General features: G+C 49.6%; 1 protein-coding gene and 1 long non-coding RNA gene across 2 annotated transcripts; one reads left to right on the forward strand and one right to left on the reverse strand.

The window, feature by feature from the left end:
- Positions 1-5,273: 5,273 nt before the first annotated feature.
- NOL6 (nucleolar protein 6) lies at positions 5,274-29,986 on the forward strand. The gene is made up of 26 exons (XM_050987023.1): positions 5,274-5,294; positions 5,405-5,617; positions 6,896-7,012; positions 7,289-7,468; positions 8,066-8,234; positions 8,985-9,119; positions 9,268-9,431; positions 9,629-9,749; positions 10,083-10,141; positions 10,303-10,404; positions 10,936-11,051; positions 11,430-11,607; positions 12,018-12,140; positions 12,296-12,444; positions 13,169-13,244; positions 15,494-15,634; positions 15,915-16,026; positions 16,252-16,406; positions 16,635-16,798; positions 17,232-17,384; positions 18,547-18,644; positions 19,525-19,649; positions 19,799-19,888; positions 21,954-22,151; positions 28,416-28,517; positions 29,591-29,986. Exons 1-26 carry the CDS (start codon positions 5,289-5,291, stop codon positions 29,738-29,740), a joined length of 3,396 nt encoding a protein of 1,131 aa, XP_050842980.1. The 5' UTR covers positions 5,274-5,288; the 3' UTR covers positions 29,741-29,986.
- A 17,118-nt stretch (positions 29,987-47,104) lies between these two features.
- Positions 47,105-56,788, reverse strand: LOC108962802 (uncharacterized). The gene is made up of 4 exons (XR_003945792.2): positions 56,462-56,788; positions 55,676-55,823; positions 52,641-52,805; positions 47,105-48,008 (listed from the first exon to the last, which is right to left on the reverse strand). It is a non-coding gene; the product is annotated as an uncharacterized LOC108962802 (long non-coding RNA).
- Between the last annotated feature and the right edge of the window lie 13,250 nt (positions 56,789-70,038).

Below are 70,038 nucleotides of genomic sequence, written 5' to 3' on the forward strand. Positions count from 1 at the left end.
TAAATCTGAGTCAGGTGTGCTTAAAGATTTTAATTAATCAAGTTGTCATCATCATCATCCTCATCATCACCACCATCACCTCTGCTGACGTTTGCTCAGCAATATGCAAATTGGGTTTGGAAAGGCAGGGAGGGTACTCACATTGCCAGGTGATTTGGCACTCAGAGGTTTAAGCCACAAATAAATGAAACTCACATTTGCATGTTCCTGGCTCTCTCCACTCCCTCTTGTCTCAAGAGCTGCCCTGAAGACTTAATTTTTTTCTGTTGTGGCTGGGAAACAGAGCCCTTTTCTTCTGCAGGGAGATTGCCCAGGGGTGCCTTGGTGGGACAGACAAGGCATACCAACTCATTACTGATAAAACATGACAAGACTGCAAGAGAAAAAGGGGCAGAGCTTTTCCTTTCCTTCAGTGTCTCCAGTGAGATTTTTAGAGACTGCAAGTTGTTTTTTATTAACAGCAAAAAAAAGAAAAAAAGGTTCTTCTCCTTGTTGCTATGTGTAAATACAACCCAGCAACAGACAGGAAATAAGGTAAATTTGCTCTCTTGCCTGTTGCATAAAGCAAACAAAGAAACCAGAGAATAAAAACAAGGTACACAAAACAATCTATGCAAGATGCAAATTGGTAATTTAAGAGGAGGAAAAACTGCTGGTACATTTCAAAGCATATCAATTTCCCATTAGTTCTCTTTGTGTTATTCAGATCACCATAGTTTTCAGATAAAACTGCCAGAGACTGACTTCAGACAGTCAAAATCAGTCTCTCCCTCTCTGCCCCTGACATATATGTATGATTTAGTTAACCTTTTTTGTTTTTTTCTTCAGACAGGGTGTCTAACACAGCATCCCGGCATTTGACCCAGCCAGGACGCCTGTGGCTGTTGTACCATCCCGCGAACCTCAGCATTGCCCTCGTAAAGCCCTGAAGCTGCAGTTTCTGCTGGTGGAGAAAGGATGCAAAGTACTTTCTCTGCAGGTGGCTGAGACTTACTGAACCAGGTGAAACTTGAACAATCATCCATCCAAGAAAAGAGTGATGATTCAAAGTCGTTTTAATCAGTGCAACATTGTTTTGCCTGGGTGGTCCCTGAGCCCCAGGAGGGACCTGGGTATCCTTCTGACCCCATCCCACAGTTGGAGCTGGGCTCCAGCTCTCCTTGGACCTTACTTTTTTGGCTGCCAGAAATATGCTGGGTGTCTGCCTGAACCCCAGGGTGAAGCCCTTGAGCTTTTGTTTAAAACTTTAATGTTTTGAAGTTAAAACTACAAACATCTACTTTGTCCTACCCTTTTGTCCTTTTGAAGACTCCCACCTCTTGGCCATTGTGAAGATTTCTCAGTGTTTCTGTGATATGGCCATACCTGGGATGGACAGTCAAACATTATGGAGTGTGTAATCAGCCTGTGTGCCAGGTTATTTTTGAGAGTTACAAATGACTTTGTCATGTGTTAATACTTGAGAATTTAAAATACTTGAAAATACTACAGAAACCAAAGGAAGAAACTATTTAATCCTACAATGAAATGCAGAAGTGGGACAGAGCCCCCACTACACAGAAGCAGCAAGAAACTCTATCAAATCTGGGTGAAGCTGCTAGGCAGTGAGAAGTGCCATGTCCAGGTGTTATCACTAGGATGAGGTTTTGGGGTACTTGTTAAAAAAAAAAAAAAACCAGCCACGGCCATGGGGTGGCCAAAGAGGGTTAGGGGATGGATGCCAAAATGCTGGAGGTGGGAGCTCTGAACAGGAGCTGGCTTTACCTGCAGACACCTGCAGGTGATACCCAGCTACAGGGTTGTGCCAAGGTTCTTGCCGCAGGTTTAGCTCTCCACAGTGGCCAGGGGAGCAGAGCATTTCCACAGCAGTGGTGTTTTTGGGAAGACCCCAGGAGGGGACAAGCTGGAGAGAGGGTTAAGCAGACAGAACACAAGTCGGGATCAATGTGGCCACTAAACTTGCTTGGCAGCCGCATGGACCGCAGCCCCTTCCTGGCAGCTGCGCGTGATTCCGACAGCATTCCTGAGGCCAGAGCCGAGGGAGCAGGGGTGTGTGTGTGCACAGATGTGCGTGCGGGGCTGCACTCGTCCGCGGCGAGCCGTGTGCTGCAGGGCATCACCACTGTGGTGGGCTGAGGGCTGGCGGTGCTCAGGCGCTGCTCTCAGGAAAGACAGCACCGAGGATGCAGCTCCACATGCTCCCGGTGGTCCCTTTGCAAGTGTAGCAGAGTGGGATTTTCTCAGGAGTGCATTGATGCCGCATTGCTATCTGTCTGGATCTCTCAGGAAAGCTGGAGCTCCAAAAGGTCATGCTGAGGAGATGCTGGTACACAGTTTGGGGATGCTTACCATTGTTGAAAACTCACCTGGGAATGGCTTCATCTGAGCCAGGAAGTCTCAGATTTCTAGGGGCAGAGTAAAGGGAACCATCCTCCAATGCCCCAGGTGTTTCTGAGCAGCAAGGATGAAGCATAACAGGAAGCAGGAGTTCAGCAATAGCTCTTTGGGCTAGGCAGGATAGGAGGAGGTGCATGATGCCTGCAAGGGTGGGCACATGGTATGGAATGCAGTAAAATTTTTAAAATTAATATTACTACTATTAGCACTGTATGATTGAGTGTAATTAATGACTCACTATGTGCTGAAATGCTTTATTAAAGAACCTGTTCTGGGGCAAGCATGAGTGGTCCTGCTCTCCACTGCAGAGCTGGTTGGGTCGCCCTGAGGTGACACATCTAGGAGCTGACCTGTCCTGTGCCCCCCAGTGTCCCCAAAACAGATCCTGAACTCATTCGTTCAAATCAGTTGGACATTACACACCATCCCAGGAACAGCAGGGGTGCTTAGGGGACGCTGAGGGATTTGCACAGTGGACACCCCAGCAACTCACCCTGGACCTGCCCCTGAATGAGCCTCTCCTCCCCAGCTGCTCTGAGGCAATACGAGGATGTGTCCTTGGGGACAGGGATGACCAAACTGGTTTGCCCAGGCTTCCTAAAAACCCTGCACAGGGCTGTAATTACCCTCCCCTTAAAAACGACAGGAGCCTGGCATTGCAGGTATGGCGACAGCACCTGCAGCTGTCTGGCAGTGAATCACCAGGGGAGTGGAGCAGAGCTGAGCATGGCAGTCTTGGCCCTGCCAGGAAGGGGGAGGAACAGGAGTTCCTCCAGCCAAGAAGTGGGAGTTTTTTGGTAACAGGGAGGATAAAGACCTCCAAAGATAGCAGCCAGTTCTTACTTGGGGGAATCACTGAGGCTGCACTCAGGAATTACTTGCAAAATTGGACAGCAGGTAAATGTCCATACTAACTGGAAGTCAATTCTGGTGGCAACTTTGGAATGCAGGGGAGTGTGTGCATGGATGCGGATCGACAAAGGGGGTTTGTCTACTCAGCTCAAGGTTCAGGGTTAAGCCTGAGGAATCTGACCAAGGCCACTGAGATGAAGGAAAAATTGATTTGGAGGTTATAATCAGGAAAATTTTATTTTATAATCAGCAAAAATCCTTTCCTGGGATCCTCTGGAGAGAGTTGGAGAAGTTGCTGCTGGTGGCTGGGATCCAGAGAGGCTGTAATGCAGCAGCCAGGCAGGAACTGCCATGAGCAGTACCAGAGACCAGAAGCCTCATGTCACACCTACAGCCATCTGCATCCCTGCCACAAGTTGCTTGTGTGAAGGATTTTCTCCCCAAACACAACAGCCTAGGTCTCCAGACACTCTCCTTGGAAAGCAGGAACCAAACACCCACCTGCAGGGGTCCTTGTGGGTGAGTTGACAAAAGGCTGAGACCTTCCAGCAAATTTCCCTGCATGGAAATTTGTTATGGAAGTTGTTATATATGAGGGAGGGATGAGAGGCTTGAGAGGCTCTTGGCAACAATGCTGATGGCCACCCCAGCCAAGCAGTATGAAAGGTGCCAGCCTTCTTTGGGAACAGAAACAATGCCTTCAGCAGGAGCTCGGCACTTTGATGTCCCAGGCAGAGATGCTGCAGTGTGTGGAAATGAGTTCTGCAGCTGAGCAGGACATGGCATTACTCTGCTTTCCCTGGCAGAGGGATGGATGAGAGGGTGAGGGTGACTTGCCCGGCTCTGACACAAGTCAGACATGGGAAAGACCTGCAGGGCAGAGAGTATCAGCTGCAAACATCCTCTGAACACAGCTTGCTTCCCACCCCCTGCCTCCAACAGAGCTTAGCTTTTACTCTAAACCTTCTTGTTTCTCCCCAACAGCCTACAAGCAGTGGGCTGATCTGGCTTAAGGTTCCTCAGCTTACTTCACTGAGTTCTCTAACTGCAATGTTTACCTTCAGGATGGATATCTGATCTCCTACCCTCTGTCTTAACATGTCTACATTTTCGCCCTTGAAGAGATCCTGCTTGTAGTGTTCTCACAGTGCAGGAAAAAAGTGGAACTGAGTGTGGCCGGGTTTCAGGGAGAATTTGGACCTGGCATGGGGATGACAGACTCCTGGAGTGCTATCCCAGAGCAGTCTCTGGAGAATAAGGACTGTCCCACTGGAGACACAGCAATCCTGTTTCATGGTAGAGTGTAGAGAAGTGGATTAACTGACTAGTTATCCAAAGAGCTGGACAGAGAATTAAAATTACCTGGTCCAAAATCTGTGTCCTCCTGTTCAGGGACACACATGGCATGGTCTTTTAAATGCCCTGACAACCCAAATCTGATCGGACCCGGTGTCCAGAGCTGCTCCTGTAAAGGCCTATATATCTAATTCATAGAAAGGAGATACTCCTCCCACTCCAGTAATCGGCACGTAGGATGCCACTGCCTCCTGATGTCATTCCAGTCCCTGCGGAAGGTGGCCAGGAGAATGATGGCTCCCGGTGCCCGCTCCTCCAGGCCAGAAGGGTTTTCCTGGCTCCCGGTGTCCGTTCCTGCGGGCCAGCCCGGCTTAGGCTCTCGGCAGGCCACATCGAGGATATCCACCCCGCTAAAGCCAGGATCAAGTACCACAGCCAGGATCTGAGGAACTCAGGCGGCCCCGCGCTCGCCCGCCAAAAGGCGAAAGTCCGTCACACTGCCCCGGGAGCGGCAGTTTTGGGGTGAAAGGCGGTGATTTCAGCAAACCCGGGCCACCGCAGTGGGCCGCCATTGCTGCGGAAGCAGAGCGGCGCCGCGGGCACGCCCCCCGTGGGCGGGCACGGGCGGCAGGGCCAATGGGAAACATCGCACCGTCGTGAGCGGCCAATAGGAAGCGGCCCTCGGCGGCCGGTGGGGCGCGCGGCGCCGCACGTGGTGACGGGGGTGCACGTGGGCGGCGGCCATGGCGGTGAGAGGCGGCGGGTCCGGGCCGGGGGGATGGCGGGGCTGATCTGGGCCGGGCCGAGCCGAGCCGAGCCGAACCGAACTGAACCGTGCGGTGCTGTGTTCTCCCCGCAGGGCTCTCCGGAGGCGGCGGAGGAGGCGGAGCAGGGCCCGGAGCCCCCCGCCGGGGGCGCGGTGCGGCGGGGGAAGAGGGCTACCCCGACAGCCGCAGCCTCGCAGCCGGCCAAGCTGAGCCGCGCCGAGCTCTACAAGCCGCCGACCAGCGAGGAGCTGACCCAGCTGAAGGAGACGGAGGATCTCTTCCACTCCAGCCTGCTCCGCCTGCAGGTCAGCCGGGGGGGCCGCGCACTGCCCCACGGGGGGAGCGGGGAGTCGGAGGTGACCTGGGTCTGTGTTAGGGGAAGATCAGCTGGTAACTGGATCATAGAATCATAGAGCAGTTTGGACTGAAGGGGCCTTTAAAGATCATCTAGTTTCAAGCCTCCCCCCAGGGTCTCCTTCCGCAACACCTCTGGGTTGCTCAGAGCCCCATCCACGCTGGCCTCGAACACTTTGAGAAATGCGGCATCCACAGCTTTTCTGGGCAACCTGTGCCAACACACTCACAGGGAAGAATTTCATCCCATTTTTTAATCTTACTCTCTTTCAGTTCAAAGCCATTGCCCCTTTTCCTGTCGCTGTATGTTCTCATAAAAAGTCCCTCTCTAGCCTTCTTGTAGCCCTTCTAGGTACTGGAAGGCCACAGTAATTCTCCTCAGAGCCTTCTTTTCTCCAGGCTGAACAATCCCAATGCTTTAAGCCGTTCTTCATAGGAGAGGTTCTTCATCCCTCTTACCATCTTGGTGGTCTCCTCTGGGCTTACTCCAGCAGGTCCCTGTCCCTCCCATGCTGGGAGCCTAGAGCTGGATGCAGTGCTCCAGGTGGGTCTCAGCAGAGCAGAGCAGAGGGGCAGGATCCCCTCCCTGCCCTGCTGCCCACAGGGCTCTGGATGCAGCCCAGGACACGTTTGACTCTCTGGGCTGTGAGTGCCATGGCAGGGCATGTGCAGCCTCTCACCCACAGAACCCCAAGTCCTTCTGGGTAGAGCTGCTCTGGGGCTGCTCATCCCCCAAGCCAGGATCAACATCTTGCACATAGTGTTGTTGAATCTCATGGGCCCACTCCTTGAGCTTGCCCAGGTCCCTCCATATGGCACCCCATTCCTCAGGTGGTTCTAACATTGGTGATTTTTGTGAGGAACAGCTTTGATCTCCTAGTTACTTGCTGCTGTCCGTGGCAGGATCTCTAGGGCCTGGTTTGTTGTGGGAACCTGTGTGGTTGTTTCCTGCAGCTGGTTCTCTGTCATACAAGCAGCCCTCCTGAGAGCTGTGCTTGTGTGAATTACATCAGGGCTTTTTGCCTGGACCTTGGTCGGGATGGAGATGATTGCAATCCAGCACTCACAGAAAATGGCAGGAACTGATCAAACTGCCAGCTCCAGGCAGGGTTTAAGGAGAGTTCAGTGTGTCCCCCAGCTCACCAGTGTCCTTTGCAGCAGGCTTATGATTGGTGCTGGATGACAAGGTAAAAGCATTTCCAGTGTTACAAATGTCTTTCCTCCTACAGATCGAAGAGCTTTTGAAGGAGGTGACATTGAAGGAGAAAAAGAAGAAGAAGATTGATGCCTTCCTCCATGAAATTAACAGCCTGCTGAGTGCCATCCCAGAGACTCTAGAAACTGAAGTATGTTCCAGGGTTATGGAAGAGGTAGCAAGACCCCTGTCCTGTCCTTCTGCCCTTCCAGCAGAAGCAGGCTCTGCTGTTGCTCTGCAAGTAGAGCTACTTGTGGACTGTCTCCCTTAGGGGCTGAAAAAATAATAATTTGCTTTTTCTTTGAGGGAAAAGGAGGGACACTGTCTTTAGGCTCTGTGTGCAGCTGTGTGGGGAGTGGGGTCTTGGTCCCTGCACATCTGCTGCTGGTGATGCTCAGAGTGTTTTGTGTGTCATGTCTGTTCCCAGCTCACTGACCAGGCCTGGCTCTCTGAGGATGTGAAGGTCCCATTCCTGCAGGTGCCATTCCATGTCAAGGGAAGGTTCCGCTTCATGCCCCCAGCTGAGCTGAAGGTGGTGGGCAGTTACCTGCTGGGCACCTCTGTCAGGCCAGACATCAACGTGGACATTGCAGTGACCATGCCACGGGTGAGTCTGGCCATGCCACCTCCTAAATGGCCTGGGGCCTGCCAGAGCCCTGTCCTCTCCTGTCCTCCATGACTCCTGTGCTGTCCACTCCATTCTTCTGTGAGGTGGCAGCATCTGGATATGCAGGATGACTTCCAAAAGGAGCTGGGCAGTGTGGGCTGGCCTCTTGCTCTATCAGAGCAGCTGTTTGGTCTTAGTTCCTCATGAGGATCTTCTTTCTCTCTGCCTGGATGGAACATTGCCGGGGAGATGCATGCTGTTTGCTTTTGTACCCAATTGCACTTCTACCGCAGCTCCTGAGACTGTGTTAAAGGCAGGGAGATGCTTGGAGCCTGGTAACCTCCCCTTGCTGCCCAGACTTAATTGTAAGAAAAGCTTGAAACCAAGCACACCCTGTTTGGCTGCATGACTGCTCTTGTCGCCTGCAGTCCTGGAGCTTGGTGAGCCAGTATCAAGCTCCTGACCAGCTTGGAGCTCCTTGGGGCTGAGATAGGGCTGCCTGTGTGGCCAGGGGGAGCTGTGGGTGCAGGGGTGCCTCGGGCTGAACTGAACACGGCAGGCAGGTGAGGTGGCATTGTCCTGTGTCTCTCTTCCCAGGAAATCTTTCAGGACAAAGATAACCTGAACCAACGCTACCACCGGAAGAGAGCCCTGTACCTGTCCCACATTGCCCAGCATTTGTCCAAGGAGAAGCTCTTTGGCAGTGTGAAGTTTGCCTACATGAACAGCAACCATCTGAAGCCCATCCTGCTCCTGAGGCCTCAAGGTGGCACTTGAGCCTTGCTCTGGTGTGGGGTGTGACTGGGTACTGGTGTTGGGTGAAGGGTGCTGGTGGTGATCTGATACCATTTAATGCCCTTTGGAGAGGGATCAATCTGAGGCTGCCATCACAATTGGTGATAAATTTTGGGTGCTTCTCAGCTGTTTTCTCTCTTCACCCAGAGTCTAGTCCTCAGGGTCTCTCCCCTTCCCAGTCCTCCTCTGGAGCTTGGCTGGGCTCTCCAGCCTTGGCCTCACTGGCTGGCATGTCCTGTGGGTACTTCAAGGAGTAAAAAACTAAATGCTACAAAACACACCTGTATCCAGCACTGCCCTTCCTTCCTGCTCTCCCCAGCCCTGTTCCCTGCTGTCCTGCCTTCCCCAGGAACCTGTGTGCAGTTGGTCTCTTCCCTGATGAGATGAGATGGTCTGCTAAGTGTTGCTTGTTGGCACAGCCCTCAGGAGATAGTGGGTTAGGGTCTGGGACAGACGTAGCTTGGCATGGCAAGGTCACGGCAGGCAATGCTGTCAGACTGAGCAGTGGGGAGGAGAATGGGGCTGGGGCATGAGCAGTGTGACCTCAAGGTCATCATTGGCTCTTGGATGTGGTCACTCTCTGCTCTGACATGATTTCCACTGGTGTGGAACTTTGGTGGGAAGGAGCTTTTGCCTTTGGCCAGGCTGAGGATGCTCCGTGTTTTCCCAGTTTAATTTCTGACACCTCTTCCTCCTGTCATCTCCCCTTGGGTGCTTACAGGCAAGGATGAGAAGATTGTCACTGTCAGACTCCATGCTTGTCTCAACTCGGATCTCTTCAAACCCAGCCGCTTCTATCCCAGCAAGAACAACGTCCGGACCGCCTGGTTCATGGAGCAGAGCAGCCCCAAAGAAGGTACAGCTTAGGGCTGGGGGAACATGAGGCTGTTTGTTTCAGACAGAGACTGCTCCCAGTGCCTGTGGGTCGGTTCACTGCAGCCCTTCTCTGTGGGCAGGTGTTTTGTTGGTGGCTGGGTCCAACATGTTGTCTTCTCTCCACACAGGAACCACTGAGCCCCCGACCCCACACTACAACAACTCCATCCTCTGTGACACAGTGATGCTCTCCCACCTGCATTTCTTGTCTAATGCAGCCACAGACTTCCCAGGCATGAAAGATGGTCTAGCCCTCCTCAAAGTTTGGCTGAACCAGCGTCAGCTCAGCAAGGTATGTCCTATGCCAAGGTGGGCTCTGCTCACCTGGCTCACCTGCCTTTAGCCTGTTCTCCTTCCTGTGGCAGAAGGGTGGTGTTTTGGTTGGGTGGGCGGGGTGGTGGCTTGTGGCTTTGCTTTGAGCTGTGTTAGGTTTTCATGTAGGCCCCATCCTAACTTGCAGGCTGCCATGGGATACCTCTGTTTTCACAGGGCCTGGGGTGCTTCAGTGGCTTCTTGGTCTCCATGCTTGTTGCCTACCTGCTGATGAAGCGCAAGATTGTCAAGATGATGAGTGGCTACCAGGTGTTGAGGAGCGCTCTGCAATTCCTGTGTGAGTTTCCAGGGGTCTCCCTGGACAAGGAAGGGTTGCTGTCCCTGCAAAAAGCCTGAACACAGTGGGGGAAGAGGCAGAGAGGCCATTGTGGCTTTTCTTTTGTGCTGAGCCCCTGTGGGTAGGATGGACAGGAGGGGATGACTCAACAGAGCAGGGCTGGATGGTGCAGCTTGCAGTGGGTGATTCCCATCATAGGGTGGAGGCCAGCATTGTATTGTAGCACTGTTGATATTCTTAGACCTCGGTAGTAATGGCACATAACTGTGCCACTGTCATCAGGGGGAGAGATGGGGATGCTGGTATGACTTGTTTTTTCCTGTCTGTGCACAGCCACCACTGACCTGAGCGTGACAGGGATCAGTCTAGCCAAGGATGCTGATCCTTCCCTGGTAAGCAGCCCTCTGAGGGGTCTTATGCCTGAGTCTGTATTGCCACTGCTCCTGTGGCTGGGATGTGCCTGTTGCAGGGATGGCAGATGGCAGCAGCAGTTTTGGGGTGTCTTGGTGTACGTGGTGCACTGTAACACTAAGGACCGTGTTTGCTTTTCCAGCCTGTCCTGGATGATTTCCACCAGGCATTTGAAGTGGTCTTTGTGGATCCCTCTGGACTGGTCAATCTCTGTGCTGATATGACTGCCAGCAAATACCACCAGGTACTGAGCAGGTTGTGGTGGCTTCTTGAGGTGCTGTCTTAGGAGTGAGCTCAGACAGAGGATGGTTAGATGTCTTTGAGGAGGATGTAGGACCATGGTAGAGCATTCATTGTGTTTTTCTAAGCTTTTATCATCTCCAGCTTTGAAGCTTGGAAGTGAGTTTGGAGACTTGGATGTAGTACTGCCTTACCAGTACTACATCCAAGTCTTCCTCAAGTGGTGTGGGAAAGTTTTTTCCCTCTTTTTGTGCACCAAGCAGCTGTTTGGCAGATGTAACTGTTCTGTAGGAGAGCAAAAAATTAAATCACCTTGTTGTCAGGGATATCAAGAAGGGACTGACTGGCCAGCAGTGAGAGCAGTTTGTTACTTGGCTTCGTGCTAAGGACAGAGACTGGGATCAAGGTGTGCTGCTGACTGTGGAACTGGGCTCGCCCTTGTTGATGGGGGAGTACAAGTGACCGCTGTTGGAGGGATTTGCTTTCCTTCTCCCTTTGCATTCATGCTCCTGCACTGCCTTCCCTCGTTGCTCAGGTCCAGTTTGAAGCCAAGCGCTCTATGGAGATTTTGGATGACCGGATGGTGGATGGCTTTCAGGTGCTGCTCATGACCCCGAAGCCCATGCTCAGGACCTTTGACCATGTCTTCCAGTGAGTCTCACTGTGCTGGTGGGGCACTGCTGAGGCAGCCTGCTCAAAGATGAGTGAGCTGCTCCTGGCTTTGGTCTGGGTTAGATTTGAACTTACCCGGTGGGAAGTGGCTCTGCTAAGCTCTGAGATAGACACTGGTGCCTCCTTGCACTGGGCTGTTCCACTTTTACTGTCTAGATAGCCTCCCAGAGGAGAGGGGAGCAATGTTTAAGCTTTGGAAACAGTGACCAGCATCTCCCGAGACACCAGAGGGCATTCTTGTAGCACCCATCCTGGGCTATGACCCTCAGTTCCCCATTTTGTCCATCCTGACATAGCCCTCTCTCAGAAAGGATTTGGTGGCAGAGGTAGGTGACCAGCTTCTCTTCTTCTCTGTAGCCTGAAGCATGTCTCCAAGCTGCAGGGTACCTGCAAGAAGATGCAGCTGCTGAATGAGCTGATGGATCGGGGTGGGAACTATGTGGCTGCAGCTCTGCCCTTCGTTGTCTCGCTGCTGGCACGTGGTCTGTCCCAGAGAGCACAGCTTGTGGCTCACTCCCTGCCCCAGATCCCTGAGGTAAGGCAGCTTGGCAATGACACTGCATCCTTTGCAGCTTGTGGGGTCTCAGCTGTCTCTTGTGGCACTACAGAGCACAGGGAGGGCATCCCTGCTCACTGGGGAAGGAGACAGGGATGTCTCCCTTGTCTCCCTTGTTGGGAATATGGAACCTGAGGCCCTGCACTGGGCTGTGGGTTGTAGCTGTGTTGCTTGGTCTGGGCACAAGTCCTGGTCCAGTAATGAGGAAGGGTGAAGACAGCTTTTCTTGTAATTGGGGAGACCTATTAGATGAGATTTTCCCCATCTGTGCTTGTCTGGGCCCCTGGGAGAACATAGCAGGAGGTTCATCTAGCACCCCAATATCCCAGCAGCTGCTGCTCCAGAAACCTCACCTCTCCTTGTGCCTCACGTTTCTCATTTTCCCACAGTGGCCGATTGATGCTGAGCCCCCAAAACACAAGGATGTCGGGCCTCTGACCTTTGGTCTCCTGTTTGTCCCAGAGTTTGCTGCCAGCATACTGGAGAAGGGTCCTCAGGCTGATCACCCCGAGGTGAGGGGAGCCCTGCTTGTGCTGAGTAAGAGCAAAGCTGGTGCTGTGCTGTGGTTGAAGACAGCTGGGAGGCTGGCTGGTAATCTTGGGAAGGTTTTGTCTGGCCCAGAAATGACCTTTGTCCCTGCTCTGGCTTGGTCAACGTCCCCCCACAGGCCTTGGAGTTCCGGACCTTCTGGGGAGAGAAGTCAGAGCTGCGTCGGTTCCAGGATGGCAGCATCTGTGAGGCTGTGGTGTGGGAGGCCAGCACTGCCTGCCAGAAGCGCCTCATTCCTGAGCAGATCATCAGGCACCTGCTGAAGCTGTAAGTTGCACTGAGCAGCAGCTGTGGGTTGCTCCATGTGTTGCTCCTGCCATGTGTCCTGTCCCTGATGACCCCATTGTCAACTTCATGCTTGGTGGGGTGTTGTGGGTTGTTTCAGATTTGTGAGATCATTTTAGTTGTCCTAATGTTGTGAGCTGCTTCTCAAGAATGGGTGGGAAGGGCAAGCACCTGGTGCTGTAGCCTCTGCTGGATGTAATGCAAAGAGCAAGGAGGCAGCATGGTCCTGCCCTTACCATATGGATGGGGTGCTGGGACACTCCTCAGAGCTGGAAGAGAAGCTGTCTGGACTTTGCAGGACATTTTTTGTGAAATCCTCTGAGACCTTGTAGTGGTTCACAAGATTGTGTTTTCCCTATGGCATTGGAAAGCCTCTACAGCAGTTTATATCATCTGCCAAAAATGAGGCCCTCTTGCACAGAAAGGAGGGTTTGCCTGTGCTTCTTTGTCCTGACTTGAGGATGAGTTTTGTGAGCAAAGGCTGCACTTTGGTGGCTTTGGCTTTGCATCCTGTGAAGCTGCACAAATTACTGGTCCACTTTGAGTGGATTACTTGGGCAAAGAGGAATGCGCAGAAATTTGTCTTTTCACCAGGACCTTCCTTTGGAGAGGAATTGCTCATCCTTGGGCTGACCCATACAGTGTCAATAGGATCAATAGGCTGGCATGTTGTAGCTCTGATGCTCTGTTGTCTTCCCCTGCATAGCCATGCGGACATTCCTGAGTCCTCCATCTGCTACACGGGAGCTCTGCTGGAATCTGTGATCAGGACTGGGAAGGAGGTATGATTGCTTCTCTGTGGGGCTGGGGCTCTTTCTGGGAAGAGCAGTGAGGGAAGGGCTATAAGGAGGTCATTTGAGTGGCACTGAAACAGCTGAGTGGTTCCCAAGAGAATGTAGTAAGGGTAAGGATCTGCCAAGTCTTTCATGGCAGCCAATGCATAACTGCTGAAATCCTCCTGCCTTAGCATCCCCAGACCTCATTTTCCCCTGCAAGCACCCCACTGTCCTATTCTCACTGCTTTTGCCCCTCTGTCCACATTCCTGAGCATATATTACTGTCCCACAGTGTTCCTCTGGCTGCGCCTCTGAGGTACTGCATGGGCCAGACAATTCTGTGCTGCCATCCCTTAGGTCCAGCTGGCAAACCCCAGAAAAGGATCTTTCCTGGCATATTGCAAAGTGCTAGATTGTGCTCCATCTGAATGTGCAGCTGAAACAAAGAAACTGCACTTTCAGACACAAAGATGCATCTCAGAGGCTGGGAAATGTCCCTCCTTACAACTTCTGCTTTTCAGCTTGTGAAATTAAAGTCTGGAGATGAGCCATGAGCACTTTGGCACACTTCGTTTGTCTTTTTGTACTGATGCCTTTAGCATCAGGATTTTAGCATTTAGGATTTTAGCATTAATATTTTTCATATATTTATAATCCTGCAGTTCTTTAGTGTATAACTCTAAACTCCATATAGAGTGTTAACTACTGTCTTTACATTTTGGTTAGACTAAACAGTTCCTCTCTAGGCCTGGAAATGAAGGATAACTTACTGTCTCAGGCCCTGAGAAATGTAAACAAAAGTGAGTTGGAGAGGGAGCAAACATGGAGTAAATGTCTTCATTACCTGAAGCTGTAATTGGAAGATTAACTGCCAATATGCAAATGAACCAAACTCATAAAAGAATGAAAACCCATGACCCATCATCCATTTTTGGGTGAAGCCCCTGAGGGGGGCTTCATCTGCCTGAAAATGTGTACCTGAAGGCCCTTCAGTAAATATAACCACTTTTTATTGCCTTAATTTTGTCTGGCCTCCAATTTTATGTAGTCCCAAAAAGGCATCAGTACAACCAGCTCTTTACCTGGTTGTTGGAAGGAGGAGGAAATTGTTTCCTTTCCACTTTTTCAGATCGAAGGGGTGTGCATTGATGGAAAGGATCTCCTGTGCCAGAACCAATTGTGGTCTGGGCAGAGCTGTGTGCCAGATTTGGGATGAGATGCTGGTTTTCACAGCCTGTTGTGTGGTGAGGCAGGAAGGTCTGTGTGATGTGTCCCTTCAGGCTGGTCTGGGGTTAGCAGGATTGATACCCCCCAGTCTGATAGGGGATGCATTTTTGTGGAGCCTGAGGGGTGCTTAGGGGTTCCATTGTTGTCAGTCCTTGAGGAACAAAGGAGAAAGTTGCTGTTGAGTGTGGGGTGGTGGGTGCATGGGTACCTGCTCCTCCAGCTGTTTGTGTGCAGGCAGCTTGGGGAGCCAGCAATGTGAGGATGTGCAGGATGAAGGCAGAGGAAGGTGCAATCAGGATGGGGTTTGTGGCTCATGGCATACCCACAGAGGGTGCTGCTGCTCCGCCAGAGAGCCCAGGTTGGAAAACTCCAGGCAGGTTGGCTCCTTGTGTGACTCAGCTGCCTCTGAGCTGGGTGGTTTGGTGTCACCAATTTGTCCTCCCTGTTCAGGCTGCTCTGCTGTTATCTGGGGAGGTGGAAGCAGTAAGGGCAGCACCAATTCTCCTTCTGGTGCTTCTCTGCTGCCCTCCGCAGGGTTTCTGTGGTGCTCTGAATGTTTTCTTTGCTGTTGCTACACACCAGAGCTCTGCCTTGGCTAAGGATGCAGTCAGTGGAGTTTTCTGTTACCTGCTGACTCTGTTGGTGCCGTGGTAACTGCTGTGGAGACAGTAGCACTGCTCTCACCTTGCCAGTGTATGATCTCTTTATTCCCTGATCATTCTTGGCTTCTCCTTTACTATAGTGATTGCTGGCAGTACAGCTCTTGGTGCTGCCTTAGTGTCTTGCAAAATAAATAATTTTCTTTGCCTCTGGGATACCTGTGGCTGCTGGGGAATTGCAGACAGCCTTGCCCTTGTCTTTGCTCTCTTTCTTACCTTCCCATTTTGCTGAGCGCTCTTGCCAGAAGCTGCTCCCTGGGGTGGCAGTGTTGGCTCCTTGGGGTTTGGTTGTGATCCCAGCCCATGAGGAAGGTGTGCTGAGTGCAGGAGCAGGAGAGGTGCTTGGAGAGGCTCCCTGTGTGTCTGCAGGCAGGGGGAACGGGCGAGGAGGCCATGGTGAGTGTTGTCTGCTCCTACGATGACCTGAGCCGCAAGCTGTGGAACCTGAAGGAGCTGCCGCTGACGGTGACGGCTGTGCAGGGTGTCCATCCAGCCCTGCGCTACACAGACGTGAGTGTCCTGGGGCATGGCCACGCCTGGGGGTCTGCAGGGAGCTGGGGTGAGGGAGGGCCGAGAGAATGAGTCACTCTCTGGTTTTGTGGCTCCTGAGAGCCCTTGGGACAATATGGTGTTCTTTGCTGTTCTGTCCTTTGGGCTCACTGTGCACAAGCTGACCAAACCCTCTGTACTGGAGGGCTTGGGTGGTGTGGGAGGTTTGGGTGAGGGGATACACATTTCCAAGAGGTTTCTGCACCCTGTTCTCAGTTGCTGGGTGGCTGTTCTCTTTCAGGTGTTTCCTCCCATTCCTATGAAGCCAATTTATTCCTTCCATAACAGAAGCAAGCACTTTCTGCTTCCTTCGGAGGAGAAGCCCTGCCCAGCCTACATAACACCTTTGAAGAGTAAGTGGTGTAAGATATGAGTGGGAGATGATCTGTTGGAGGGAAGTGGAGGCAAGCAAGCATCAGTCCTGGCTCTGTTATTACTGTGTTGGTGTGCTACAGGCAGGAGCAGAACCCTGTCTTCTCCTGCCTTGTGCTGTAACCTGTAGTTCCAGACACCCCTATCCAACACCTTGTTTCTGTGTGGGATTCACTGACCTCCTGCTCTCTCTCCCTTTGTCCCAGTCGTCTGCCACATGGAAGGCAGTGGCCAGTGGCCACAGGACAAAGGAGCCATCAAGCGCATCAAGGCTGCTTTCCACCTCCAGCTGGCTGAGCTCCTCCAGCAGCAGCACCAGCTGGTTTGCAGACCTGCAGTCACCCACACTGACGTGTACAAGGTAGGGGGGTCCCCAGAACCTTCCCCAGGCCTGACCTTACCAAGGTGGAGAGCTGTGACAGTGGCCCCACTGGACAAAACCAGTATTTGGATGGTGGGCCTAGGGAAGAGTGTGGTGAGACTGCATTGATGTCAGGATGCTGCTGTTGTATTCCTGAGGAACAACATAACACATGTCATGCTGCTTATGTCACCATCCAGCCTGACTTTGCCTTGTGTCCCATCTCAGGATGGCTACATTTTCCGTCTCCAAGTAGCCTACCACCGGGAGCCCTTGATCTTGAAGGAGGTGGTCACTCCAGAAGGGATGTTGAAGTACCAGGACACAGAGGAATCTCGGCAGCTGGAGCTGGAAACATTGCATCTGCCCTATCTAACTAGCTCACTGCATGGGTAAGTGAACCAGAAAGTGTCTGAGAGAGCACAACGTGGAACGTGTCTGGAAACCCACATGGAGGTGCCCTTGGGTCCTGGAGGGTGATGGTGGGTAGAGGAGCTTGTTTGGGAAGTGGCCCTTCAGCCAGCCTTGTGAGAGGCTCTTTGGAAGGACTAAGGGAGGGATGTTAGTGACACCAATTCTCACTCTGAAGTCACTGATGTGAGGAGACAAATATTAAAATGCAGCATGCTTAGAGGGGAGCATGAGGCAGCATTTTCCCTTCTTCCTCCAATACCTCAGCATCTGCTGGAAGTCTCTGTTCTTGTAATGCTGTGTACGTGTTCCTCACAGATTTTTGCCCCTCTCTTCTTTCTCACCAAGTGCCAAGAGGCTGTTGTGAGTCCTGGGGTGTGTGGGCTGAGCAGTGGCATGTCTCCCTCCTCACAGGCTCCAGCAGCAGCACCCTGTGTTTGGCAGCACTTCCCGGCTGGCCAAGCGCTGGATCAGTGCCCAGCTCCTGAGTGACAGCATCTCTGAGGAGTGTGTGGATCTGCTTGTGGCATTTCTCTTCCTCCACCCAGCCCCCTTCACACCACCCAGGTAAGGGTGAGGAGCTCAGGCTGGCCTGAGGGGCATTTAGTGCCTTTCATTGCATGGCATGGAAGAAGGGTGGGATGCTGCTCAGGTGGGAGGTGTTGAGAGGGTTCACAGCAGGGAGCATGAGGCCCCTGTGCTGCCAAAATATTGTCCCAAGTTCTGTTGGGAGTTGCCAGAGGAGATGGAGATGCTTAGCACTGAGAGCTGTGGCTTTTCCTATGCTGTGCACTGCAGAGGATGTGGTAAATAGGTAAGGCTCGGAGTGAGTGTCCTTGTGGCCTGTAAGTGCTGGTGGCACAACTGCAGGGTGTCTTGTGCCTTCTGGTGGACTGGTGAGGCCCCTTGTTTTGGGAGTGGTGGCCAGGAGAAGCCGGGTGAGGGCTGTGTTGTGGCTACCAGTGTGCTGGGGCTCCTGGCTTCCCTGGGAGGGATGTTAAGGTAGTGATGGCAGCTCTAGCCTCCCTCCTGGAGAAGGCTTCCAAGGGAAGGACAAGGGGTTGGGCCCTGAAAACTGAATGGATCAGTGTGTTGGTAAATGCTAGCCTCTGGCAGACAGATGTTATGGGGCCCAGAGGAAGTGAAATGAAGTTAAAGGAAATGTTTTTCTTCTATGTGGAGGCAAAAGGTTACTCTGCCTTGCACTTGGTGTGCAGTTTCCTTTCCCAAAGTAGCAGGAACAGCAGTCTGATGCCTAGAATGCTTTCCTGTCTCCTAAAATAACAGAATCCCCATCTTCCCAGCTATCTGGCTTTGTCCATGTGTTGTGCTGCAGGGGAAGAGGTGCTCTGGGAACTTGGCTGGTGTTCAGACCTGTACCAGCGATGGGAGTAGCCCTCTCTCCACCTCCTCCTTGTTCCACACCCAGCAGTCTGGGTGGAAAGAGCATCAGGAGATTGGGCAGCTGGGTGGGAGTTGGGGGGACTATAATTTACGTTTTGCTGGTTTCTTTTTCCTGAGTAATGAGGAAGAAGGGTGAAAAGACTTTCCCTGGAGATTTGGAGATGGGGAGGTGTCTCAAATTCATTCTGAACTTCCTTTTCCCATCACAGATATCCTTTGTTGAGCTGCATGTGGGTTGGGCCTTCACTAAGTCACCCCCAAGTGCAGCCCTTCTTGCTCCCTGGAGAACAAATGCTGATGTTGAGCTGTTTTGTCCTGCTTGCAGCTCTCCACAGGTGGGGTTCCTGCGCTTCCTCAACTTGCTGGCAACCTTTGACTGGAAAAATAACCCTCTGATAGTCAACCTAAACACTGGCCTCACAGGTGAGCAGGCAGTGGGTAGGAGAGCTGCAGCATGAGATTCTTGAGCCCTCCTTGGTCAGTGCCTGGCTCCACATCTCTTGGATACATCATAGCTTGTGCTATGAAAAGGAGATTTTCCACTCCCTTGCTCCTGTCCTGTCATGTTTCACTTGCCTGCAGGATGGGTTTGGTTGTGCCGTGTGTGATTTTCTTTTTTTCCCTGCCTGCCTCTGAAGAGATGGATCTCAGTGATGATGGTCTGCTGCTTCTGGTCTTGTTGAAATCTGTGACAAGCGTGGGTGGTGTTGGATGTGGTGTTGTCTTTGAAGCAGTCTGTTTCTGCCCTCTAGTGTTTTGTCTGTTGATTGTCTTTTGGGTACATGCTGGAGCCACAGGAGACCATGGGATTGTCTCAGCTCTGCAAAGTCCTGGTATGGGGGAGATAGTTACACCCAGCATTTATAGCTAATTTACAAAAAAAAGTAAAGGTGTCTGGGAGAGAATTGGGTTTTGAAAACGAGTATTTTCCAAAGTGCCGTCCAACTTATTTTAATGAGCTAAAGAGCTTTTCCCCACTTCAAGGGGAAATAAAAGACAAAAGATAGAGCACTCTTTGGATAATACAAGATGTCACTAGCTTATAATGTGAATTTCCAGCTTGTATCAGTCTCAGTAGCTACCATGCCTGAGATCACCTGAGTGGGTTTAGAGCAAAGGTCCATCTGATAGGAGCGGCACAAGCCTGAGGTGAAGGAGCTCTGGTTTCACATGTACTGTGGGATCAAAGGGTGGGAGAGTATAAATTCTGTTGTGCTGCCTTTTCCTGGCTGTGATGGGGATGAGGAGATCAGAGGGCTGTGAATGGAACAGAGTATCTCACCTGTTTGCCTGCCTTCTCCAGATTCTGACTGCACGGAGATCAAGAACAAGTTTGTAGCAGCTCGCGCTCGCCTCCCCGTCATGTTCCTGGCCACCCCCAAAGACCAGTGGAGCTCCATGTGGACCCGGGAGCGCCCCTCGGCACAGGTGAGCTGGCCCTTTGTCCCCTTGCCTCTGGTAGCTGCTGCCTTGGGGCAGTTCTCTGCTCCTAGAGCTGGAGCCAGCTCTTAGAGCCCCATGTCTCCGTTACATCCAAGACTGCCATGTTTTACTCTTTGACTTCCTTCCCTCCCCAGATCCTGCAGCGCCTAGTCCTGCTCGCCTTGGAGTCTCTCCGTGCCCTGGAGGAGCAGCTCATGGACCCACTCAGCGACCAGGATGTGAAGGTGACCCCCTGGGGTAGCAGCATGAGGGTTTTCAGGCTTTGGCCGAGCAGACTGGGCTTTGGTGGTAGTTGCTGGGATGTATGAGGAGGTTTCAGGCTGTGGCCATGAGGTTGCCCTGGGATGTAAAGCTGCAAGGATGGGAGGAGGGAGGCTGGTGTCCCGCTATGCCACTCTGCTTCTGGGGGACCCAGCTCTGCCCTGCAGCTTGGGGTGCCTAGGACAAGTTTATTCTGTACTCTCTAGTTTTCCTGAGATATGAGCAAAACCCACAATATTCCTGTGCCAAACCAGTTGGTGTGCCCATGACCTGATCAAATGATTCCTCTGGGAGACTGTTCTGGAATAGTTGTGGAAATCTGGCTTGTGTGCTTAGCTCTAACCAAGCTCAGGGTGTTGAAGGTTTTGTCAGGACAGTACTAGCACTTCAGGAGGATGTTATTTTGGTTTGAACGGAGGAGTAATGCCCTATGGAGTTTAACCTCTTCAGTTTCTCAGTGATTTCATTCTTCAAGTAAACTATAACATCCATTACGGCAGTGTTCTTGAGAGATGTATATGTATTTGCCCTTTGAAGGGAGATACATGTGTTTTGAAAGGTAGTTTGTTGGTGTACTAGGTAGTGAACCAGGGAATTGAATCTCAAAGGACTAAAGAAGCCAAGCAGTGGTTAGATATGGCAGATTCACATTAGGGACAAAAAACTCCAAACCAAAACCAGAAAGCAGCACATACAGTGGAATTTTTTTTTTCTGCTTAAGCAATATAAAAAGGGCTTACTGACACTGCTTTCTGTTCTGCTTTATTTTGCACTAGAAGTGTTATGAGGTGAAGATGCACTTGAGGCAGTAGCACTGTATGTTACAGGGCTGTGAAGGAATGAGGGATGTCCAGTGCATTGCAGTCACAGTGCTGGCCCAAGACTGAAATTCAAGTGGCACATTGTGAGCTGAGGATAGTTAGCTTCTAAAACAAACTGTAACCTGGCCAGAGCAGCCTCCCAACACCTTGACTCAGCCTCCTTGGGACTCCTCCTTTCTCTTTCCGTTGCAGTGGGAATGTTTCTCATTGCCATGGAATCTCTCTAGACCATGCCAGTGTCCTCCCTATGGAGGCCTATGATGTTCTTTAGGGGTAAACATGGGATGTTGTTTCCAGGGCACAACTTGAGGCAGGGAGAAGGAAAAAACCTTTCCAGTTTAGTTTGGAGTTGCCTCCTCTGCAGTTGCCTCCTGTATCTAAGAGAGTGCTGCAAGCTGTTTTTTTTTTGTCTTTGCATTTGGTCCCATGGGGACATGCCTGTTGTCATGAAGATGCACACATGGGTTTGCTCCCAGGGCACACACAGGAAGTCATGGACTTGATCACTGGGTGGGACAGGAGGTCTGTGTGGAACAGAGCTAGGACTGACTCAGTGCTGGTCATTGATGTTCTTCATGTGCGTTCTCCCTGGCCTGGCAGTAAACCAGTTCCAGGCAAGATGAGCAGTGTCCCATGCTTTTCTTCATGTTTCTGCATCATTTGTTCCATTTGAAAATGTACTCATAGTTTTAAGTTTTTTTCCATTTTAATACAGCTGTATCCACAGCTAGATCCTGCCTGTCCAAATATTTATGTGGCTGGGATTGCTCCTCTCCATTAATGAGGTTTTGCTCTCACCCTCCATCTGTTTGATGTAAGATGCTGTTGTTCTCTGGGGCAAGTCCTGGTGGACAGATGGGGCCATCCCATTATTAAACAGCTCCTTTCTCCCCTGTGTGTTGTTCAGTTCCTGTTTGCTTCTAAATTCCCCTCTTCATCCTGAGACTCTGCCACGTCAGTGCTGTTATCTGTCTCAGCTCACCTCTTTGTCCTCCTCTCAGTTGCCCACCCTACTAGCATTTACTCAGGTGGGCTTCCTGTGGTTTGTGGCAAACTTGTAACATTAATCTCACAAAAATTTTGTCTTTGGTTTACTGCTTCCTAAGGAGAAGGAGACAAAATGCAAACAAGGACTTGGGAAACCTCTCTTGCCCCTCCTGCCTTCTTGTGTCCTGTATTGGCTAGCACTGTTTGTTTCTCCCTGCAGATGGTCTTCCGCCCTCCTTTGGACTTCTATGATGTCCTGATCCACCTGAATCCCAACCAGATTCCTCGGCTCCTGGAGAGCGTGGACCGGCCGGTGAAATCAGTTTCCCGTGGCGTGGTGAAGAACAGCTCAGCCATGAATATCCTCTTTCCTGTAGTGGATTATGACCCTGTGCAGTTGTACCTCCAGGAGCTGAGGGTAAACATGGCCTGTTGGGGAGGCAGATGGGGGAGCTCCCCTCTGGCTTTTGGATTGCCTGCTGGTGCAGGATGTGGCCAGTGACATCTTTAGGCATTTGCATGGGATGGGCATTGCTTCTCCAACAGAAGTCCTGGTGAATACACCACCTCCTGCATGGAAATGGAAGTGCTGCTGTGATGTGAGGATGAGCTCAGATAGAAACCACCAGGAGCTTTTGCTGAAGAAGATTGTATTCAGCACAAAAGTGTCTTTAAGCCATTTGTCTCTAGTTAACTCACTTTTCATGGCTTACTCCACCAGCTGGTGTGCATGCTGGGCAGTAGCCACATACAATTTCTGGGGGGAAGTACAGATATCCATGACATGGTCCCAGTAAGCTTTCTGCTGTTAGGCCAGTGGTTGTGTGAGCCAAAGGAGTTCAGTATTGGTCACAGAGTGGTTTCTACAGCTGCTCCTAAATCCAATATGCTAACACCCCAATGAAGAAAGATGGATATGAGCAAAAGTCACATGGCTTGTGGAAGCAGTGTTGATTCTCTTGGTGTTCCTTGTTATTTCATGTGAGGTTCTTAGGAGGGAACAGATCAGGAACTGGTTGCAGCTTTCTCTGAAGAGTGAGCTGTGGGGCAGAGAGCCTGAAATTTGCCTCAGCATCTCTGCCTGGGAGGCTTTTCTTTGTCTTTAAGGCTCTTAGCCACAAGAAAACAAACAATATCTATCATACTGGAGATATCTTCCAGTAACAGTTTGCTTGTCATTCATAGCATCCAGATCAGTAGCTGGTAAATATCTGCTTTTCTAGGCAAACAGGTGTTTCTTTTCCTGGAAAAGTCACAGAAGTGATGCTGCACATGGTCTCAGAGAACTCAGCCGTATCCAGTTAGGTTGGAATACCTCAAAAGCTGATTTTGCACTGCAGGACCACTGCAAGCTGCTGATGCTGAGCTGTCAGTAGAAGCTACTTCATCCATTAGAAATCATCTGACTTCATGTCTCAGTGTATTGATGTTGTTGCTCCAAGGCAAGACCTTTTCTTTGACTTTGGCTTTGCTTGGTAGCCTCTCCAGCACCTTTTATTTCTCCTTCCCTGGCTCTTGCTGCTCTAAGCAGTGTTCAGCTCTTCCTTGTCCTGTGGGCTGGAAGCCCTGGGGGTGATCCAAACCCTGCAAGAAGTTGGTGCCAGAAAGAAGTGTGGTGACAGCAGTGAATCCTTCTGAGAGAACTTGGATGAGAAGGCAGTTTGGATGCAGAACTGACTGGCTTTGATTCAGAGTAATTTGCTCTCTCTTAACAGCACAAACCACAGAACTGAGCAACAGGGCTGTAGCCATGGCTGACAGTGCAGCCATGGTGGGTTTGTAGCAACAAAGGGAGACATCTGCCTCACAGATGCTGTGGGATTTTGTGTTCTTCTATGGGCAGAAAAGAAACATCTGCCCTTGACTGAGATTTCCACAGGAAAACAGGATTTAAATGCCTTGGTGTTTTGATTGACTTGAGAGGGGCAGGGAGTGGCTTCTTCCCCTAGTTCAGACTAGTAACCAAGAGATCCACTCTTCTGTCCAGCCTGTTTGCCCCTGTTCTTCTAAAGTCAAACGGTTTAGCAAGGCACTAATGCTCTGGAGCTGAAGGATTGCTCTGTGCCTTTTCCAGGGACCTTAATCAGAGTAGAAAATGAAAGGAGAGGAGGTGCTGAGTCCTGACTGCTTGAATTTTTCCTTTTTCAAGATGTGCTGCAGGAACTGGCCTGAGTTTCTCTGGTGCCTGAGAGGCTCTGCATAGAGATGAAAGGCTGGCTGTGGGATTCAGGCAGCAAATTGAACAGATCTGATAGAGAAGGCCTGTTCTGTGATCCTGTCCACATGAGAAGAGTTTGCAGACAGACACTTTTGAGGGAAAGCAGGTGCTAGACATTCCACAGAGAGGGCTTCCCTGGAGATTCAGCCCATCAGCAGCCTCCCTGCCACCTACAGTTCAGAGTGCCTGGTTGAGCAAACCCTGGGTTGGCTCCTGGTGGGGATTCTCCATCAAGGTTAAATTAAATTTAAGTGCCTGGAATGAGGCCCCCGTTGAGTCTTCCTCATGGCTGCTGACCTGTGTTGTGGTGGCTCTGGAGCTGCTGAACACCCCTGTGTTTGCTGGGGATGTGGTGTGAGAAGGCTCAGTCCGTGCAGCTTTTGCTCCAGGGTGATTTGGCTATCCTCTGGACGCAAGACGATCCAGAGGACACAGGGATTGTGGATTTGCTTGCCATGCCACAAAAAGCCAAAGGCTCTGGTCACTTCCCTGAGCTGTTCACTCATTGTGGGGTAAATTGGATGAAGCTGCCTGTGCCATGTCCATCTGTCTGTCTGTTATGGCTGTAATAGACCTGACATTTCCTACTGGGTCTTGGGTCCCACCAGGTCACTGATGGGATGTGCTGTCATTCACTGAGATTTAGCTTTCTTGGGCTGTACATGCCAGAGGAAGGGCTTGTGGCAGAGAAGCTGTCCATCTTGTAAGATCTTTTCTGTGTGGATGAGCAGGAAAATGTTTACAATAAACATCCCTCTAAAGTAATGTTTTGCATTTCTTGCACTTTACGGCAAGACCTATCAGGAAGACTTTGAGCCTTTTCCTTTCTTCCTCCCATGGTGTAAAAATGTGTCTCTTGCTACTGCATGTTAAATAGGAATTAATGATAATAAAAATTCTCTATCTCCTAAAACATGTAAGCTGTGATCATGTGATGTAGCTGTAATTAGTGAAATCTTTCCAGGTCAGTCTGCTCCCTTCTTGTTTTGACTGAAAGGGCTGACTCCTCCAATGGTGACACCAGGTAGACAGGGAAAAGCTGAAAAAGCTCTGTGGGCTCTCATGTCAGGCAGGAAACTTCCTGTCTGGATCTGCATCTTTGGAAGAACAGAGGTGTCAGGAAATCAATCATCGACTTTCAGGGCTGCAGTGCTGCCACCAGACCCTTAGCATAGTGCCAGGGGCTGAGGGCAGGTACACATGTGTGTGCCCATTTGTTCAGTGGGGCATCAGCCCCATGTGCTCCTGGGCTGAGCTGACAGGGGACTTGTGGCTGCATTTCTTCCGTGTTGGTAATGCCCTCCCAGAGGCTGTGCAGGGTTTGTTGTGTAGGAAGTGACAGAAGACTTTTGTCTTAATGATTTGGTGGATTGACATGTGTGCTGATGCAGCCAGGAGGACACAAGTGGCTTCTTTCTTGCTGCCCCAAAGCCCCAGGACAAGGATGTGTGTATAGCTCTCAGGTGGAAAAGTTTGCTTAGTTTGAATTCAACTTGAAACCTTTTATCAGCTGAATCCCAAACCTAAGGGTTTCCTTTGTCTTTTAAAAGAAAGTCACAGAGGCACCAGCCTGGTGTTCCTTGGACAGTGCTCCTTGCTCTGTTGGGTTGTGGGGGAGGCTCTCTCTGTGTCAATAACTAGGAACTTCAGGGCAGGTCGCAAGAGGGTGACAGAAACCTCAAAATGTTAACCACAAATATGTAGTTGTTTGTTGTAAGTAAGTAGCTTTAATAAGGTTTTATACTGGTGGATTCCTTGCTAGGAGCACTTAAAATTCTCTAGGAGCAAGTGTTTATTGATTCATTTGCCTTCTGAGCTCCTGTTAAACCAGGAAATACTACTGTAGACACATTTTTGTGTGCAGAGACCTCCTTAAAAGGCTCTTCCAGCATCTGTGATGCAATGAGCCTAATCTTTTGGTAGAAGCAGTGAAAAAAATGGGTGGATAAAGGGTCAGATGAAAAAAGCCCTATCTCTAAAAAACAATGTAGATACTTACACAGAAGATACTTAACTAGCAACAAGTAGATACTTAACAATGGAGATACTAACAACTTGTAGATACTTAACTAAATGTCATTTAGCTCGTTGCAAAATCCGTGCTTCAGATGGAGCTGTTGAATCTGGTAATCCTATTTTAGATCCAGGCATTGTTTTACTCACTACATTTCTCCACCCTTTTCACTCCTATAACTCAGATCGTTTCTTACAGAGTTTGTTCTAATCTTCTTCCAGGTGCCATATACACTTACTCCCTGGACAATGAGGCCTCTGCAAATTGAAACCCTGAGCTTGTAGGGTTTCTGTCCCTATGAGATGGGAACCAGCTGTAGGTTTTGTTGATGGCAGGGATTTCTGTGGGCCTTGAAAGCTAAATTGCAACCAAAGATAGAGCACCTGGAGAAGTGAACAAATGTTTTCTCCCTTTTCTCTGAAACTTTTCTTGCAAGAAGGTGTTTGCAGGTTCAGACAAGTCCAGTGGCATTGGGCAGAGAACATGGGATGTGGAAAGGAGGGTGAACTGTTTGCTTGTACTCCCCAAGCCTCTGAACAAACAGAAATGCAGTGACTAATACACGTGACCCTTTTGATGCTGCCATTTCTCAAGAACTCCACAGCTTGGTGGGCCAGTTTGAAACACTATCACATGGACGACACTGGGAGCAGGACAAGTGCTGAAATTTTGAATTCCCTGCCATCCTTTTAACATCTGTCCTCTGCTCCCTGCTGCCTGGGAAAAAAAAAAAAAAAAACCTGCTGGGTATCAGGCCAAACAGTAGTTTTATGGGGAAATTAGCTGAGCCTGGGAGGGTTTTTTTACTGCAAATGCTGCTGGCTTCTGTCCAGCAAGATGTGTCTGTAAAAAATACTGTTCTCACAAGGAGCATCGCGTGGCGCTGAGACCTCGCCCTGCAGAGTAGCTGGGCTTTTTCAGGTTCTCACATGTCTGCTGCCCTTTGCTTCAGAAAGTTGCACCTTGGCGGTCAGCGTGCCCTGAGCTTTATTGCCATTCCTTGAGCTTCCCTCCCTCCCTCTTTGGCTAAAAAAAGAGGAGTCTTCCCTGTTGACTGGGCTCTGAGCATAACCCGTTGCTCTCAGTACAGAAATTCCAGGGTGGATTACCTCTTTCTCAATGTATTTTTAGACAGTGGTTTTTCTAGCCAGTTGGGCAAAATAATGCCTTGACCAGGCTTGCCCCTGTGAAAGCCCATGGAGTGGGATGAGTTGGCAGTTCTTGGGATCTTTCCATCTTGATGACCTGATTTTGTTGCCCTCTGTGAGGGCAACAACAGTCCAAACTCAAATCTGTCTCTGAAAATTGCAGACAACACTGCCCCTTCTTGCTTGTCAGATCTGTATTCTGAAAATGCAACCTTGCCCTTAAGGATCACTGGTAACACCAACCCACTCTACCTTTTTTTTTTCCTACTGCCATCCTGGTATGTCCATACAAGAGCCCATCCAAGCTTGTCTTTGTTGTTGATTTGCTTTTCATGCACATCCTCATGAAAACCTCATGATACGATGATGCCAGCAGAGACCTCTCTTGGTAAAAGCTGGAAAACCAAGGTGGTGGAGAAGAAGGCTGAAGAGGGAGCAGAGGGTCTGTATTCTGGGCAGTAGTTTGTTCCAAGGCTGGTGAAACCCTGTGCAGAAGCTTCTCCTGTACTGATGCTGGGGACTCTTTGTTCAGCCTGATAAATACATCTTGTTGCCTGATGTTGATCTCCAAGACAAGCATGTATCGGGGAGCAACTGTTTGCCTGTCTTGGTCAGCTTCTTTCGGGGTACACATCTGTTGGTGTCAGCATGTTGGGTGATGACCTGTAGGGCCAGACTTTTGGGTTTGAGAAGTTGCTTGCACACAGCATTGTTTCCTTCTGCTGTGATGCTCATCTGCCTCCTTGCAGCCCTGGGAATCCAGGCTGATATGGGCTTGGGGGAAGCCAGACTGGGTTTAGTCATCGCTTTGTGCAACATCTCTCTTTGATCTCTGCTGCCCAGCATCACCAAAGGAGATGGTCACTGACACTACTGCTGAAACACAAGGGGCAAGGAGGACAGATTGCTGCAGTGCCTACTTTGAGCTTTCCATCTCTTTCCACCCTACTGAGCATTGTGTTACTTAAAACCTCTGCTGTATTGTTTCATTTTTGGATAAACGTAGGGTTTATCTTGGTGGAAGAAGGAGCTTTCCAAGATACCTTGGTTGCACAGATTGCAGAGCTTGAGATGCTGGCCTCTGGTTTTGTGTTTGTCTTTGGTGCCATGAAATGTACTGTGGCAGGACTGCCTGCTGGGTAGAGCTGCCTCTTTCTGTCTCATGCATTGTGAAATCTGGGATATGGTTGCTGGACACTGGGAAAGTATGTCAGGTCAGCTGATGGAGGACCACAGTGAGGGACACTCAGTGGTTGTCACTGGAGGGTCACTGTCCTTAACCTGTATTTGTTTTCTCTCCAGAATGCCTTTGATGATCTTGCCTTGTTCTTCTATGACAAGCATGGAGGGGAAGTGATTGCAGTTCTGTGGAAACCTTTGAGCTTCCAGCCTCAGCCTTTTAAGGTGAGTTTTTGTCTCTGTTTTAAGCTTTGTATTGCCTTTATACCCTGAAAGCTTGAAGGGCTCTTTTTATTTTTCTGTATGGTAATTGCTTTGTCCAACTCTTATCAGCCCCAAAGCCCTTTGAGAAATGGAGGTCATGGTTCTGTTGCTTCTTGGAAGGGGAGAAACCATGACACAGATGTGCCTTCAGTCATCAGGAGAACTGAGAAGGGAAATAGATGATCCCATTATTGTGGCTTCGGGATCTTACCAGAAATACCCAACCCACCAGAAGCCAGGTCCAGAGTGCCCATGTCCTCGTTGATGCATGGAGCTGTGTTCCAGCTGCACTGTGTGGGCTGGCAAACCCTAGAGGGTGGTTAAGCCAGGTGTGAGGCACGCTGGAGTGATTCATGCTGCTTTCTATGAAGGAAAGACGCAAAGAAACCAGTTACTCATGGCTCAGAGCTGGCAGCCCAGGCTCTTCTGTCAGTCTCTGGTGATTTATCTCCCCTCTCTTCACAGCCAGAGGGCATTGGCCATTCTGCCTGGCTGCTGTTGTGAAACCCAGTTATTCACAGTGGTGAAACAGAGGAGGAGAGTCTTGCACTGGAGCTTAGTCTGGCTGGATTAAACACAAGGGTTTGGTTTTTGCCACTGTTGGAGCCAAGGATATCTTCCCACCTGAGGTCTGGACACCCACCAAAGAGCAGAGGCAGCTCTTACTCAACCTTGTGCTGTGATCCCTTTTGCATTATCCTTGCTTACCTAGGCTCTGCCATGCATCTTCACACTTGTCATTCCACCATGCCCCTGGCCATTGCTTTGCCTCCTGACTTCCTCACAGTCTTTGGACTGTGGCTCCAGGGTAAATCCTAAAAGGGGCTGGAAGGGTCACTTTTGCACTTTTTTAGCTCTAAAAATGAGCACTGATGGTGTTGAGAAGTGAAACTTGTGGAACTGGGTGCAGTGGTGTAGCAGGGTTTGGATGTGACAAGACAGGAGAGGAGCTTCTCTTACCTGGGGCCTTCAGAGGTTGCAGTGCAACTCTGAGCAGGTGCTCCCATTTGTGCAATATTTTCTGTGTCCTGCAGGTCTCCAACATGAGGGGAAGGAAGGTGACAACTTTGAACAACGAGCTGGTCTGCGTTCCCAATGTGGAGGCAATTCTGGAAGACTTTGAGATTTTGGGAGAAGGGCTGGTCAAAAGTGTGGAAGCTCGTACAGAGAAATGGACTATCTGAAACCACTGAGAGGTGTCAGAGTGGCCTGTCCTCAAGCAGTTTGTTACCTCTGGGTCTGTTCCTTTCTATAAATCAGTCCTAGAAGAGCCTTTTAGCTTTCTAAATCCCAGAACTGTATGTTTTACTCTATTTATCTTTATATATATGGTTCAGAAAAGTGATTGGACCTGTTATTGTTTTCAAGAACACAAATGACTTTTTATTTTGAAGAAAATATAAAGATGGGATAAAGTTTTTGAAAATGTTCCTGTTTCTTGTTCATTGTAGGAATTGGAGGTATGTTCACATGAAAATGTAAAGGTCTGAAAATTATGGCTGAAGTGTGCAATGGAAAGGCAGTTTCCTGGTTTGGTAGGGAGTTTATATGAGATGCTGCTGTTGTAGGGATTAGCAAAACTGAAAGAACAGTTGTTAAAAGAATGACCAGGGTATTCCTGCAGCTCAGCCACAGTGAGGCATATTTGGCATGCTGTGTTCAGTGCTGGATTTCCCAGTAAAAAGGAGACATGGATACTGGAGCAGATCCAGTGAAGGGCAGCAAAGACAATAAAGGAATTGAAGCCTCTCTGATGAGGGGGAGAGGGTGCAAGAGCCAGGCTTGTTCAGGCTGGAGAAGAGAAGGCTCAGGGGGTTATTGCCAATGTGTTTTAATACCTGATGAAGCAGTAAAGAAGATGGATTGGGTCCAAATGATGGGTAAGAGGGGTAAATTCAAATACAGAAAGTTCTGCTTAAAATGCTTTTTCTTTACCATGAGGGTGGTTAAACAGTGGCACTGGTTACCCACAGAGTCTCTGGGTAACCAGTGGCACAGGTTACCCACAGACTCCCAGGTGGAGTCTCCATATTTTACACTCAAAACCCAGCTGGACTTAGTCCTGGGCAACCTGCTTCAGGTGACCCTACTCAGAACGGGGATGTTGGGTTATTTCTCTCATGTGGAATGATTGTGAAGACTCCTGATAAGGCAAGAGAGGAAAATAAGTTGGAGCAAATGCACCCGTCCATCCCCTCTTCTGGTGGAGGCATAACATATATTCCAACAGCAAAGCATGGATGAATCAGATGCAGATCAAAGAAAACAGACTTCATGACAGCAGATTTTGCTTGATTTTGCAGATCAAGCCTGGAAAGGCAAGTGGATATTTAGGCAGCCTGATAACTAGGCAGTTGTTTCTTGGTTAGGAGCATTTCAGATAGGAAGTTAAGTGTGTTGCTTCAAGACCTGCTGGCCTTTCCAGCTGTTGGCAGTGAGCCCAGGGCTTTGTTGAGGAAATTCACAACCTGTTTTTCAGATGTTTTCTCTGAATCATTTTAAAGGGGGCTATGGCAGAGATGGGACTTTGGGCTTGTGCTGTTTGCTTAGTGCCCATTGATCAGTGTTGGAAACATTGTGTGTCATCACACAGTGGGGTAGGAACATGTGTGCAGCACCCCTGGCTATGGTATGAATCAGGTACATTTATTACAAGGATAATTTTTCTCTCTTCCCTGTGCTGGTGGCTGAGGGAGGCTGCATGTGGAATCCATTGCCCATTGTTTCTGGAAAGAGCTTTCCGAATATACCTAAGCTGAAATCATCAAAAGCTCTTAATGGGCAAAACAGACCTCTCACCTGAGAACAAAGCAGTACATTCTGCTGCTGCTGTGACCCCTGCAGCCTCAGAACTTGCTGACAAGTCCATTAACAAATGATGCAGGCAGTGATTTCGACAGGTTTCAGAAGCAGCTAATTAGGGATTAATTCTTAATCTTCTCTTTGTTGTGCTTTATCATTCTCTAGATGTTGGAATTGCCCAACCTGCCTTCAGCGATGGCTGTAATTTTCCTCGGTAGCTGGATTGTTCTCTCTTTTTTGTGTCATTTGCCTTCACTCTGAATGTGCAGTTTGACATTAGAATAATGTAAATTTGCCAGCACAGCTTTTGGACACCACTGGAGTTGGTGCAGTGGTTGCTTGTGCCAGAGCTCTCCCTGTTCCCTCCATGCCCAATCCCACCTTTGCTTTTCCCTCTGCTGTATATTGCAGATGCTGGAACATTCTCCCCACTGCATATATCTGCTTTTCTCCCAGTCACAGGCATGTGCCAGAGCCTGCATTAGCTTCCAGGGCAGCAGAGCTGCTCCAGCTACCTTCTTCACCAGCCAGGCTTGATGGTCCTGCTTGTCCTTCTCTGGGGCTATCATGGGATGTGGCCCCTCAGAGGCTTATTCCCTGCCTGGATATATTTTTATGAGGTGATGGCTTCTGCCTTTTCAGCTGAACAAAGTTGTAATCTCCTTTGCCCTGTCCTCCCCAGCCCAGCTCTGCTTTTATCTGCTTCTTTTACATGTCAGGTATTGTATTTCTACTTTTTCCTTCTTGCCTTTAAAAAGGCATAAAACTGCTCCTCCACCCTCCATTTGCAGCGTGCAGCAAAGGGACAGGAAACATCCAGGCAAATCTGTTGGTTCCAATAAAATGATGATAAATGAAACTCATAAGCAAACCCTTGTACAAGTCTTAACCTGCTGGTATTTCATAAGGTGGTGCCACTGTGCTCAGAAGCCAGATGTGAGCCCAGTTTAGGTGACAAACATGGGTACCTCAGCCAAGACCTTGTCATGAATTCACCTAAGACTCACCATATTGACCACTGCTACCCCTGGATACATCACCTGGAAGGGATACACCTGTGTCAGCAAAAGCTACCCAGATAACAAATTATCCCAGCTTTCCTTGCAACACTCTTGTTGCCAAAGCTGTAGGTGATCCACAGGCTCCTCTTTCAGGGGAAGGATAACTCTGCATTGCCTTAAATCTCCCAATGTCCAAATATTTATCATCCTCACTAGGAAGAATTTTGCCCTAATACCTAGTTTAACCTATTCTCCTTCAGTTTGAAGCCATTCCCCCTTGTCCTGTCACTGTGTATCTTGTAAAAAGTTCCTCTCCTTCTTCCTTGTAGGCTCCCTTCAGGTACTGGAAGGCCACAGTTAGGTCACCCTGAAGTCTTCTTTTTCCAGGCTGACCAAATCCAAATCTCTTAGCTCTTCCTCATAGGAGTGGTGCTCCATCCCTTTAATAAATTTGGTGGCCTCCTCTGCACATCTCCTGGTTGCTCTTAAGGTGTGGATATTGATGTGCTCTGACTTCTTGAGCAACAGTTTACCTAAAGCAAAATTCAAAACACCTTTCTCAGGAGCAGAGGGTCCCTGCACCTCTAAGGGGTCTGGAAAGGCAGGATCTGTAGGAAAGGGGTGTCTCAGGTACACAAGAGAGGACAAGTGAGGTCTCTGCTGTAACTTTATCTCCTGTTGCCGGATTTACGGCTCCTGTTGGAGCACTGTGACTAATTCCTATTGTGAAAGCTGGGGTAGGGCCTGGGTTATTCAGAGCACTCTTGTTTGAAAACCATGCTGGGCTTCTACTTCCAGAGCAGTGAGTGGGCACTTGCTTGTTTGATTAGCTGTGGTCCCAGCCATAAACAAGAGCTGCACAAACACAGAGCTGCCCTGGGGAGCCCATGCCGTGTCATGTTGCAAGAGCTGGGATGAGGGCAAAGGGAGAGCTGAGGCAGCAGCAATGCTGCCTTTGATGTGTTGGTTTTGCAAAGCTACCTCAGAAGCTCCTTATGGGGGGGTCCTCTGTGTGTGGAGGGTAAGTGCAAACAGGCCAAATGCAAGACTGGGCTGGCGTGGTGACATTCATGTACTTAGTGTATGGATGGAGCCAGCCAAGACAGGGCTCAAGTGGTGCATGCTTTATGCATGCTTTCTGCTTTCTAGCAGGGCTTTCCAAATGCTGCTAGGTCCCCATGGGCCTTTACCTGAGCCACCTTTTGGGCAGCTTTCTCCTAAAAGGATCAGCTCATGCTTTGCAAGGATGCAAAGACATGGCAGACAACAGTTGTTGGGAGGCTCAGGGGGAGGGGAGGGGGATGGAGCCTTTCTTGTGCCACCAGACTCCTGCTTGCCAGGTGCCCCTGACAGCTTTGAGTGACCATAACAAGATTTATGAAAGGGAGCAGGGGAAGCAGGTTGATAAAACAAGCTTGGATGATGGGATGACCACAGCAGGTTGAGTGCTGTGATGTTTTCTTGCTTACTGAATTGTTCAGACTTTGATGTTCATTCTCTGGGGCTGCTGAAATCTTTTCAGAGGCTGCTTGGGGGGTCTCTGTGAGGCTGTCTGGCTTGAGGCTGACCCCTTGAAAGCAAAAAGCACATGTCCTGGAAATAAAGGCCTATTAAAGAAGCATCTTGCTCAGGCACCCACAATTGCTAGTAATTTTTTAAAGCCCTTAGGTTAAATTTCCACAGCTGGCTAGGAAAGGAGTGATTGGGATTTTTTTTGGCACAGAAAAGGAATAATCTCCCCTAGTTTGCTGTTCCCGCAATGGCCATTGTTCTAGGCTGGGCAATGACTTTTTGGCTGGGGTTTTTGTTATCAGACAAACATTCTGGACCTGAAGTGATTATTCCCAGTCAAGGCAGCAGCTCTTGGGAAGTACTGGTTCCCCAGCAAAGCAGCTCTGGCAGGTGGCAGCTTTTAGTGCTTGTGGTCTCCTCAGAAAGGCAGAGTGATGCAGCTAAGGGGTGAGGGTGGCATTCAGTAAGTGCAGGGTGCACCACAGGGAAGGGGAAATCAAGATGTTGGGTGGGGGAATAGCAAAATGGGAGAAATGCAGTCTGGAAAGAGGCTGGGATTGGGAAACAGAGTAGTGGGAGAAGCAATGCTGGTTGCTGGCATTCCAGGGCTATGGGAGGGGGAGCAGAATGAAACTGCAAGCTGCTCAGACCATACGCAAAGATGTTTTCTCTGGTGCTCTGAAGCCTTTGCACTAGACTCAAGTGCTAGAGGTTCAGCAGCCACCAGGAGAAAAATAAGCATTGGCCAGAAACACAGCGGGGAGGTGCTGGGTAGCTGGTGATGCATGGTGGGATCTGGCAGAGGAATGAACTGGGGATGCATCAAGGATTTCCCCATTATTCCACTTTCTTGATGAGCATCATGACCAGGCTATGCAAACTGCCTCTTCTCACCAGAGAGCAAGAAAGGGGGAATCTGTTCCCCAGGGTTTCATTTGCTGTCACAAACGGAGGTGCCAAGAGCTTGTGTTGGCAGTGAGCCTGCAGGGAAACACTTGTGCCTTGTGCTGGTGGCTCCTGCACTGCTGAAGGTGCCAGACAGACTGCTCCTGTTAATGTTGCTCCTGGATATGCATGGGAAGTCTAAGGGTGGTGCCAGAAAAGGGCATGGCAGGAACCTGGTACTGTATGATTTATTAGCCTTGAGTCTCTCCTTTTTGGCTACATCCCATTGTTTCATGCATATTAAAATACTGAGGATCAGAGTGTCTGGGAGGCAAACTACAGTGGTAGCCCCACTAGGCTTTAAGTTGTCATTTTCTGTCTCTTCCCTGCCTAGTTGTCAATGGAAGCCAGTTCAGGAAGCCAGCTTCCAGGATTTCAGTAAATAAATCTTTCAATACTGTATCTCACTGTATCCTTCTGGACAAAGTGTCCATTCCACAGCTGGATAAAGACATCATAGGATGGGAGATCAGCTGGCTTACAGGTCAAGCACAAAGGGTTGCAGTGGCTGGAGTGACACCAGACTGGGGACTTGTCACTAGTGGGGTTCCTTAGGGTTCCATCCCTGGTACTTTGCTCTTCATCATAAATTACCATTGTCATAAATTACCTGGATGCAGAACTGGAGCAAGTGCACAGGTGATACAAAACTGGGAGCAGCTGTTGACTCCCCCTAAGGCAGGAAGGCCCTGAGAGAGACCTTGACAAATTAGAAGGCTGGGCAATCACCTGCCACATGGAGTTCAGCAAGGGAAAGTGCTGGATTCTGCACCATGGGACAACCCTGGATACAGGGCTGGGACACGGGACAGCCAGACAGGAGAATGAGGGGTGGAAAGCAGTGCCAGGGAAAGGGACCCTGGGGGTCCTGGTTGATGAGAAGCTGAACATGAGTCAGCAGTGCCCTGGCAGCCAGAAGGGACATCCCTGTCCTGGGCACATCAGACCAGCTGGGCAAGGGAGCAAATTGTCCTGCTCTGCTCTGCACTGGGGTGCAGTTTTGGGTGCCACAATAAAAGAAGGATATAAAGGTACTAGAGAGCATCCAAAGGAGGGCAGCAAGCATGATGAAGGGCCTTGAGAGGAAGCCATGTGAGGAGCAGCTGAGGTTACCTGGTCTATTCAGCTTGGAGAAGACTGAGGGCAGACCTCATTGTAGTTACAACATCCTCATGAGAGGGAGAGGAGGGACAGGCACTGATCTCTGCTCCATGACCAGTGACAGGACCTGAGAGAATGGCCTGAAGTAGTGTCAAGAGTGGTTTAGGTTCGATATCAGAAAAAGGTTCTTTACCCAGAGGGTGGCTGGGCCCTGGAACAGCCTCCCCAGGAACATGGTTACATCACTAAGCCTGACAGAGTTCAAAAAGGGTTTGGACAATGCTCTTGGGCACGTGGTGTGACTCTTGGGCTGGTTGTGTGCAGGCCCAGGAGCTAGACTCAATGATCCTTTTGGGCCCCTTCAAGCTCAGTTTATGCTGTGATTCTGTGAACACACACAGTAACCAGGCTTGGTTTCGTGGAATGCTGACCTGCTTTGTGTTAATGCAGGGCAAGACCCTGGCTGTGGGCTGGAGATGCTGCCATGGGTTAACCATGTCCTTCTGCATGATGGGAGACCCTGAAGTGTTACAGGGAAGGGGTGAGGGGCTGTGTATTGCTGGTGGGCAGCTAGCTTTGTAAGGATACCAGGGATCAGCAGACTCTGTCCCAAAACAAGGCCCTTCCCCAAACCAAAGGAAGATCAGAGAGGATGGGAGATGCCTCTCCTCCATCCAGTGGGATCAGGGCTCACAGGGCAGGACTGCATGGTGCAATGGGTGTCCTACAGTGCAGGGCTGAGACAGCCCTTTCTGTTAGATCTTGTCAGAGGGGATTATCTTTGCTAAAGGCTCAGCCAGGTGGAATAATTGGCAACCAAATCCCATGTTCCCTCCCAGTACAGCCTGGGGCTGTAGATGGTTAACATTTTTCCTGCTGCCACAGCACCAGGACCTCTTGCCCAGGTGGTCCCATCCCAAGGACATTTCCTCTCCCCTTTGCCCTTCAAAGTATACTTCATATCCCTCCCTTGCATGGTTACAGGGCAAGGTATTGCCCTGCCCTATGCCTGCCCCATACCTTATATTTATATAGGTATACCTTTCCTTCACTCTTTTGGGTACTTGTTGGAGGGTGGTGAGAACTTGGGGAATGACATGCCTTTTCCTGGAATATGTGGTTGGGGGACTGGTGCCCTGTGCCATGTCACCACTGGCCTGTAGCAGAGCATGAGCAAGGCAGCCGCTGCCCCCAGCCCTTCTTGGCACAGGAAAACCCAATTCCCTGGGTGAGTAATGCTCCCAGCTCCTGCCCCATGACAGTGATGATTTTTGGCAGGAACTGCAAAAAAATAGCACCAGGAATTAGCACCAGGAATTTGCCACAGCCAGGAGATACTTCCCTGCCCTGGAGCACCAACGGTTGGAGGCAGGTAGGATGAGACAGAGAGGGCGTGAGCGGCACATGGAGAGGGAGTTTCGGGGTGAGCATGGGGTCTGGGCATGGAATGGGTGGGACATCACAGCCACGGGCCTGGGAATGGTCCTGAGAACAGGGGAAGCCTGTCCCTGTTGTGCAAGGCAGGAGGATGGCTGGCATGCTGATACGCAGCCATATGGGCTTGCAGGATTTCTTCCCCTGCTCTTCTCCATGCCATGGACATGGATCTCAGCTATCAACTAAAGCAGCATCCAAAATTGTATTTGGCACCCCCTGCTCACCTGGTGATGTGGTGTACATCCCAGTGTGGGGCTGTGTCACTGGTGCAGCCACCATGGGGAGAAGCACTGGCCTTTTCCAGACCTGTGCTCCTGGTTTGGCTTACACCATTTCCCCAGTGCAGCAGCTGTTCCCTCAGCTACCCAGGCGGGGTGGGGGGGGGGTGAATGTGTCAGTTCCCTTTTAAGGCTGCAATCTTTACCACCTGTATATGTAAAGTGCCATAAAAATGCCTGATAGCCATGGCCTGGCAGTGTGGGGCCACCTTTATCTTCCCATCTCAGCTGGACATGGTGTGGTTTGTGAAAAAATGGGCCCCCAGTCACAGGACGAGTCACCAGCAGTGGTGGAAGCAGGGACATGAATCCAGCCACTCTTTCTCCCTCTTCCCACAAGACATGCCCTGGAGTATGAAAATATTTCCATGTGTCTGCTGCTGGGCTTGAACACTAATGTCCAAAGCAGCCAAAAGAGTTTTCTTCCAAGGGTTGAGGGATTGCCAGGCTCAGGAGTGGTCCAAGATAAACTATCAGCCTGCAACACACTTCTACAAGGCCTCTCCTACACCGCTCCTGCTGCGAGGCAGCTCCATGGAAATGGGATGCTGCAAAGCTGCCTTCCTTCCTGTGATGAGGACAGTAGAGCCCGGCCTGACTGGAGGGATTTTGCCCACAAACCTATTGCACCTGGAAATAGGAGGTGGCTTGTCTGCAGTTTTGCAAGGGCAAAAGTACATTGGTGGTGGCAACTGGAGAAAACATCCTGCTCAGTAGGAAGTGGCAGCCCTGAATCCACAAGCTGCAGTTTTGGAGGTGCAGGATGAGAGATGGAGAAGATAGAGGAGGCTTTGGGCTTGCAGCTCCCAGTGGCTGCTGACAGGGATGCAGAGGTCACTCAGCATGGAGGCTGCCTGAGGTCCAATAGTCACTGCAGCAAGTCAGGCTGGTGGTGGAGGTGCATGGGCTGCCCGCCCAGGTCCCAGCTGCATTGTGTGGCTTGTGAGCCAGGTGCCACTCACATGTGCCTCTCCTGTGTCCCTGAGAGGACTGGGGTAGGGCCTCCCTACCACATTTTGGGGAGTGAGTGGAAATTCAGGACCGGCAGGCTGCCGGGGAACCCTGTCATTTTGTGTACAGGGGAGACCAGCTCCCCTCTGCCTCCTGAACCAGGAGCACATCCAGCCTCAGATGTGCTGGGGATCTGGCTCTGCTCCCAGCCCAGCATCCTGGTGTCCTGCAGTGGTGGCTGGCTCCTGCTGCTGAGGGTGACCCTGTAACCCAGTGGCGAAACTTGGCCGGAGGACTCACATGCCTTGAGTTTCACCTGAAACCACAAGGCTGCTGGTAGGTTTCTGTGCAGAGCTCAGCAACATCCTGCTGCCTCGTGCCAACACTTCCAGCAAACATTCATTTATTAGTATTAGCTTTTCTGCAGGAATTTTGGCCAGGCCAAGCACGCTGGCAATCCTTGCTCAGGCTGGGATTTATGGCTGGAACTGGTAGCCCTGGGGCAAACGGGACTCAGTGTGAGTCGGGGCAGACCTCACCGTGCCAGCGCATGCGCTGCTGCCCTCCAAAAAATGCTCATCTCCTAGGAAAGAGAGCAACACAGCCTCCTTTGGGAGTTGCTGTAGACAACAAAGGTGAGTTCACTACCAGAGAAGCTCTCTGGGGATCCTGAGAGCAGAAATCTGTTTTTCTGAGGTTTTGATCTTTGCTGAGGCAGAGCACAGTGTGCACAGCAGGAATGTTGCAACTGGTGCCAGAGAATCTGAGGTCTCTTTGGGGATCACCCACACAAAGCTCCTGAGAAGACAGGATCTGGCTGTGTGCACTGTCAACAAAAATAGCTAACCTGGGAGGTAGATGGGCATGGATGTAGCACTGAGAGGAGCATGCACTGCCCTCTGCTTTGCCCAAGCTGCCTCCATGCTGTCTTCAACAGTGTACCCATCTCCAGTGAAACTCTCTGGCTTGGAGTTACATATGCACTGCCCTCTAGGACAGCCTGAACCCAAAAAAGGGCTGCAAAGCCTTCAGAGGGAGAGTCCCTGCACAAGCTGTACTTGTTCGGCTTATGCCTTCAGCTCACGTGTCTGGAAAAGCAGCTGGGAGAGCTGGAGAGCAGCTCCGACCTCCCCACATACCTCCTAGGGGGGCTGGGTGTCCATAATCTGGTTCTGGGGTGGGAGCAGAGAGGCTTGAGCTGGGATCCTGAATCTAGTGGGTCCCACAAGCACTGTCATCCCTAGTGCTGCTTCTGTGCCTTGTTACATCTCCAGGGACACACAGGGAAATGTGGGAAGGGGCAGAGCAAGTGGAAGTTTCTCATGTTCTCTTTATGGCAGCATAAAGCACACAGGGTGATGGAAGGGTAGATTTACTTTTAGTCTTTCCAGTGGGATTGTGGAACCTGTGTGAGAAGTTCCTGTATTCATCTTGGGATTTCAGCAGTAAAACATCCAAGGAGTCCTCTCCAGTGGATAGTCAGGTACTGGCTGTGCTCTCCATACACAGGTTGGATCCTGGCTTTGCTGGAAAATTTGACTTGTCCCCATTAAGCTGGGACTTGAAACAGAATGGTTTGGTTGGAAGGACCTGAAAGATCATCTTTTCCCAAGTGATCTACCACAGGCAGGGACAGCTTCCACAAGACTTGGAAGGGATCCCGCTGAATGTCTCATGAGACAAGCAGCAGAGAACCATGTATCATGATGTTCTCTCCTCTCAGGCTGAGTTTTGGCTTGGGCTATGTCTGAGGGCTGTGTGTCTCTGGCCCTGTGGGAGATGTTCCCCTGATATGCAGTGCCAGTGCCAGGCTGTCCCCTGTGTTCAAGTCGTGGGAAACTTCAGCCCCTGTCCTGTCTGGAAGCAGAGATGACTCACGGTGGGGCTGTGCTCACTATTACGCATTCTGTGGCTCAAGGGACTCCTTTTTTTTTTTTTTTTTTCTTTCCCATGTAAGGTGGAACAGCTCAAGGGAAAGGCATGGGGAAGCCATCCCTCCTACCCTTCCTCTCCACCCTCAGCAACTCCATCTCTGGGTAATCCCCTGCTGCCAGGCCCCATCTCCCCGAGTCCGAAATCCCAGCTGTGGTCCTGCCATACCTGCCTATGTGAAAAATGTGAGAAATGGCCATGCTGGGAAAGGTAACACTGAGGGCAGAGGTGGGATGGTCGAGATGACAGCAGCAGGGAAAAGTATGGAATCCTAGAGGAACGAAGACAGGGAGTCAGGGTTTGTTGGGCCATCCCTCAGAGCTGTGAATATCCACAGGCAGACCCTGTCCAGCAAAAGCTCTTTGGGTGCCTTTCTGAGGTGGTGAGTGCACTGCTGTCTTCCCAAGGAGCTCACCAAATCCTAGCCATGAGGTTTAGGCTGGGAACTGCAGGGGGTGGTGGGTTGACCCTGGCGGGATGCCAGGCACCCACCAAAGCTGCCCTGCCCCTGCTCAGCTGGACAAGAGAATACATAACAAAAGTTCATGAGCTGAGATAAGGACCCAGAGAGATCATTCATCAAATACTGTCATGGGCAAAACAGACTCAAACTGAAAATGTTAATTGAATTTATTACTGATCAAAATCAGAGCAGAATAATGAGGAGTAAAATAAATCTTAAAACCACTTTCCCCCCACCCCTCCCTTTTTCCTGGCTCTACCTCCTCCAACAGTGCCACCAGGAGATCAGAAAGAGGATTATGGTCACTTCATCACACATTGTCCTGCTGCTGCTCCTGAGAGGAGTCCTTCCCCTGCTCCAGCGTGGGGACCTTCCCACAGGAGACAGTTCTCCATGAACATCTCCAGTGTGAGTCCATCCCACGGTGTGGCTCAGTCTTGTGTGGCTGCAATCCTTCAGAACGGGCTGCTCCAGTGTGGGTCCCCTTCAGGGGAGTTCTACCAGCAAACCTGCTCCAGCCTGGGCTCCTCTCTCTACAGGTCTTCAGGTCCTGCCAGGAGCACAGGAGCTCCAGCACAGGCTTCCCATGGAGTCACAGCCTCCTTTGGGCACCCCCTGCTCCAGCCTGGGCTCCCCCAGGGGCTGAGTTGGATCTCTGCTCCCCCGTGCCCTCCCTGGGCTGCAGGGGCACAGCTGCCTCAGCCTGGGCTGCTCCAGGGGGAATCTGTGGGGGAATCTGAGCTCCAGAGCCTGGAGCAGCTCCTGCCCCTCCTGCACTGCCCTGGCTGTATGCAGGGCTGCTCCTCTCACACATTCTCAACCTGCTCTCCTCTGGATGCAATCACCTCTGCACAATAACTGTTTATTTTCGTTCTCAAATATGTTATCACAAAGGCATTACTGACATTCCTGACTGGCCCAGCCTTGGCCAGCTGGGTCCATCCTGGAACTGCTTGACATTGGCTCTGCCAGACAGAGCAAAAGCTTCCAGAAGCTTCTCAAGAAGCCACTCCTGTAGCCCCTCTCCTATCACAAGCTGGCCATGCAAACCAGACACAGGGTGTGGAGCTCTTCAGCCTGAGTGATGCCAGTGGTCAGCTTTGATGGTTACTGTCCATCTGCCTTGCAGATCTCTGGATGTCAGAGTCTGTTCTGAAAGGTCAGCAGCACTCATAACAGGAATGGGATAGAGAGGGGTGATCTGGCCTGGACTAAAGCATCTGACCCAAGAGCAGGTTTTCCTGCTTGTCTTTTGATGCCCAAGTTGTTGCTTCATCCTGCTGCTGTCTTGCCTCATTACCCCTCCCCAAGAGTTCCTAAGATATCCTTTTTTTCAAAAATGCCCTGTGCAGTGCAGGTGAGCTACCACCTGTTTTGCTTAGTGTCCTCCCCATCACAGCACTTCCTATGTGAGGATTCAGGTGTCTCCCCATGGTGCAGCCTCCCCAGGGTAAGGAAATGAGTTGGTGAGGCTTATTGAGTTACAGTGCCTTGAGACCCAGGCTCCACAGTGAGGGATTTTTTCCACTGTTGTAGTTGTTGCCAGGCACAGAGCTGTTTTGTGCTGTGACTCCCAAGAGATCTTCCCAAGGTGATGTTTACGTGGGCTGCAGTGTGAGGTTCTGCAGCTGGGCTTGCTCTGCTAGGCAGAACTTGCCACAGGGATTCAGTTATTCCCTTCCATATGCAAGAATGTGACGAGATAAAAAGGCATGTTTCTTCCCTCGCTTTCAGCCTGAAATGCTCCCTGACAGAATGGGCTAATGAGGACAACAGATCTGCCCCTGTTGATGCTTCCATTCTCTCCAATTTGAGAATTGCCCTCGGCCCAGGAGAGATCTGGGCTGTGCACGATGCAGCAGCAGATAGCAGAGCTCACACCCAGATATGCAGGAGGTGGTTTTTGGCCAAGGGAATCCATCAGTTATGAACAAGCTCAGCCCTTGGAAGAGGATCTCTATCAGTTCCTGTTTGCACGTTACAGGATGCTTTCTGGATGACTCTGTAGCATTTGCACTTGGCCTGATGAGCTGATCTTTCTCAGTTTACTGTATTTATTTATTCCCTGCTTTAATCACTGATCCTAATGTGAGATGGAGCCAACCCCCATAAGCAGAGAGAGGAGAGTACACAGCAACAGCTGAAGGTGCAAGGTGTGCTTGGGTGACCCAAGGACAGGAAGGTGAGTGTTCCCATATTACTTCCATCATCTGTACTCTGTCCATGCCTCCAAGACGTCAGCTTCCCTTGCCTTGGATTGTTTCATTGCCCTTGAACAACGAGGTCATAGACAGGAGGATAAAGAGGTGGCTGGGCAGCAAGTGGTGCCCCAAAGCTCTCCCAGCAGATAAGCAATAGAATAGAAAAGGTAAAAGGCTGAAAAGAATTTGAAAAGGATCACAAAGAAGAGGCCCACTTATTGAGCTACCTGACAACCTGCTTTCTCCTGCCTTCAGCATGGTGCTGCTGTTTTTCTGCTTTAGAGAGAAACCAGCAAGGGAAGGTGGTGCAGAAAAGCCTTCTCTCTCTCAAGCCATGCACACAGCATCATCAGGCTGGCTCTGCAGCACTTCTCAACTGAGCTCTGGGTTGACATTTCAGCTTCTGGTCTGGCCAAAACCTGACATGCAACCTTGTTTGCAAAGGGTGTCCCCTGAGAGATGGATCTCTTCTACAACAGAGCTTCTGAGCAGCAGACTGTCACAGAAATCAGAGGTCTATAGGCTGAGTTGAGCCTGGCAGACCAGCTCTTCCTTGGTGCAAGTCACTTGGGATCCCTCCTTTCACATGGTACATGTCACAGCTTCATGCTGTGTCTGATCTAGTGCATATTTATCAGACCCTGAAAACACCTTCAGTTTCATGGCAACTAAAAATACGTCAGAAAAGTGCTGGCAAATATTCTACTGTGGCCAAAAATATGAAATGATGCCTGTATAATTAAGCTTGCCAGCGGTAGCTATGACTCTGAATGTCTCTGCTGCCTGTCTCACTCTATATACATGTATCACTTTCCACTGCTATTCCTTAGCCAGGGATTAGACACCAAAAACAAGAGGAGGAAGAGTCAGGTTCTTTATCATGATAGAGCCTAGGGAGGGGTGGACTTTACTGTGGGGCTTCTGGGATGCATCACATGCAGGTGATGGTGCCCCCCTGGGATGTCCAGGGAAGGGAACTGCTGTGGGACAGCACTTCTAACCCCAGTGGGTTTTCTCACCTGGAAACATGGTATTAACAGTCCTGGACTCTGTACTCTGCACAGCTAGGGAATCCTCCACACTCCTAAAATACCACAGGCTGAGAATACAGCTCTTTAAGCCAAATACCTACAATTTCTATCCCTTTTTGTTCCAGCCGGGGGAAGGTATGTAGTCCTGGTCTGTGTGCTCCTACAGCTGGCTTCCTTTCCTGGCTGTCTTCCTATTGTCTACCTGTTTACCTCTCTAGCCCTGTGGTTTCAGGAGATCCAGGTCTGCCTCCTTTCCCACTACAGAGGCCAGAACACAAGCCTTTCATGTATGATTAAAGAGAGGCTCTTGCCAACTCTCCTGCTGGAAGCCCTCTGCCATGCCTGTGGTGGAAGTGATTCGTGTGTTCCCTTTCAGATTATTTTGCACAACGCGAGGGAGCTTTCCAAAGGGGAGATATGGATATCTCACCTGTGTCTGTCTGACACTCACAGGGGCTGTTGGCTTGGGGGTTGATCACTTCATATCTGTGTCTCATTTCTTGGGGGAGAGAAGGGGTTTGAGTATGGAATCCCCTCGTCCTTGGGTGAAGAGCACAGGCTGAAGAAGGTCAGTGCTGACTCCCCTGCACTGTATCTGAGGCCTGATAAAACTTGAGGGTTTGCCTGATGCACCAGTGTGCTGCCAGGAGCCCTAACTGTGCAGTGCCTACCTTGTACCAGCACAGCTGTTTCTTGGCCAGGAATGTGCCATTAGTGTTTTCTGTGACTTGGCTTTGGCACATGGTTTGATCCTGAGATTAAGCAGAGTTCTCCTCTGAGCCTTGGGTGCAAAGTGTATCCATCCCCATCCATTCCCTGACCTGGGAATTCCCTGGAGCTGCATGGCCCACAGGGGGCTCCTCGGCAGCCAGAGGATCTCACCTCCCTTTTGCATCAGAGCAAGCTTGTGCTACAACCCACAGTGACAAAAAGCCCTGTGGGCTGTCAGCCTGTGCATCAAACAGGATTCTGGACTGCCTGACTGTAACTAAAGCTTGCCAAAACCAACTAGGAGACCTTGTGGTCAAATTCTGTTTTATTTCACTTGGCTTTGATGGGACCTTTGTGTTAATACAAGCTGCAAAGACTAATCTTACTGAGAATTCTGTGAGTGAGTATCTCCCCAGGCCACAGTATAAAGCCTATTTGTGCTGGGGATTATTTTAGATCCCCTGAACACACAGTGTGTGTGGGATAGAGATGTGGGTGGCAGAGACACTTGGGAGAAAGCCCGAGTGGAGGCACCTGTTAAATGCTGTTTCACACAAAGGAAGGATTGGGTGCAGGCTTCACCAGGGCCAGGTTTTGCTGGTCACGCTGCAGAACCAGCTTCCCAACTGGACAAACAGGAGGTGTAGCCAGCCTGAGCATCCCATGGGTTGGCATCCTGTGTCTACCCAGGGAGTTTTACATGGAGCACTAAAGCCCTCAGCTTTTGGCCAGGTGTGAGGCAGAGATCATCAAGAGCCCAGCGCCTTGTGCAAGAGCCCTCTCACTCTTGCATTACAGGCATTACTCTCCAAGGTGCCACAGGTTTGCTTTTCATCTAGTGACTCAGAAATCTAGCCCTGGCACAGAGAGCCTTTGCGTACTGAACAGCCCCTAGATAACACCATTTTTGGAAGAAAAGGAGGACAGGTGGTAAGGAGTAGCTAGGAGCAACTCCCTATCCTCTTCCTCCTACCCAACCCATTGCTCTTGCAATGGCTTTTGGGCACAGGCAGGCTCCAAGTGTTTGAATTTCTCTTAATGCCACATCCAGGCTTCAGCACATTGTTCTGTCTGCAGAATCCTTGACTCCTGAGGACCTGTTTGACCTCACCCGTGGAGATCTTGGCTGCAAGAAAGGTCTCCTGAGTAATGCTCCCCACTGCCATGACCAAAGGAGGAATGCTCTCTCCTTGTGCACACCAGCATGCCCTGTCGTGTCTGTGGTAACTTCTCCTTGACTCATTCTTTTCTGCAGAAGACATGGTGGGAACTCCTTTCCTGGGAATGGCTGGTCACAGGAAATGTGCTCTGGCTACCCTCTTGCCTCTCATGATTTCCCTTTGGATTTTATTACACAGGGCAAGGTTCTGGTTTGTTTTGCTGCTTCCCCCCCCACAAAATGTGCCGACAGCTGTGTTGGGAAGTGCCAGGGAGGTGTAACACCCCTCCATCTGAATGTCATCCAATTGGCCCACCTCTTGTATTTCTCTGGTGACAACTGGTGCTCCTGTGACCAAAGGGAAAGGGAACAGAACACAAAATCCTATCTCCTCTTAGATTCCTTATGGCCATTCTCATGGGAAGAGCTGTTAGAAACCATCTGCCTTCAAGGCTCAGAAACACCCCGTGAAGGTTTCTCTGCGCTGCCCTTGCTGTTTCCTGCATCCCTATCTCTCCTTTCAGAATTTCACCTTCCATGAAACAGCCCAGCTGCAAAATCAACCATCAAAGAGGACCTTTTTGCTCTTCTTGCAACTTTCTGCCTCTCTGCTGGTACACAAAAGTTCTCTGCCTGTCTGGAACAATGGGCCCAGCAGTTCCTGGCACTTCTTTGCCTCTGGGCCATTCCATGCTACTTCAAAGTGTGGCTGAAACCTTTATTTTCAGTATATGTCCCCTATAGATTTATTGCTTCTCCTATTTAATGGATGCTATCACCACTGAAACCTGCAGTAGTTAAAACGATTTTCACTGACGCCCCTGCTGATTTGATCTGATTCTGCAAGACATGGTGGACGTTTTGCAGATATTTCTTACCCTGAAGTGCTTGCAGGCTCAAGATCTTGTACAAGACCTGTTGAAACTGATTGAAAGAGTTGTATTAAAGCCACAGGTAGCCTCAGGGTTCTCTAAGAGCAAAGTTTTCCAAGAGAAGGAGCAGGTCCCACCTGCCAGACCCGTGGTGGTGGAAATCCTGTGAATAATTTAATGTCATTCTTGGGCTTTAAAAACTATGAAACTCACATTATTATTTATAGAAAAACCTGTATATTAGGGCAGAGAAGTGGGACCTAAGTTATGTATCTTAGGGCACCTCTGGCACCAGATTCAGCACAGAATTCCCAGTTTGTTTTGATTTCCATCTGCTGCTGTAAAACTTCCTCTATCACTGTCAACATTGAAACATTTCCCTTGGCTATTTCCCGCTGATTTTAAATCCACAAGTGTCAGAAAAGAAAACCAGGCCTTTTTAAACAATGCATTCATGAGGAGGTTCTCATTTCTCTACTCCAAGGTGCATTACAGTGGTTGATGGACACCCTGTGCCTCTGGGCAAACCCATTAGAGCCAGACAAGATTAATGGTGAGGTGGTTGTGATTATGGGTCTGTTTTCTGAGGGATGTATAAATCTCCTGCTCTGTTCAGGTACCCTACAGGTGGCCTTTGAGCCAAAAGCTGGAGTTTGGCTGGAAGCTGCTCCTTTTGGGCTGGCTCAGGGATGGAGGTGTGCTCAGTGGTCATGTGTGCCATGCGCATGCCAGACGCCTCCTTAAGAGAGGGAGAGCATCCTCCTCTTCCTCCTCCTTCCTTGCTGCTCCTCAGATTACTTTTTCTTGATGTAAGAGAGCTGAGTGCTGGTTGATTAAGCCATGACCTGAGCTTTATATAATGCATTGTGCAATGCACTTTATATAATCAGAGATTTCTTATGTAATTTATTTGAGGGCACTCACCAAATCAAGGACCAGACCTGATTCCTGTTTCTTGTTGCTCTTTCTGGGAGGGTGTGTTTTTAGGAAAGCAAATGCATGCAGCTGTTACTGGTGGCTCTTTGTCCATGTCCATCTCCAGAAAGATCTCAACTCCTTAAAAAGAAAGAAGGCAGGGCTTAAGATTTTCCTTTTGTGGGCCAGGTTTACAGGGGGCTTAGCTGCACCCATGTTCCACCAGCCATAATGGGACCCTCAGGCACAGCTCCCCCTTTGCAGTATCTGAGGTGCTTGAAATAGCCCTCACCATTTCCTTGCCAATGATGCTGGATTGTGCTAGAAGGTGGGTCAGGAATGTGAGGTGAGGATGTGATTCAGGCTGCAAGCTGAGGATATGACCCATATTGGCATGAGATTAAAATCCAATTCCTCCTGGCAGCTGAGCACACAAATCATGCCTGCCATTCATGTTGCCTATTGAGGTGGTTAATCCATCAGTGGGGCCTCATCTGTGCCCCAGGAGTGGAATCATCCACACCTAGGCAGTGACAGAACAACTAATGGGCTGGAAACAACCACTGCAGATGCCAAAAGAAAGAAAAATAACCATGGGGCCCTCTTGCTCTGGTTCAGTGTCACTACTGGCTCATTGTGTGGCCAGTGCAAGGGCTCTCCCAGGGGATGGTCCAACAGGGGTGCTGTAGCATCCCAGGGCCTCACAAGTACTCTCACCCATCCTTTCCAGCCTTCCTCCCCTCCTGTTACGGGAGAGGCTGGGCTGCTCTTGCTGAGATTGCCAGGGATATGGTGCAAGCGTGGCTGTAGCCTGGCATGATTTGCACAGCCTGGTGAGCTGGGGCTGCCCCATCCACCTCACTAAGCTCTGGGGCCCTTGCAATGCTCTGTGGAAAGCTATGCTTGTGGAAAATCTTAGGATTTTACGTTCTTTAGTGTACCTTTAAACTACAAGTATTTTGCAATGGCAGAGAACCTGATAGCTGGCTGTGTGTGAGCTGGGAGTTGACTGCACTGCTGGTGTGTGAGCAGTGTCCTGAATGATGAACTACAGCAGGGAAGGCTGCAGGGCTCTTGGGTGCTAAAGCACTCCTCACTCACAGGCTCATGGAATGGTCTGGGGTGGAAGAGTCTTTAAAGGGATACCTTCCACTAGACCAGGTGGCTCAAAGGTCCCCCTGATATTGAAATTCAAGTGATTAATGTCAACACTGCTGCCATCAGTGAGCCACTTCATGTCATCCCACCTAGCCTGGCCTTGAACGCTTCTAGGGATGGAGAATTCACAGCTCATCTGGGCAACCTGTGTCATTTCCCAACCACTCTCACAGACAAGAATTCTGAATATCTAATCTAAACCTGCCATCTCTCAGTTTATACCCATTCCTCATCTTCTCCATGTCCCTGTAAAAAATCCCTCTTCAGTTCTCTTGAAGCCCCTCTAGGTACTGGAAGGTCTCCCCAGAGTCTTCTCCACACTGAACAGCCCCAACTTTCTCATCCTGCCTGGTGAAGTCTAATTAGTAAGGGAGAGTGCAGTGATTAGGAGATCCTGATATGAAGGGAGGAAATATGCAGAAAACCTGATGGACCCTTCCTTTGTCTTTATGTGTGATCTGAACTACCTGAGGTGCTTGATGCCTGTTAAAATTTTCTTTAGCATGGAGAGAAAGGACAATTTATTTTAAGCAGGACAATTTATTATGAGATGGACATTACCAGGTCTTTCATGGGTCTGCTTGGCTTGTCCTCACCACCTGTAGAGGCGGGGTGTCCTGGCCTCCCTGGGGAGCAGGGTCTGTAAGGCCACCCTGCATGAGACACCTCACACACCTCTGGCCCATGGGACATTTCAGAGAGAAGTTACGAACTCAAAACCCTCCAGACTTTATCCTTTTCATAAAAAACCAGAAAGGATACATATTATTGAAAATTCCTGACTTCCCTTTCATCCATCCTCCTGCTTCTCGCTGCTATTTTGCTCTGAATTTCAGCTTTGGCTGTGGTGCAGGTGAAAGGCCAGGAGCCCTCTGATGAGTTTCCTGGTCACTGCTCTTTGAGAGATGCCATGACCTGCTGACCTGCCAGGCAGCTGAGGTGCAAAGCCCCAGGCAGGTGTTAAAGCTGCACCTTGCAGGCAGCTCACAGGTTTGCTTTCCTCCACAGGTGAAATGTGATGTGCAAGTGGGTTTTGTGTCAGGAGGAGGCTTTGGCAGGGAGGCAGCTTGTGCTGGGTACAGCTCCTGGGACTGGAAACCACACTTTTCACTTTTGGTTCTGGGAATCCCTGCCTGAACTTTGCTCACCTATGGTAACCAGAGCTGTGTGGTGCTAGCATTGCAATCCCACCCTCATTTGTCCAGACTGCTTTGAGAGATGTTTGGGCTGCATCTTGCAGAACATTGACAAGGAGCCAGAAGGAGTCGGTAGAAGTTCCCAGATGGATGCAGAGATTTTTGATTAAAAAGTGAACAATGTGGCTGATCACTGGTGAAACAGATGTTGCCAGTGAGCTGACTGCTGTGGTGGTCAGATCTCTCAGCAGAGAGGCTGAACTAAGCCTGTTCTGAATAATTAAACATTTTATTTTTCAGTTTGCAAGATGGAGGGTTTTCCCCCAGTGTTACAGACCCCATGCTGTCCCTCCTTGCTCACTGTCACACGCCAAACCCTGTCAGCTCTTTGCTCACTGCATTTGTCAGCTCTGACGACAGAGAAGGGATGTATTTCAGGGAGGATGGTGCAGATTTTGGTGTGGATGCAGGAACAGTCCTTTGAACAAACAAAAGACAGGCAGTCATCTGGGGTGGCAGCAGCTGTACAGAAAGGGCTTTGCAGGTGGCTGGAGCAGTTATCAGCTGACCATAAGTCAAGAGAGTCATGGTGTTGCAAAAAAGAAAGGAAAATTTAATAATCCCTGGGATGTATAAACAATGGAACTGTTTGTAAGAGAGACGAAATAGTTTCAAACATTTTTTTTAGTGTGGATCATGCCCACATGGCAGTAATATGACCTGTTCTGGGCACTGCCCTTCAGGAAGGGTATGTACCAGTGGGAGAGGGATCAGATAAAGCAACAGAAGTGAATGGAGAGCTAGGGAACATGATCTGTGGCTGGGACCAGGGTCTAGAGCAGCAGGGGTTTTCCAGACTGTGGCCTATTGTCTTCTGGTCTGTTTGTACATGGCCTGGAAAAGGTGAATAAGAAAAGCAAGTTTCTATATGCTTTAGGGCTGTCAGATATAATATCTCTAAAAAGTTCTGTCCTTGCAAAAGAACTTAGGGCCCAACACTGAACTGAGAGGCAGTGAACCACTCCTGTTTCACAAAGAAGAGTGAAAGGGGCCCAATGCCAACTTTTAAATGCATAAAATAGAAGGAAAATCTTGATCTCTTGGTTGGGGAGGTAGAAAGTTAGGAGAGCACATTGTAGCAATTACAATGGAGGAAATCTTAAGGATAGTGGGATCTCTAGGGGCTGGAATGTGTGATCTGAGCAGGCTGGCAATTCCCAGCATGGGAATCTCAAAGAACAGGCTAGATAAACATCTGTCTGTAATCACAAGGTTAGGGCTGACCGATTCTTGGCTCTCTCCAGGTCACTCTGCATCCCAGTTCTCTACGATTGTGTAACTAACTAGTGCTAATTTATGGTCATTGCTATTTAATATATTCATAAACACAGTTGAGAAGGGTGTGAGCGATGATCAAGTTGTCACCTAACTGCTCACTTCCTTTTCTGGATTAGTAAAAGTCTATTGAGCAACACTAATCCACTAATCCAGCCCCAGGTATCTATGAATTGCTAGGCAGACATCCTCAGCTCCATTTTTCTATGATTCTGCATCACAAGCTTGGCATGTTGACTCTGGGAGGTAAATACAGTGGCCTCAGATTTGATCCTAACTTTTCACAATGCTGACAAACATCCTAAATGTCATCCACCTCTCTGCTAATCTGCAGTATCTTGAGTTTTACCTGGTAGCAGCAAGACAAAAGGTAATTCCAGGAAGCTTGGCTGTGATGCTACTGCTGTTGTTTGACAAGGATCTGATTCCTCTAAAAATACTTGCTGTGGCTTGAAGAAAGCAAAACCCACAGTTACTCACTACAGCACCTCTATTTGCTAGCGAGATCACTGAATCACAAAATCACAGAGTATGTTTGGGAACTGAATAAAGCCTTGCAGTAATGTGTAGTTTTTTTAGAGAGGCCATGCTTCTGAGAGGTCTCACTGAAAGGTAGAAGAAAGAGTGGAAGAGATGATGGAGATGGAAAGTGTTTTGAGGACAGGATTTTAATGAGGATGATCCAATTGAGGTGAGATACTCACACTTCACCTGGGTGGATCCAGCTTCTCTGTAATTTCAGTGCAAGGGCAGGGGCTTTCTTTTGTCTTGCTATTTTGGTTCTATTCCAGTTCCATTAATTGCAGTGCATTTGCAGTTTTAAAATCTGAAACCCTGGGCTGATGTGCCAGAAGGCTTTGGTAATTCAGGGCACCGTTTGGAAGTGGGGCAGCCACTGTCTCTGGAATGCAATAACTCATTGACCCACTTCAGCTTCCAGCACCTCACCTCAGCGTGGGCACCACTCAGGCCACGGGCATGTCCTGCCTTGCTTTTCCTAACATGCTGTCTTTTAACTGTGGTTTGTGGAGATGGGCTTTCCACTCCAGAGGGTTTCCTGCATGTTTTTGCCCAGGGGTTTTTGGGACAAAGGATGCTTTTAGTATGTTAGAGTAAGCACACAACAAAGCACGTTTCATGTTACCTTCAACCCTTTTGCAGAAAGGCCTCGCAGGGATTACAGCTCTAAGTGGGCTCACCCTTCTACCCAAATTAGTAGAAGAGCTGCAAGTACCAGCAGTAGATAGGAGGCTTCACCATTTTCTTGCTGGAGAATCCTTATGGGCATATCCAGGATAAAACTCAGAGGCTGAAAGGACAAGCACAGGTGATATTAATCAGCTCTATGAAATAAAAGAACTCCTCTAAGCCTATTATTCAGAATAAGTAATCTAAAGACTTTTCTTGAGACCTCAGTAGCTAGCTAAAACACAACCAAATCCTACTGGGTTTCTTTCTCATTGTAATTTTGTTTGTGTTTCATCTTGAGGAAAATGTCCCAATCATGAGATTAACAAGGATATGCTGAATTAATGAGAATGTTTAAAAAGTCCATTAACATCTATGAAGGTGACAGTCTGATTTGTGGGTAGTGTTTTAAATGCTTTGCCTCACCCAGAGTACAAAAGTCTCTGATATGTCATTTTGCTAAAACTTTGCTGAGTCTGGCAATTTTGCCATGTGATAAACTCTTTTATTTCAGTTATTTGTCTTGCTGGGGTTGTTTACAGAGAGGGTGTGATGAGTGCTGAGAGATGAGGATAGAGGACTCATTTACATGTTCAGTTCTGAGGTTTTTTTATGATCACTCCTTTTCAAAGACCCAAATAAGAAAGAAAGTGTAATTATTTTATACTTGTCTGGATCTGAAGAAGGTTGTTTGTGTTACCTCTGTGTCCCTGCAATGAGTCAGTGCTCTTGTGGAGTTCATTTGTTGAAATTTTCAGCTTATAGTTTTGGGGAGTTTTCTGTTCTTAGAAAAACTATTTTTGCTTCTCCTTTTTTTAAAGTAGAGAAATTATTTGAATGAATTTCAACGGGTGAGATGCCATTTTAGGTTATTAAGGGTCTTGCAGAAGAAAAGATTTTGTTCCAAAAAAACTGGACAAACTTTGCTACGTGTATAAAAGTCCTCGAGCATGAAAGTTGTTTTTAATTAGATTAATCTTTGAAATAAGTCTTGACACTTAATTTATTTTTAAACATCCCAATATTTTTTTCTTCCTAATATCCTTCTGGTCTTTTTGAATTTCCCAAGGAGCTTGTCTGTGTGCTGCCAAACAAATATTTCCTGATTCCTGTAAATACTCTGTTTTGTGAGTTGCCATGCTAACAATATGGGAGTTTGGCATATGAAAAATAAACTTTCCCAGATTTATACAAAAAAAGAGTGAAGGAGTAATTACACAATAATTACAGTAATTACTGGTAATGTTCCAATAACATAGGTTTGTATAAGGCGAAGAAGATCCACACTAAATTTCTTCAAAGAGTTTTGTCATCACAATTGGTTAAGGAATAACCTAGGCTAGTTAGAATCATGAATCAGAAAGATAACCAACATCCACAGAAACTTTTTGAGGCATCTATCAGCTTGAGATGCTTGGGGGGATAGAAAGTGCCTCTGTAGGAGCATGTTTTTCATACTCCACAAAATCTGCAGTGACTTTTGTCTGCGCTTACACTTCTGCCTTTCTCTAAGCAGCACATTTCTCAAACCAGCATCTTTCTCAAGCAGAACGTAGGCTTGTGTTTTTATGACATATCTAATATCCCTAATGGCTCTAATAACACCCTCCTACATCTTTGCTCCCAGCCAACAAGATATATAGTATTTCTTGCACAATAATTTCTCATTGAATAACATAAATACCTCACAAAGCTTGCTTTCCTCATGTACATGTTGGGTCTGCACTAAATCTGACGTCTTGTATGCGTAGGAGTCGCTTTCCCATAAGAAGACATTAATTGTTTTCTTTCCTTTTGGACCAGAGGGTCTCTGGTTTTACAACCTCCTCTGTAAAGCCGGTTTATGAGTTGCATGTAAATTCTATTTTCTGGCTTGGTCGAGTTCCGGTGAATGTCTTGATCTTGTTTTACATCTAAATTACAACACAGTCCAGCACCACCTCAGACAGGAGGTGGCAATTAGCTGAGAGCTTCCTAAACCACACAGCAAACTGCCTGTGGTTCTTTGGGTTTCCTTAAACACACGGCTACAAAGCAGCTTGAGTTCCTTGTGGTTTCCAAAATTCCCCTCCAACATCCAAGGCCTGGGGTTTTAACCCTTTCCCAGCAGTGCCCCAGCTCGTGTGTACCTCTGAGCTGGGCACAGACTGGTCCCAAGAGAATCACCCAGAGCAGGTCTTAGCACCAGAGACCCAGGAAGTGTCAGGGGCTGGTGGACCCAGTGCAGTAGAAGTGGGAATTCCCAGGGATCATCACTGAGCCGTTCTCTGTAGGACTGAGCTGGAGACAAGGGGAGCTGCTGTGGCTCCCCTGGGAAGTGTGGGCAGCGGAGGGGTCTCTCTGCAGGAGGAATTGGGAGAGGTGGGTGTGACTGTGTTGGTGGAGTGTGTGATTAGCAGTTTGCTGGGGACTTTGGGGCTGGCAGCAGAAAGTTCTCTCTCTGTGCAGGACGTGGAGAGAGATGTTGGGCTGGGCAAGGGGAACAGGGAAAAAGTTAGGATGGGTCTGACTAGCTCAATACTTGGGAGAGATTCCAGCAGCCATACTACCTGGGTGGGTCGGGATGATTTTTCTCTTCCAGTTTAGTCAAAAAAACCCATTTACTTTTAGGCAATATGAGGAAGGAAGGTCCAAACTCAGGTGCATGGAGCTGTGGAGCAGATGTCCTGCTCTTGCTCTGCTTGCACACTGGGGGAAGAGTGAGGAGTGATGGAGATGAGGTGACTGACTGCTTCCATCTCATGAGCAGGGGCAGAGCACACTGTACAGCTCTGTGCTGAGTGCCCTGTTAGGGCTGAGAGGGCTTTGCTGAAAGATGAACCCAAAGGACCCTGCTGTACCAGTAAGTGACTTGGGGGAACAGCTTGGGGACAGGCTGTGTGAAAGAAGTGGAGAAGGGGTGGGTGGCTCACACGGCTCAAGTTGTGGACAGATGACACTAGGCTTGACCCTAAATGTTGGTGTGAATCCATTCTTTGCCTGCATGCCCACCTGAATCCCTTCAAACCATTGTGGCAGCAGCCCAGCATGACTGGTGAGCATTGCTGGCCTGGGAAATCATCCTTCAGATTTAGGAAGATGTGATTCCTTTGTGATGGTCCTGGCTTGTCCTACACCCTGCCAGCTGCGGAGGCATCCCCTGGGGAAGGGAATGGAGTAAAAAAAAAATTAATTTCCTGTGAAAGTAAACCTCAGCTTCCCTTTCTCCCAGCTGCTGATGAATAATGCTTTCATACCATGATGGGGTCCCTTAGGTGTGGAGTGATTGAGCACAAGGTGAGGTGACACTGTGCTGGGGACGGGGTAAATACCTGCAAGCAGGCTGTCCCTGAGTGCCAGGTGTGCCCAGCAGAGTTTGGCAGCAGAACTTGAGGGGCAAGGGGGCCAGGGACCCAGTGGTTAGCTCGAGCAGAGGAGAGCTGCTTCCCTTCCTCCTGGCTGACTTACCTGCCTTGTGCCACCCAGGGCATTAGTCAGGGAACTGGACTGAGGAGGTTTGCCTTTACCCTACTTGTTTTGCTCTGTGGGTTTTCCACCAGCCCCCGTTGCCCTCTTTCTGTTCCCAGCCGGTGCCTCCCACTCCTTGGGTTTATTTTGCCCAAGCTCACGGAGAAAGGCCCATGCTATAGATGGAAATCCTGAAGCTCAGGTCTGTGTGGGGGAAACCCAAGCAAAGGCCTTGCACACACAGTGCTGTTTTCCCCTAAGCTTGCAAAGACCCCAAAGAATGTGGGCAGGAAACCCTGGGGTGGGCTTAGGAGAGGGGATCAGTCTTACCTGCACTTGCTGGAACTGGGGCTCCACAAATCCTGGGACCAGCACTGCGGTGATTCCTGCCAGACCCTCATTCTCTTAGGCTTACTCGGCTGCCCAGCTCCTCCCCCAGGTCCCTGCTGCGTGCACTGCTTGTGGTCTTCATGCTGGGTTTCTTCCAGCTGGGAGCTGTGCCCCAGACAGGTTGAACTCACACCAAAACTCTCCTCTGGAAACCTCCAACCCTTCTCCTGTCCTGACTCCCTCTGGTAAGGGCAGCTGGATTCCAGCTCCAGATCTATCAGCAATGGAAAAAGCAAAGTAATTACTTCTCATGACCTAGTTCTGATTCTCCTGTCCTTACCAACCACCGGATAGCCACCCTTTTCCCCATGGCACTACAGACTTTTAGTTTGCTTTAATAAAGTCATTTGCATTCTACCTGAGCCTGTTCTCTGGAGCCCTCCCAGACTTACTGTAAGTCTGCTTTTCTTCTGCCTTAGGATCAGTAAAAGTACAGACCAAAATGCTGCCCAAGCCTGGCCCCTCTGTGCATCCTTTTGAGATGTTCCTGTACTTGAAATCACACTTTGCAGAAGAAAGTTTCCAGTAACAAATCACTTTTAACCAGAACTGCAGCTGTACTGTACTGATTTCATATTAGGATTTCATGCTGGAGAATGACAAGAGTGGTACCTCACTGGGTACCTCCTCCCAGACCACAAGATGATCTGCCAGGAAGAAGGTTTGTTTTGATGTGTTTTCTCCTCAGCAAGCCTTCTTACCTGCACCAACCACCTCATTGTGTTCCCAGCACTTACAAATAGGTCAGTCAACAGGGAAGGCAGGGTCCTTCCCAGAACAGAAGGTATCTTGACTGAGCTGGGATTCCCAGTGTCCTCCTGGGTCTGCATTTTAAAGATAGATGTTGTGTTTACCCTTCACTCGTCCTATGGGAATGCCAAGTGTTCTCAAAGATAATTACTAATGGGTTTGAAGTGTCTCTGACTGTTTCCTGAAGTACCCCTGGTTTATTAAATTCTTCCCACTGGGCTTCATCCTGTGTTTATTCCATTCTGGACTCTTGTCCCAGCCCTTCTTAACATTTTCTGTTGTTGGTAGTATGTCCCAGTTAACCTTTTCCTACAACTGGAGCACGGTATGGGATGAATCAGCTTTCACTCAGTCACACACTCATCCCACCACTGGAAAGAGTCTGGCCTCATCCCCTGACACCTTTAGGTGTCCTTAAGGTATTTGTAAACACTGAGACATGTAAACATCTTCCTCAGGCTAAACAGGCCCAGCTCTCTCAAACTTTCCTGACAAGAAGAGAGGTGCTTCAGTCCCCTCACCATTTTTGTAACCTTCCACTGGCCCCTCTTAGTCCTTCCATGTCTTTCGTGAGCTGGGGAGCACAGAAGTGAACAAAGCACTTGGCATGTGGCCTCACCAGTACAGGGGGAGGATCAGTGCTCTTGATCATTGGGCACTCTCCTTCTCGTGCACCCAGGATCACTTGCTGTGTGTTCTCATGTCCTGCTAAGAGCAGGTCTGCATTTCTTCGTCTTCCACTTACTTCCAATGTAATTCATGAACATTTTCTATAGAGCCCCTCATATATTCCCAATAATTTCTAACCTTTCCAGGTTCTTCAGCCTGTCTGAGCTTATCCTTGTCTTTCCAGGCCTGACTGTCATGATCATTGTTCCTCACAGTTCAGCAGAATTTGTAAAATTCCTTTCTGATTCCCAGGTTTCCAGCTGGTGTCTGATGCTGTCCCTGTCATCTCTCACTGTACTTCCTCTCTCCCCTGCTCGTCAGGACAGATTGCCTTTGTGTGCTTAATCAAGGGCATGTTCATGTGATTGCAAGAGAATTAAGTCAACACATCATAAGAAATTATTACCTGTCAGATGAAACATAGTAACTGACTCTTTTCTTCTGTTTGAGCCTGTCCTGATTGTGAAATTAAATGGGTGAGTTTGAACACCTTCATGGCTGGGTTAAGCAAACTCTTTTTATCGCATTTGAAATGAATTAGTCTTTTGCATATAGTCAATTATTACATTAGTTGATTTGCAGTAATGCCTTCCGATGCGCTAATTGGTCTCTTGTGATGAGTAAACACATCCACAATGTCCTCTGGTAGCACACAGGCTCTCTTGCACCTGCATTACTGATTTAGATTTTTTTCCCTAAGATGAATTCCCCATGTTTGCTGATTATTGCTTTTGTTGAAACTTATGATCCATGTTTCAAATCTTCTTTTTGGAAACCACTGTTCTTGTTCCATTACTGGCACACAGGATCCAGCAGTACAAGTGTGGTGGGAAAGCTGCTGGAGTTTGAACTGGGGAAAAAAACCTCCACACATTATCTTTCCTGCTATCCAACCTGCAGAACACAAGGGAGTGTTTCTACCCGGTGCCCCGGGGGCAGCTGTCAGTCCTGTCCTTTCTGACACAAAGGCATTTTCCAGTGTGAAGTCTTGGTCAGAGCCAGTAGGAATCTCAGAGAGGAGGAAGTTGTGGGATCTGATAGATGGTGGAAGATGAGGGCTAAGTGGCTTCACCTTCACAAGTCCTCTTGCATTCCCTTTCTCCTTTCCTCATCGTGGTATGCATCTGCCTTACAACTTTCACTGTGTCATGAAACCAGCGAGAGCAGAGACCCATGCCATGAGGGCTTCAGATTTTTGCAATATTCCAGCTTATGAAAGGGCAGTTTGCAGATATCTTTTGATAAAATATGGCTGGGTTTGGTCTGCCCACATGAACAGATCTGTGATGGGGAACAGAGAAATGGTAAAAGCAGGTCCCCTATTAGGACTGAGTCTGTAGCCCTAGTGAGACCTTTATTCTGGTGGGTGCCCTTGCAAGGGCAGCTGGGGGCTTTGGTTTCTCTGTGATGAAGAGAGGTCAGTTGTTCCACACACACAGGGCCAAGGAGGGAGATACAATGCTGCAGAAAGTGTGAGAGAGTGTAAAATTAGTGAGTGTGGGAGCCAGGACAAATAAGACAATAGATGCAGACGGGGTGGAGTTGCTCAGATGGAAATCTACCTCCCCTTAGCTAAAGATGCAAAAACAGGAAGATGCTGTGACTCATAATTTATTTATTTATGCTTCTTGTTGGACAATTAAAGACAGATTGGATGTTTGAAATATGCTTTTTGACTCTCCATTCATCAGGGACTGGGAAAGTCCCTGCCTTTAAAGATCCCTGACATAACCTCAAGTTCAACACCCTGGACTCAGTTGTGTTTATGGCTGCTGGTGTGTCTCCTCATAGGACCTCCAGGCAGAAGAGACAGCATACAATCAGACTCCAGGTCTAGAGTGAGGCATAACACCTACCTTTTAATTCGTTTATTTTTGGTTAGCAGTTTGGTGCTATTTATTCTGAAGCCATTTAAATAGGTCTGATGATCAAGCTGGTGTTACAATGTCATGGCTATGAAACAGCTCTGTCAAGAAGCTGCAGTATTAAAATCTGCTTTTTAAGACTAAAATTTTTAGTCCAAGCTGTTAAATGCATTTATCACAAAGATACGAATCTGCTTTTTGTAAGAAGACAACCCAGTAAATGTGGTTCATTTTTGTAGATCTGGGCCCAGACATGGTTTTTAAGGGTTTAAAAGCTGGTTGTTGGAGATCATTTGGAAATATATTGTTCCAGGAACTTGTGGGATGGGAACAGAAAGGGCTGTAAAATCATTCTTCTGAAAAACAACTCTATATTTAACTTGTTTGTTCTCTCTGAATGGTTGAAGTCAATGGAATCCTGACCATGCAAGAGCCTTTGCAGAATCTCAAATGGATGATTGAAAGCACTAAGGAAGGATACTGCTCCCAAAAGCAATGTTGCTACCAAGAGCGAGGAATGCTCCCCAGAGCACTCAGGAATCAGCAAGACATGTCGTGGTGTTCAGGCTGCACAAACTGACTCCAGCACAGCCAGGAGCTGTTGGGCAGCAATTCATGAAGAGGAGAATGGGCACAAAACACTCAGAGTTATCAGCATGGTGGCTCAGGTGTCAGACAAAAGGCATTTGGGCTCCTGACTCTCGGAGCAGCTTTGGGCAAGCGCGCGGACTGCTCTGAACCTTCATCTGCAGTAGAAGGAGGAAACTTCCCCATCAGACTTGGGCCTTCCAGACTGATCATATCTCAAAGACACCCTGAAGCTTAAGTGCATTTTCTTAGGCTAGACCTCTTTATTCCAGATGAGGCTATAATCAGGAGCTAGACCATGACACCAGGATTGGAGGGGAATGGTCATTGTGTTGCTGTGTCTCAGAGAAAAGTAGTGATTTTCTGATGGGAGCTGCTTGCTGTGCATCTCTCTTGGGGAATTAGGCAGAAGTCACAAGTCAGCAACAAAAATATTTGATTTCAGATTATGGTTGCTTTCAGATTGGTTCTCTACCCTGGTGAAAGGTGGACAAAATAAAGGACTGCTGCATTGCCACCTCCAGACTCCAAAATGTGGGCTCTAGGGAATCCCCTGGCTTTGCTCTGCAGCATGTGGAGGACATTGCATCACTGCACATTTTAGATTAGGCTTGTTTGATTTGATTTTGAGCTCTGGGAGGCAGAGAGGGAAGAGCATGAGGATCCCATGGACTTTGGGGTCCAGAAGTCACCTTGGTCCTGCTGATATTTCTCCATGTGAAGTAAGCTGCTGGCTGCTGCCATTGACTATACACGTTCCTGCTCTGCACCTTGTCCCATGGCACATCAGGTGCCCCATCCTTCACCTCACTGAGCAGCATCAACTTGCATAACCTCCTTGGACTTGTGTGTCATAGTCACTTATTTTAACTAAAGACCCCTGAAAGCAAATGGACTTGGATGTGCAGATCCTGCTTTTGTAGCTCATAACTATTCTTGTAGTTCTAAGGACTTATTTAGGGGAGTGTATCCAGCTCCTCTGTGAGTATTTCCGAGGGTGTGTGAGTGGTAGAGCTGTTCTTGTTGCTGACAGTGGACACAGCTGGCTCTGAACTGGCCCCCGAGAAAGTCACCCAGAGAGTGGCCCAGAGGCTCCTGACGCTCTGCAAGTGGCCAAGCAGGAGACACAGCCACGGGCTTTCAGGTCACTCTTCCAGGCCCTCACAGGAAGACAATTTTGCATGTCAATGGAAATGCTAGGCTGCAATTTGAGATGTTTAAGGATACTAGAATGCCTAAGGGATCTGGTAGGTCCTCTGAGGTCAGATGGTAATTTGAAGACACCTGTGAATGCCTGAAAAACTTTGTAATGTTAAATTCATTAGTCATGGCATGGATTTCCCAAACCCAACCTCTGCTCTCATTTTCCCAAAAATTCTGTGTTCCTCCATGTTTTCCCCTCCTCTTTTCTCCACTCCTCCTTGCAAAGAACACTTCCACTAGATCAGCAGTGTGAACCCTTCACCCCTCCTCTGAGACCTCAGCAACCAACTCAGTGCCCCTCACCACTCTGCAGGGTCCTTCCTAAGCCTCTCTACTGTAGGTTAGCTAGAATTGTTGCTTTTCCGATAGAATCAACCCCTTTTGCTTCATCAACATGGTCAGACCTGAGCTGCTCACCAGAGGATATCACCTAGGTGGCCCTTGTTTGTGGAATACCCATCCTGCTCCAGTTCTCTGACCACCAGCTCATTCGAAGCTCAACCCAAAACTCATTTCTTTCCTCATGCTCAATTTCCCCTCCATTTGTCTGCCAAGCTCTCCATTCCTGGATGTTGTTCTCCCTTTTGCCTCTCAAGCAGGGTTTGGGATCTTTGACAATGAGCTTTTCAAGAACAGCATTTTTTTTAGTAATTCTCAGCAATTCATTACAGCTTTTACTCTTCTAATTCTCTGCGACACATGGTCTCTCATGAGCATCACTTTCAAACGCACGAATCATTGCTAGACATCCATTTTCCCATCTGGGTCTTTGGCAAGGTGAGTTCTTGCTCATCTCCAAGGACTTTGAGCTTGCATGGCTTTGTCATGCTTTGTCCTGCTGTGTCAGGTGCCTTTGCACGTGCACACACAAACACACACGCGCAGACACACACGTGTGTCACTGCACAGGATTAACTGGACTCTGCACCTCTATCTTGATCAGCCATCATCCTCCTTCTGAGTCATGGCTGAGGAAGATAAGCAGCTGGGTTTGCTATTTGCTTCACGATAATAAGTAAACAGTAATTAATATTTTGCAATTATGTATGTCCTTGAATTGGATGATCTGAAAGCACTTCATTAACATTAATTAGTCATCATTGCATAGCCCACATGAGGTAGATAAGGTTTTATTGTGCAGAAGGGAAAACTGAGGTGGAAAGAAATACCAGGATTAGGCAGGTCTAACATCTGTCAGCAGGATTGGCCATGCCTTGGCACTTCTCAAAGCTAAGCCTTGCTGCAGCCTCTTTTCGAAGACACTGATAGCAAAATTTGGGCTAAAATGCAGAGGGTAAAATCTTTAACGTTCAGGACAGAGTCCCACAAGACTAATTAAGACCTTGATTCCTCAGAGGCTGTGCCTGTCCACCACCTTGGCTCTTCCTCCTTTTGCTGCTGTTTGGTACTTTGCTAATCACCAAGACTCCAGTGCAAGAGGGGAGATGGGCATCTAACAGACCCAAAGCAGTGGAGTGGATCCAGACCTTGTCTGGACCTGGTCTGATATCCTAGACACGTTTTTTCAGTTGCCCAGAAAGCATTCACCAAACCATCCAAATTACTTAGGTTACAAAGTCCTTGCAAAAGCACTCTTGGCCAGCTGGAGGCCAGACATGGATCAAAGCATTTGAGTGAAGGGAGATGTGTCTAGACACTCCGTGGGGTTTCCACACTCACACCTGTGTCTCACATCAGGAGCTTGATTCCGTTGCCTGAATTGCCTGGAAGTTCCTCCTGACCTCCAGCTGACTTTTGGAAGGACAAGGGTCTCCTGAGGGTCCCATGTCAGATCTGTTGACTGGTTTAGGTGCCTCAGGGCATCTCTGAGACCCCCTTGTTTTAAATAACTGAATCATGCCCCAGATGTCCAGTTTTACAGCCTGTGTTGGCAGTGCATGCCTAGCATGGGTTTCACTACATCCAGGTCTTTCTCTAGACAGGTAGCCCAATGCCCAGACACTAAATAAATTAATCTGAGCACCCTCTAAAAAATCTTTGCTGCTCTCTGGGTGAAGAGTCTAAGCACTCTGCTTCTTCCAGTTCCTATGTTTACCTCTTGCTTTCAGGCCCAAGTTATTGAGGACCTTTGGAAGAGACCTCTGCCAGCTGATGCTACAGCTGTGCAGTAGGAGTAGGGTCACTGCAGGACCCACTGCTCCCCTCAGAGCTCTCAGACCCCTGTTACCATCCCTAAGGCTTGCTGCATAGAAGGCCTCTCCTCCAGTATCCTTCTCCTCCACTGCTGGCTCTGTAGAAATCTGTATCACCAGCTGGATTTAAAACCAAGTCAGACACTCTTATCCCAACATCTTCAGTCACTGTCCAAGGTTCCTGTAATACCAAGTCATTGGATTTAATTTCTTGCTTGTGTTTATGGCTTTTCCTGTTAGAGGAGGTCTATATGACAATGGTGTGAGGAGATGAGGGATAGCCAAGTTTCCCCACACTTTGTAGCTGAGCACCCACAAGACTGGGGTAGATATGCTCTCTTTTCCAGCATCTTGGTGGTCCCAACCAGACCAGAGGCATGACCAGGATGTCTACGTGCTGTGGTCAGGCTCTGGCTTCTTCCTCCTGGTGTTTTGTGTGACCTGTGCTTTGTTTGACCTCAGTGATTTCCATGACTGGCCTCCTCCAAGGGGGCTGAGCTAACATCTCTTTATGTTGGTCTGCACCACCAGTGGTCACTGCTGGATGTTCAGATAAGCTGGGCTTGCATGTGCAGCACTGGGTCCTCTGATACAATGGACATGGGCACATCAAATGGGGGACCTATATGTATCTATTCTGGCTCAGCTGAAGGGTGTGATGCCTCCCTCTCATGCTCCCTTCCCAAGGCGTGAGAGGAGTTGGAGGAACTTCTCCAACTGGAGGGGCTGTGAAAGACCTGGGAAATCTGAGTCAGGATGTTGTCCTTTGGAGTGGGATTGAAGTGTTTGCAGACAGGTGAGGAGCAGCAGGAGGGGGACAGAAGATACAAGGTTATTTCAGCAGGTGAGAAGTGCCTGTTTTACACCCCAAAGCAGATCTAGTGGGGACTGCTAATGTGTAAACTCAGGTTCCTTTTAAACCCAAGACTGGGTGGGTGAACTTCAGGCTGGCTTTTCTTGGTGGAGGGTCGGACTTAAAAGCTTTAACACGATTCTTTTACTGCACATGTCTGGAGCATTTCTCTGTGGTTGAAAAAAGCCACCCAACTGATCAAAACCTGGGTCTTACTCAGTTCTCATTATTCATTGCAGCCCCTCTCCTTCCACCAGCTGGTACAGAGGGACTGCAGGGCGACCAGTTGGGGGGAGGCCCCTGTCTCATTACAAAGTGGGATTGAAACATCTTTTGCCTGAAGGTTTTATGTGGGTATTTGTTGACAGCAGAGGACAAGGGTGAGACTCATAGATCTTTTGGGTCTCATGGCAGAGCTTGTCATGGTTGGTACACACTCATTTCCCTTTATTAATTCTTTTTTGGAACATCTACTCCTGTCCACCCCAGTTTTTTTGCCCTTCCCAATGTCCTTCTGCCTGGTTTAAGGCTCACAGGCCCTTCAGACCTAAGTTACTTCCCTTTTTCTTTGCCTGTCTGCAGAGACATTGCCCCTCTTCCTCTCTTAACCTCAGGCCCTTTATCTGCTGTTTAACTCCCAGTTCAAATTGCCTCTGCACACACCTCCCTGGCCCCAGTCCCTCTGCAGCTTCTCCTGAGTCCTTATCAGCTCCACACATGCCTCCTCCCTTTCCCTGTTGCAAATGCTGTGTCCCTGATATCAGGTCTCTCTGTGGCTCTCTCATTTGTCTCCTGTCCCTTCTCATGCCCTCCACAGGCTGGCAGTCTCTGGCACCACGTCCAGTCACCTCTGGCTTCTACCACCTTCCTGTCTGGGTTTCTCTCTGGACTCTTCAAGAATGGCTTTCCATTTAGGCGTCCTACCCTAAACACTCTCCCAAACCCTTTTCTTTCCATCTCCATGCCTTTTCTTCATCTCTAAACACCAGAGCTTCCATCCACATGCCCCGTTCTTTTATGAGTAGTGTTTATAATGTTATACCTCCCCCCTCCCCCCCAGTCCAGGACTGTTACCTCTCAGATAACCCTCCTTCTACCCAGACACCATCTCACAGAGAAAACCATGGTCACGGGATGTTGTCAGTCCCTGGTTTTCCTTCTGGTACCCACTTTCTGCCCTGGGACCACCAGAAGCCATCAGTACAAAGTGGCCCTATTTGGGCAGGGAGGTTGGACCATACGACCCACTGTGGTCCCTTCCAGCCTCACCCATGCTGGGCTTCTTTGCTTCTGTGAGCATGAGGGAACAGATCCATCTCCTCTGGGGGGAAAATGTGGTGAGTGATCTTGTCCTCTCTTTGAGCTGCAGAAATTTCAGATAAGAGGTGAATGACTTCCAAAATTTCGGAGATGTTTTGTCAGCAAGAACTTGTCCAGTGTCTGCTGAGGCCACCTGACCTGCACTTGGACCACACTGGGAGTTTTCACTGGTGGGCCAAAGCACTTGCCTACTTGCAACTCTGCCTCCCAACCCTGTGTCCAGTCCCAGATGCAAGGCAGGGCCACCAGGGCCTTTACAACTATGATTTTAAGATGGCTAAAAACATAAATTTGTTACTAGCCTACTTCTGGAAGTGCTTGAAATAAATATATGTTTGAGGTAAACAGCAGGTGAGAAAACATTGAATCCCCAGCAGTGCCAGTTTGGCAACGCTCTGGGCAAGCTTGGGAGCAGAGCAAAGGCTGCGCTGGCAGCTGTGCCAATGAGGCTCCACAGAAGAGCTTGTGCAGGCAGATGTTTGGACCTCACAGCCAAAACTACCCCTGGCCCCTGTGACCAGATGTGCTTGGTTTGAGACAGGCCCCTCAGCTGTCTGCCACGGCACCGCAGAGCCCAGCGCATCCCAGTCCCACCCGGGCAGTGCAGGCACAGCTCATCTCCCAGTGGCACCCACTGCTCCCTGCCCAGCCCTGGGCTTGCTCCTGCCCTGCCCCTGCCCACTCAGGGCTTGGGGGCCAGTAGCCCAGCAGAGGCAGAGGAGGAGGAGGAGGAGGAGGGCAGTGCCTGGCATGACGTGTGCGCTGGGTGCACCGGCTGTGCCTGGGGCAGTGTGTGGGAGAGTGTTTGTATGGCTGCATCCTCCCGGTGTGGGCAGTCAGGCTGTGTCCCATGACACACATGGTGTGAAGGGGGAAGGGAGGATGAATGGAAGATGACTGTAGGAGCCTGCAACAGAGATGATAAAGGAGAAAATCAGCTAGACCTGCTGGGGTGCTTGAAATTCTTGTTTTGGGCTTGGACAAGGTGTTAAAGCACATTTCTCATTTCCTTGAGGGGCTGGAGAAGTGTCTCCCACAGCAGTGAATGGCTCTGCAAATGCATCCCACCCTTCACTCAGGGGCAGTGGGAGCTGTCCCTGCCCTGCCTTGTGCCAGTGACTGTCACCCACCTGGGGACCCTGCTCCTGCCACTGCAGCTCTGCAATCAGCAAGGGATGACTTGCCCCTGGGCACTGCCGTTGTATAAAGGGACGGGAGGCAGGTTTCCCAGTCATAAAGGTGTTGCACAATTAATTATTCTGGCTTGGCTCCGGATCCCCGGAGCTCAAGGATGCCACACTACATGACTAGTGCAGCACAGGCTGGGCCTGTCTGAGCCTCAGGCTAGTAAATCACTTCTGCTCCAGTCTCTCCCCTTCCACTCAAGTGTATGCTCTTTCAAAGAGGGGCTTGATGGAGCATGTTCTGAAGCAGCAGCACCTGCAGTCAGGGGCTGCCAGAAACAAATTCTAGCTCTCTGTACCGGTGTCTTCCCTCTCCACCAAAGGACACCCCTGTGCTGAGCCCCCAGATGACAGGAGAGCCAGCACTGCACTGGGTAAGAGCAAATCCCCATGCCTGGGCTTCTCATTTGTATTTGCCTGGCTCAAGGCTAAAACACATTTGTCTTGACAAGCCTTTCTCCTGGAAATTAAAGACCTTGTATTTTCTCCTCACAGTGGTATAGTACCCTATAATCAAGCTGCTTCTCCATCTTCTCTTGAAAAGCTGAACATGCTGAACTCTCAGCTTCTTCCTGCAAAGTGTGATTTGCTTTAGCCCTCGGGTGAATTTCCTGGTGCTGTCTTCACTGTCTTTAACTTTTAAACATCCTTCAAAAGTGCAAAAACATCTGAAGCCCCACAGCCCTGTACTCATCTGGGCTGGGTGTGGATATTCCTGTCTTGTTGATCTGCTGCCTGTGTCCCTCTCTCCTCTCCTTCTCACCTCTCCTCTCCTCTCCTCTCTCGCCTCTCCTCTCCTCTGCCTCTCGCTCTCCTCTCCTCTCCTCCCGCTCCTCGCCTGCCTCCTCTCCCCCCCCCCCTCTCTCCTCCTCATCCTCAGTCCTCTCCTCTGCCGTCGTCCTCCCGTGAGGCCGCCTCCGTCATACCGGCAGTCCTACTCCTCGTCCTCTCCTCTCCCTCCGGTCCGAGTCCTGCTCCTGCTCCTGTACTGGAGAGAGCCGGCTCCTCTCCTCCTGTCCTCTCACTCTGCCCTCATTCCTGCTGCTCTCCTCTCTCTCTCCTCTCCTCTCCTCTCCTCCGTCTCCTCCTCTCCGTTCCGCTCCTCTCCTCGTACCTCGTCCTCAGTTCGCCCGCCGCGCCGTCGCCGCGTCCGCGATTCGCCGCTCCTGCGCGCGCTCGCGCTATCCTGCTCCGCGCCTCGCCGCGCCGCTCGCGCTCGCGCCTGGCCGCGCCGTCTCCTCCGCTCCGCCGCGTGTTCTCTTCGCGCGCGCGTCGCGTCCGTCGAGGAGTCTCGACGCCGCGCTCGCCTGCGTCTCGCTCCAAAAAATGTCGTCGTCCGTCTCCTGCGCCCCTTCCGAGGGGGCCGTCTGCATCTACTCCTCGATCGGTACCTCCCTGCTGCCGCTTCGCCGCGCTTCCTCGTTCCGTCTGCCTCTGCCTCTCCTCGAATCCATCGCTCCTCATCCCTGCCCTCTCCTCTCCTCTCCGCTCTCTCCTCTCCTCTCCTCTCCTCCCTCCTCTCCTCTCCTCGTCCTCTCCTCTCCTCTCCCTCTCCCCTCTCCTCTCCCTCATCCCTCTCCCTCTCTCGTCCCTTCCCTCTCCCTCTCCCCTCCCTCTCCGCGCCCGTCTCCTCTCCCTCTCCCTCTCCCTCTCCTCCTCCCGCGTCCCTCTCCCCTCTCCCTCTCACCCTCTCCCTCTCCCCTCTCCCTCCCTCCCTCCCTCTCCCTCTCCCCTCCCTCCTCCCTCTCCCTCTCCCTCTCCCTTCCCCTCACCCCTCTCCCTCGTCGTCCCTCTCCTCTCCCGCTCGCCTCTCCCTCTCCCCCTCCCCTCTCCCCCTCCCCTCTCCCCTCACCTCCACCTCTCACCTCTCACCTCTCCCCTCTCCCCTCTCCGCTTTGACTTTTCAAAAGCTGGCTCATGTGGCCAGGCACATTGCAGCAGGCACATTGCAGGGCTGTCCAGCTCTTGCAACTAGATGCCGGTGGATTTGGCACTCCCAGTGGGAGATGGAAATGCAGAGCCAGAACATCATGGCTGTTGGACATCCAGCACTAAGAAATGTGTCTTGTGTTTGTGCATATCCTCAGCAGGGATAAAGGGACGGGTTGTTCTCAACATTATATTGCAGCTCAGGTTTGTAGCCAGCTTTGGTACACACATATCTCTGCCTTCCTTCATCCTGGGTCATGTGAAAGGAGGGAATAGCTCAAGTATAATCCCGGGCAGCGGCCAGGGCCCTTACACATGCTAGGGCAGAGCCCAAACATGTCTGAACCACCTGTAGTGCTGCTCACAGGCCAGTGGTGCAGAAGGCAAGCAGGGGAGCATCCTCACCCACGGCAATCAAGTTTTAGGGGCCAAATTCTCTACTGCTGAAAGCTGAAGATGCCTCAATTTACAGGCATGGAAGATTTTTCCTGGCATTTTTTGTTACCCAAATCCACAATAACCTTGAGGTGTTAGCTTGGAGCCCATCCATTGCAGGATGCATTGTCCCAGAAACAGGACGGAAAGCTGCCTGTTTACCAAGCGGCAAAACAATAGTGATGAAAGACAGAGCAGTGACCTGAGTTCAACAGCTCCAGCAGCGGGAAGTAATAATAACAGATGTGATCTTTTACCACAGAGGTCCACAAGCTAGTCTAGAGTTTCATGGCCCAGAGTCACCCTAAGGGCAGTGTACATTCCAGAAGCCTCTCTGAAGCACCTTACGGTAAGGGCTAACAAAAAGAAAACCATCAGTCTGGTGTTGAGGGAGCAGTGTTCCTCCCAGAGCGACGAAACTCTGTTTCAGGGAGCAAAAGTTAATTCCTTTCTCAATGTGAAGCCCTGGCAAGAGTTATTACTAGCAATTTGCCCTGCTTCCCAGGCTTGCTGTGGTCCAACTTGACACAACTCACCAGGCTGTTTAGCCTGAGAGAATGCACATCTC

The sequence above is a fragment of the Serinus canaria genome, chromosome Z (genome assembly GCF_022539315.1).
Source record: "Serinus canaria isolate serCan28SL12 chromosome Z, serCan2020, whole genome shotgun sequence".
Taxonomy (NCBI): Eukaryota; Metazoa; Chordata; class Aves; order Passeriformes; family Fringillidae; genus Serinus; species Serinus canaria.

What these genes read in the sequence shown, in the direction of transcription:
- NOL6 (XM_050987023.1), top strand. An exon ending in ATCAGGCACCTGCTGAAGCT is followed by an intron (nt 12,445 to 13,168) that starts GTAAGTTGCACT and finishes TCCCCTGCATAG; the next exon opens with CCATGCGGACATTCCTGAGT. An exon ending in TCCAGCCTCAGCCTTTTAAG is followed by an intron (nt 28,518 to 29,590) that starts GTGAGTTTTTGT and finishes TGTGTCCTGCAG; the next exon opens with GTCTCCAACATGAGGGGAAG.